Source organism: Dipteris shenzhenensis, chromosome 1 (genome assembly GCF_047967505.1).
Source record: "Dipteris shenzhenensis isolate YYH24624 ecotype China chromosome 1, Dip_SZ_1.0, whole genome shotgun sequence".
In the NCBI taxonomy this organism is placed as follows: Eukaryota; Viridiplantae; Streptophyta; class Polypodiopsida; order Gleicheniales; family Dipteridaceae; genus Dipteris; species Dipteris shenzhenensis.
Genome location: NC_141596.1, coordinates 26,286,804 through 26,358,892, shown reverse-complemented (window position 1 = coordinate 26,358,892; position 72,089 = coordinate 26,286,804). Strand labels below are relative to the sequence as shown.

General features: G+C 39.8%; 1 protein-coding gene and 1 pseudogene across 2 annotated transcripts; both read right to left on the bottom strand.

Moving 5' to 3' along the window:
* Window positions 1–19,064: 19,064 nt before the first annotated feature.
* LOC147905617 (uncharacterized) lies at window positions 19,065–64,184 on the bottom strand. 2 transcript variants are annotated; one of them, XM_087380961.1, is made up of 4 exons: window positions 63,178–64,184; window positions 62,429–62,622; window positions 61,667–62,290; window positions 19,065–19,323 (listed from the first exon to the last, which is right to left on the bottom strand). In XM_087380961.1, exons 1-3 carry the CDS (start codon window positions 64,122–64,124, stop codon window positions 61,698–61,700), a joined length of 1,734 nt encoding a protein of 577 aa, XP_087237087.1. In that variant the 5' UTR covers window positions 64,125–64,184; the 3' UTR covers window positions 19,065–19,323; window positions 61,667–61,697. The 2 variants fall into 2 exon arrangements, with proteins under 2 accessions (XP_087237087.1, XP_087237092.1); XM_087380966.1 differs by lacking the exon at window positions 19,065–19,323 and adding an exon at window positions 25,163–25,486.
* LOC147905618 (uncharacterized) lies at window positions 40,729–43,513 on the bottom strand (annotated as a pseudogene).
* Window positions 64,185–72,089: the final 7,905 nt, after the last annotated feature.

Below are 72,089 nucleotides of genomic sequence, written 5' to 3'. Positions count from 1 at the left end.
CAACAGCTTGCTCACGTGATAAAACCCAATGTCACAAAACTCCATCTGCACCCTGACGATATGGTTTTGCACAAATTAGAGTATATTTTGAATCCTTTAAAGCTAGTTTCCTATGTTTATCTCAAGGCATGGTTTTGAGAAATGTGCCTTCAGATAAGTAATCCACCAAATCTGCACATTCATTCTTACAATAATCAATTGCAAACAATTCAGCATCTAGCAATTCCATATCAACTCCATGTGTTTTCTCGGGTGCTAGTAATCTAGACAAACAGTCAGCTCCCACATGGCTCTTACTTGGCTTATAAACAATTTTAAGTTTAGATTCTTGTAGTAGCAGAAGCATCATCCTTGAATGACAGTCTTATTGATAAGATAAAGCAATGCTTGATGATCTACATAGAACACAAACTGGTTATAGAGTAAATAGTACCTTGATTTTTGCACACTAAATATCATTCCCAAAGCTTCTTGCTTGATAGTGCTATAATGTGACTCGGTAGATATTAGAAACCGGCTAGCATAATATACTGAATAATCCAGCCAAGCATCTAGCTGAGCTAGTTTATTGTATGGCTATAAGTTTACATGGCTCAGTTTTGATACTATCCTTGGAAATAACATGGCCGAGTAGTATACCAACTCTGACATAGAACACACTCTTAGCTAGATTTAAAGAGAGATCCACTTGACTGCATCTCAGATTTATCTTCTTCAATTATCCAAGATGATTGATATCTAAGGAATATACACAGAAATTATCTAATTAAATAGCAATACCTCGATGAGGTAATCTCGAAAAGTTCAACCATAATTTTTTTAAAAGTTAACAAGGCATTTTGTGTTCCAAAAGGCATCACTTTGATTACGTAGGCACCCCATTCTTTAATAAAGAAAGTTTTTGCTTGATGTTTTGGAGCCATTGTAATTTGGCTATACCCACTATAACTATCCATAAATGAATACATCTCATATCCTACAACTTGATCCAAATTATGTCAGTAAAGGGTATAGGAAATGGATCAAAAGCTGTCTAGACATTCAACTTGCTGTAGTTCACATGGACTCAAAGTTTGTATTTTTCTTAGATACAACCACAATAGAAAAGAGACAGTAACTGTAATAAATGACACATATAAACCAAGCTTAGCTTTGACTTGCTTGGCATAATTAGGATTCATTATGTACCTTTGTTGCCATATTGGTTTAGCATGTGGCACTAACGGTATCTTATGTTGACACAACTCAAGAGGAACTCCCCTTAAATCTGTATAACTCCATGCAAACAAATCCTTGTATCTGACAAATAAATCTTTTATCATTCCAAGTTGCTCAGAAAGAAGATTAATGCTCATCACTATCATAACCGAGTGATCTTATATTCCAAGGTTCAATTCTTGTATAGGCTTTGAAACAAACCCTTCAGTATTGAGCCGAGTAATAGTCTACTCATATCTCAGCAATATTCCTTTCTCCTTTAATGTCCTTAGTGAAATTGCTCGAAAAAAAATCCTTATGCTTAGCAATTTGCTCATCCCTTAACTTCTACTTGATGTCTATAGCCACTTGAAAAATGTATATCTCACCAATGGGTTGGATGTGTAACTCCATCAACCGAGACTCAACATCTTGCAAAAATATATCTTTGACTTCTAAATTCTTGTCAATAACAATTCAAAAATTTCCTAGGGTTGGTTGGTATACACACATCTTGGCTATCTATCTTGATAGTCATTTCTTATGTACCCCAATCATGGAGTAATTTTGCACTCTGTAGCCAACATCTTCCCAATAAGATTGGGTAAAGCATGTTGTTCCATACACTACAAGGTATAGGCCGTTTTTTGATACAAATATCGACCTTTTTTATATTAAAAACTTTTTTATTAAAGGGTAAAAAAGTTAGTAATTACGTTGAGATTAGTGTCAAAAAATATGCATCGGTATAAATTCATCGTATATATTAACTCTGGTAGCATCGATAAAGGTCAATATATACCGACTCTGTAAGCAAATAACAGTCGGTATATACCGACCTTTAACAAAACACAAAATAATTTTTGTGGGATAAAATACGGCTTGCTATAGCCCCATTTTGCCTCACTAATGTTTTTTTTTTTTGCATTACAAAAGAATGTTTACAAGAAAACATGCGAGATAAAACTCTCAAACCTTATTTGTTACAAAATTTTCCTTTTGAAAAGGGTGATATAAAATTGCTCAAACAAACCAACAAATAAAAGCATATACATGCCAAAGTATATACAAACTACTACTACTACTGCTCATCCGAATCATTGTCATCATTGTTGTCGTCATCCTCACCCTCCCTGTATACAAATGCGCTTAATCCCTGGTCCTCGTCACCTCCGCCTGATCCCTAGCCCTCATCGACATCTATGCCAAATCCTCTGAGAACTGTCTCATCATCACCACTCGCTTCTGTTGATGGGAGGTTTGATATTGCACCCTAAGAGTAAAACATTCTTAATTTAAAATTAAATTGAAACTTAAGGAATAAAACAACTTAAAAAGTGAGAATACGAGTTGGAGTAGACTTATACCCCACAAACAGCCACCGCAGTCTAATCGACTGCCACTCCCTGCATCTTGATCTCAGAGAACCACACCCTCGCTTCTATGTGGAATGCGCGTTTGTGCTCTTTGGTCCATGGGATGGTGACTAATCATAGATTACTGTGGACCCAAATTATGAGAGTTAGATAGAGTGCATGCAATATGCAATAAAACAAATAGAACAATAAATTAAATGAGAAGTAGACTTATCACCGATGCCTCGAGCTCGGCTCGTTTGCCATTGCTGAGGTACGAAGCACCTATTGTGTCCAGTCATCCCCTCGCAACCTTCTTCTGATTATTGAACTTTGTGGACGTGTCCCTTAGATCCTTCTTCAAAAGCTTCTAGTCATCTTTATCTGTTCAGTTGGGTTTAGGCTTCCTCACTGTGATGGCATCTCACAACTCCAACGTGCGATGCTTCAAGACACCACACATACACTCTGCATATAGTGCTCATCGAACTCATACTCGAGGGGGCTAGGGAATTTACTTCTCAATTTCTACAAGACTGCCTTCGTCTTATCGTTATCCTGGAGTCGCCAGTCAAGGAGTATGATGTTCTTGAAATTGTCGCTCATCAACCATCTCATGGCAGCAATCACTTGCATCTCCTTTATATTTTCTACGATCTTTCAAGCCATAGTGACCTCATAGTAAAGGTCCTCGGGTGGCGGATAATCTGATCTACATGGGAGTAGCAGATGGGATGGAGACATGAGTGAAAGTGGCAATGCCGGTGGTGCGCGGAGTGATGGCCATCATTTGTGGATAAGTAGCGATCAGTACCTCATCGTAGAGGGGAAGGTCATGAATGACCTCCATGGGCTCATGTGCATCTCCTGTACTGTGACTCAGACCACAACAGGAGTTAGAGCCTTTTACGCTCTTCTTAGGAGGCCGCCGTTGTTCCCTATTTGAAAGGTAGGGATCAGAGTGGGTGGACTCAACCACATATGCTGCTACACCCAGTCCCAAACAAGATCCCTTGCCACCCTTCTTAGAATGCCTCTGTCGATGATTAGGAGAAGAGTACGCAAGTGACATCTATGTGGTCGTGAATGCATACGCTCCTTTGGAGAGGAGAGATGATGCCCCACCTAGAGGAGAGAAACGATAGGAGGCTATCCGATGAGACCTCAAAATGTCTCAAGGTCGGTTGCTCTCATCGAATTCATGAAGTCCTCAGAACTCATGAGTGGTTCGGATGCCCTCGAAGGGAAGGATCTCTATGAAGATGGAGAGGATCTACATGAAGAGGACATGGTCTACAGTTAGGATGGGTAAACACAAATAAAATTTGTATGATTAAACAAGTTAATACCAATTACATACACATGAATAAATAAAAAACATATCAAATTATGCATCCACGCAAGCAAGAGGACAATATGCATTCAGATAATTAAGATACATTGTTCAAAAAACAAGGTTTAATTTGTACATTGTCCATAATAATTGTAAAAAAAGAGTTTACGATGTATACGGTGTTAGGTGCTGGGTTTAAATCCACAAATATACAAGAAAAGGGAAACATAGTAAGGAGCATCATCAACGGGGATGTCTCACTGCCACGCATGGAGCTCGCTCCGATGAAAGACGATCGTGCAGATCTCCCCGCAACAAGGTGCGGGTGGTACATGATGTCAATCAAACCTCATCCATCTCCACGTCGACATTGCTAGAAGTAGGAATCCTACCATAGACCGCAGCTAGAAGTAGGAATCCTACCATAGCCGCAAATAAGAACTGCTAGTACGACATCTATACATGAAAGGGAGGGGTGAAAGGGTATGAGATAAAGGGGAAGACGACAATATGCAATACATATAGATATGCATATATGAAGCACATGCATCGTGAGTGTGATCGGTAGGGGAATTAGAGGAAGAGGGCATAAGGGAAGGCAAGAGGGCAAGGCATATGCATCTTGCAAATGCAAGGGCAGATGCATCATGCAAATGCAAGGGCATATGCATATGCTTAGGCAAGGGCAAGCTTATAAGTGATAGGATAAGGGAATTAGGGAATATGGCATAAGGGAAGGAAAGAGGGCAAGGCATATGAAAATGCATCATGCAGAGTGATAAGATAGGGGAAGAGAGCTTATGAGTGAAATAGAAGAGAGGGAAAGCATATGATTATGCTTATGCTTATATGCAGATGCATGAGCATATGAGCATATGCTTATGAGTGCTCATCATGTGCGTTCAAGTACTATTTATAAAAACCCTTATCTGTGAAAATTTCCATTAATTAAATCCACCCTTTTCCTATTCAATCTATAAATTTTTTTCCAAAACCCTTTTTACAACACCCTTCTATCTTTGAAAATGTGGGGAAAAATGAGATTAAATATTCCCTTATGTTGAACTAATGTGATAATCACATATATTATTGAGTGACCCCCCCCAAGTATGAGTGTGAGAGGGTATGGTAATTAGGAAAGAGGGCATAAGCAAGGCAAAGAGGCATAAGCAAATGCTTAAGAGTGATAGGATAGGGAAAGAGAGCTTATGAGTGAAATAGGAGAGAGGGAAAGCATATGATTATGATTATGCTTACGCTTATATGCATATGCATGAGCATATGAGCATATGCTCATGCATAAGCATAAGCATTTGCACATGCAAATGCATATTCTTATGAGTGTGGGAGGGTAGGGGAATTAGGGAAGAGGGCATAAGTAAGGCAAAGAGGGCATAAGCAATGCAAAGATGGCAAATGCTTAGGAGTGATAGGATAGGGAAAGAGAGCAAGGCAAGCATATGCTTAGGCAAGTGCAAGCTTATGAGTGATAGGATAGGAGAGGAGGGCAAGGCAAGGCAAAGGCAACATGCATATGCATATGCATAATAAGCATTCACATATGCATATGCTTATGAATGTGATAGGGTATGGGAATTAGAGGACAATGTGAGTGAAAAGGGAAGAGGATAAATGCTTAAGAGTGATTGGATGGTACTTGCAACCCCAAATGCCTCACAGAGAATCCCATGGAAAAACAAAATTAAAAAATACAAACAAAAGGGGTGAGATGACTTACTTGTAAGTTTAGGGTTCAGGGTTGGCTGGTTTTCTTTTAGTCCTGCAAAACCAAGGGAAGAGGGTAATAAACCATTCTGTGAGAACAAAGGAGAGACAAGGAGAGAAAAGGAGAAGCAAAGGAGACATAAAACAATACACAAAGCAAGCAGAGCAAGGGAAAGCAAGAGAAATAGCAAAAAAAGAAGAAGTAGGCCTTCTTTCCTTCACCAAATCTCATTTTTTGTCCAACTATGAAAATAAAGCATGAAAGTGAGCACATGGGCTTAGCAATGCAAGGAGAAATATGCTTCAACACTCATAAAATGAAATAGGGGAAGGAAAAATACCTACATTGTTTAAATAGACACACCTTCTTTCAAAATGACCTTTCACTCGAGTAGAGAGAGAGAAGGGTGGAGAGGGAGCACAAGTGTTGGGAGACGGTCTGGGTAGGGGTGAGGAGTGTGGGGAAGAGGTTGGAGGAAGGTGAGGTCACCGAAGGTGAGGAAGGAGGAGAGGCTTTGGGTCTTTTTACGATGGATTTGTGAGGGGCAGCGACGTGAGTTTTGGTATTTTAGCGCTATAGCGTCGGTATATACCAATGCTGTATTATTTTCAAACAGTCGGTATATACCGACTCTGTGTATCCCAACTTCTGTGTATCAACCTTATTAATCCCGCGGTACTTATCGACTATTAGCACACCGCGCGCGCTAAACGTCGATGCTTAATCGTCGGAACAAGGCCCGTGTATAGTAGTGATAGCAACTAAAATGAAACTAACTATGTAATAGATTCCACCTATCAAAATGACTATATCTTGCAACAAACCTTTGGGATCAACTGGTCGTTGATCTACAATGCGTACTCAGAAGGGTAATGGCTTATATGCTTTAAACTTCAGGCTCTGTTCAATCTCTTTAAAAATAATACTCACTCTTGATTCTTGGTCCACTATTACACATGGTATAGTTTGCTTCTTAATCTTGATAGTAATTACCAAAACTTTCTCATCAACTACTGGAGTATCAATCATAGGCATAGTAGCTAAGGATTGCACTTCCTTTGGTTGCTCGGATGACTCCTTGATCTGCTGAGTAAAGAAGTCACGAGCAGTATGAAGCTATTTGCATTAGCTTAGAAAAGGTTAAGGTAACTTGCATATTCTTCAATGTTTCCCATGCTAGGGCTAGCTTTGCCCTTGTTTCCTGTGAAGTATTTGATTTTGCTTCTTTGGAATTAGATTTCAGGGATTCCCCTCTCTCGGTCATAGAGTACTAAGTCTACTCGGGCATTTATATTGCTGGATCTTTTTCCTTCAATTCCCTTGAAATTTTAGCTACTAATTCCCTTTGTACTTTCCAATTGATGTGTTTACTTGAAGCATCAGTGTCTTCAATGGTTGTCCCTCCCTCTCAATCGAGTGATTACTTGAGCATCAACTGCATCTGGCAACTCGGCTACAATTGCTTGGCATTTTGGATCTACCTCTTTCTTTTCCATGTTGTTCTTAAGAACTTCAAGTGTTTTGCCCCAATTGGACAATCAAAATGTAAATGATTTTTTCCATAGCAAAAACACTTAATTTTAGATTGATCGGTCTTCTCTTTACCATTCTTATCTTTGTCTTTTTACTTAAGATGCAGTGGTTTGCCACTCGGTGCCCGGTTATCAATCACCACTAGGCTCATTGATACTTGGCGATTTTTACCATCAAACTAACAATTTGACTCATCACGACCAAATTTGGGGTAGATATTGTAATACTTAGTCTTGCATTCCTCTTCCACATGTCTACCTTTGGAACATCTACTACACCACTTCTCATTATTACCTGGCTTATCTCAAATGCCTGATTTTTTTAAAGGCCTTCTTCAGCTCGATTTTCAACTTATACGTCTCTTTGGTATCACTGTCAGCATCCTTCTTGTGAATCTTATTTTTTGAGTCTTTGCTCTTCTCCAAGGCGATAGCTTAGTTTAATAGTTGCTCATAGGTTCTAGTATGGTTAACTATCTCTAGCTTGCCCAAATCTATATGAGTACATATGATTAACCAGGCTCGCATAGACTTGTCATTTGGAACCGTGCTCAACTGAGTGATAAGATCTCTCATCCTAAGCACAAAGTCTTAGACACATTCTCGCTTGTTCTGTTTTAGTTCACTAAGCTTTGTCCTCACATCCTCCTTGTTAATCTCCTATCCGAATCTTCACAAGAATGCTTCGAACATTTCATACCAATCGGGGAAATATTCAATCGAAAACCACCTTTGAGCATTAATAATTAAGATATATTGTAAATAATCCATATACTCTTCATTTGTTGTTGCACCATTGACGTGACAACAGACACTTAAAGAACTCTGCAAGTGACTTTAAGGATCTTCATCATCCGTGCCTTTGAAATTTTAAACTTTTATCTTGATATTGGAGCTAGACTTAAACTTTTTTGCTCCAAAACTCGAGTCAAAATATCTTCTAATCAAAAGAACCGATTCACTAGCTCCCAACCTATCATAACCACCTTCATGGTTGTGAGATTCCTATAGACTCCTCTTGACTCCGTTGGTACTATCTTCAGGCCTTAAGGGTAGAGCTTGATATATACGTGTCGGCTAAGTAGTATTTCTATATGTTGTGAGAGGAACTCGTGTGAACTGTCGTAGCTTCTCTTCATTCACCTCGGATCTTTAGTGTTGTTTCTCTCCATTAAAAGCATGCATGTCTTCATGATGATGGATTCTAGTTGGTCTTTGCATTCATTCTAATGCTCAACTGAGGAGATGGTCATCCAAACTCTCCGCACATGAGTGCTCAAATTCCATTTGCCACAGCGGACCTTCATCCGCCAATCTTCTAGGATGCCTTATCTCGATGCCATCATCCCAACCTTCTGGCTCTGCATAGTAGTTAACTTTCATCCATGGGGTAGCATAACCGAGTCTCTCTTCTCGCACTTGTCACTCCTTTTGGGCAGTTGCTTGTGCCAGCATCTTCGGGCATTGAACTCTATTTCCAAGACTGCTCCACTTCTCATAGGCGGATGTAACCACTGCCTCTAGCTTAGATACTCTTCATGTCTAGCCGTGTATCTTTTTTGTCCCTCTGAGCATGTGTCAGCCATTTCTTAAGGCAAAAAGTAATCGAATACCAATCCAAGTACTTTCTTTGTTCCACACACCGATCTTCAAGCACACTACCAGTTGATGCCACTTGTCTAGAGCTACTTGAATACATTTTCTGTAGTAGCCCATGATTCCCAATAGCTTTTTTACTTCATCACGGGCGAACATGAACTCTCTTCTTGTTCTACTAACACTAAGCTTACTAGCTCAATTTTCTAAATCTCCTATCCTGATAACTCGTCAACTCAGAATTTACTTGACCCTTCCCCAGTAGGATCACTAAAATGTTGATGGTCTGATTTCTTCAACCGACTAACTCAGAAATGATCGATTCATAACTCCACCTGGTGCTGTGCTCGATGAAGATGCTCACTCTTGCAATCCTAAAGTGGATGTGCACGGGTGCATAATAGGTGCTAACATATAAAGCACTCGAAGATCGGGGTTAGCTATTAGAGAAGAACCGTGTGATGACTGGAGAATATTGACTCATGAACACAATTACACACTTAGACAGTGGAGTATATATAACAAAATTGAATAGAATATACAATCCATTGATCCTTCACTTCTATTGAATCAAGTTCTCTCAGCCGTGTTAGCTTGCAATGAACACTCCCTATCCTAGCAAACTCAGGTCAAAGGAAGAGAACTCGGCATACTACTCTCTTGTTCTCCTTTGCCTATTACAATCATATCACTACCTAAGGAACTACCTTCCAAATGAGTGTGCGCTCAGTGTGCCAACCTCCATCCACTGATTGGTTGTGTTACGGCTGTGGTCAACTACACCTCTGCTAAAAAATTGGTGCTCAGCCTACTCCGTTGCTTCCAACCAAGGCCGACGCTTGTCGTTGTGACCACGTGCAACTATTAGCCTAACCCAAGAGCTAAGAGTGAATGAAAGGTAATATGATTCCATTATCTATGATGTCTTTCATAGGACTTTATTATTCTCACATATTGTATCATAAAGAGAGAAGGCATAAAATATACTTTAAAAATATTCTAATCGAATTTTGTATAACGATTAAAAAATATTAAAGTCTTTAATAGAATCATATTTTATATTAACTAAAAACTAAATTCTTTTGTCAATCCCTAAAGTTTTAAATGTTAGATAGTTGAGGATATGCATACATAATGAGCATAAAAATATGTTCAAAATCATTCTAAATATACATGCATGAAATATGAAATATTCATAATTGTAAGATGTTCAATAAGTAGCCCAACTATTCAATATTTAATGTTATCTTAATTTTTTGAGTCATGGCAATGTTAAAAATGATGAAATCCTTTTATTTGATGAAGCAACAACATATTTTTCCTATCATTAGAGATTGATTTCTAGAATAATGTCATTTCATGAACTCAAGTAGGTGGTTTAGTCCTAGACACATGCTTCCAACTCATTCAATGGCTAAATGAGGGAACAATAATAGATGCCCTTGCTTATGTCTTAGCTACCTCATTACAAGTTAGCTCATTTCACGTTTTATTTACATTTCATCTTAAATGAATATCAAGTCCTTATAACTTCTTATCCAATCACGACTTCTTCTTTGAAAGTCTTTACTTTCCCATTAAACTGAAGTCATTAATAGGATGTTAATAATTTCTACTAAGTTTATTCGTATTAGTACAAATAAATGGTTGGTTGGACATAAAGTTGGTAGGTTTGATGAATTGCACATCATCTCTCGCTATCTAAGCTTTCATAATGAGAGTGAGATTGTTCTTTTATTCACAGCACAAAAACATATCTTCTTGTGAGTGCTAGCACAAGATGTATCCTCTCTCTCTCTCTCTCTCTCTCTCTCTCTCTCTCTCTCTCTCTCTCTCTCTCTCACATTCACACACACACACACACACACACACATATTAGCATGCTTGCATGCATTCATACAACATAGGTACGTACCTATATACGTATGTAGAATGCATCTTATAATTAAAAAATCATAGTTTTAAGAGGCCACTGTTGTTTCAAAATAGTGGGTTCAATCATGTTTTGTTAAATGCACAGCTCAAAGAAGCTTGGATACATAAGGGGATTTTCAATTCTTGAAAAAAAATGTACAAGAACAAATGATTCTAAGAGATCCATACATATTAAAAGATTTAAAATCACCACTTAAAGCTGTAATTGATTAAGTATGGAGTCCCACAAGCGCCCTTTGTAACGGGAGCACAAGAGGAGCCATGTACTCATGTATAGTGCAAACTAGAGGGGGGGCTATGGCTAAAATTACATTAGCTAGAAAATGTTCTAGATTGTTTATACAAATTGAAAGCTATATATGTGTGGTGTTCTTAATCCTAATTAGAGGGTGAGTGTTCTTAATCCTAATTAGCCAAAAAATGTTCTAACATCCATTATTCGTAATATACACTATGGAAAAACAAATAATGAGATCTCTCTCATGGTATACTTATCAATTGTAAGTAGCCTCGCTAATTATTCCCTTGGAGCTTCAATGAAGAGTCTAGCTAAATGATGTAAAAATATGTTTTTGAATTTTTGGATGAGTGTCTTGGTTATTGGCATGCTTTGATTGGATAGTGATCTTCTAAATTCTATACTAGTGCAAAGCTACTAATGTTTCCATAGAAAACTAAATACGGATTCTTATGTTTTAGAAACATGAAATAGATGAGAAACACACAAAATAACTTACCATGTTTAACATAAGTATCTCCAATATGAGTAGGTAAATTCAACATAATACTAAATAACGACTTAAAAGTTATAAATATGTTACATCATATCTTCTAAATTTGTATAGTTATGTTTGTAATTTCGCAAAGTTTACATTTTTAGAATTTAAACTTATTTGTATTATTTGTAATTATTATAACTTTAAAGCAAGATGTTTATTGTTTGGATTATAATGCAAGTACATCATCGTGCAATGGAACAAAAGTTCTAAATGAGTCTTTATGGCTATTTTTTTACTAAGGCAATTTGCATTGGAATTTGTGAAGAGTTTTTTTTTAAATTTATTATGAAACTATTGATATTGTTATTTGAATTGGTAAATTTATCAATAGTTTTGAACGTTGGGATATAAATAACACTTTGGTATTTGTATAGGTGTTTGACACTGTGAAAACTAAAAAGGGAATTATGTGATAAAATGTGATCACTTTTTATCCCACTACAAGTAAACATATTCATTCATTAAGGTGCACTTAAGTCAAGTGCTACAAAGTATGAAAATGGATGAGAATAGAAGGCAAGGTGTGTTATAAAAATCCCTTCAAAGGTAGATACAAAGACCCTTAAGGGGTGACATGCATTACAAGTGGGACATAAGATTGTACTCAGATATAAAGCTATTTAAATATAATACATTATAATAGCCCTTAAAAGACTACAATAGACTTATACCATGTGAGGACTTGATCCAAGTTCGATGAGTCTCAAGACCTATGTTAATCTTCATTGCAATCCTTATCATGGTTTTGATTTCTTTGATTGCTTATGTCCAAATTGAGAGGCTGGTCATGCTAATGCCTAAGGATCTCTACCTATACATAAGAGAACACTTGAGTATTTGTCTCATATTATTCATAAATAGGACAGATAATCAGAAGAGGGTATCCAACATTGTTATTTGAGGGGTTTGTGTGTGTTGTACCATATAGTCTTGGAATATTCATTGGAAAAGTTGTCATTGTCTACTAGGTTGCATGCTCCACAAGTAGAGAGAGACATGGCTATTCTATTAGGAGATTGTGCATCTTAAGAGCTAGTTCTCAAATAACATGGATAGAAATCACATCATCATCCCCTCAATAGTAATAATAGCAATGTGAAGTAGAAGATTATGTCTCACTAAGACCATTGGATCTCTATCAATGGCCAAAAGATTGTGAAGAAAACAATTGCTCGTGAGGTAGCCTTCGAGCAAACCTAACTTGTGTTGCATGGGCTTGTTCAAGGTAACTTTTACTCATCTAGAATAAACCTGAAATAAAAGACCTGCAGTAGACTCTAATGTGCTAGATTTACATGATGATATAGTTAATGTGTGAAAATACATAAAGAAAGTCCTCTATTCTTACTAGAGAGAGAGAGACTACAAAGGAGAGAATATTTCGAGTGAAGTGGCTGATTTAGGGCATAAGTTGGGATTACTCAGAGGTCATATCATATGATATTGTTTCCTCCATACTCGTATGACCATTGATAGAGATCTAGAGTACATCTCTCCTTGTTGATAGACTAGCCATACCATTTCTCAGCTGTGACATCTATCCCAATGGGCATCTCAGAACCATCTAGTACATCTTCTATAATCCCTAAATACCATCTACTATACTCTCTCCTAAGGATTTGTCAATATATTTTTAGATGACATGAGACATATCATCAAGAAGGATTACAGATCTCATGTGGTCTCACATATGAGACAAACCATGCTTATCATATTTATCAATAACATCCTTCAGAATTGGCATCATCAATTAAGAAAGATCATGTCAACCACATACGATATAGGGAGTTTCTTATGCCTAATTACACGGATTTTACATTGAGAGAGATCAATGTGAAAGACAAAATCCAATCAAAGAAGTTGGCATTTTGATTGTTGGAACATTAGCTAGCCCAAAACTCACCTTATATTCTGATTCTCACAAAATTCGAGCACTTGTAGACTCAATTAGGTGTGGTTATCATGCTGCATTATGGTGCTATACAAACCTTCATCAACGAGAGAAAACAATTAAAATTAAGAGAGAATGGAGATTTTAGGCCCATTGATGGAGACACAATTGTGGATTATTGATGGCGGAGGATAATAATCGTCTAGAAATGGTTTGGGATGTGGAAATCAAATCGAGGTTGCAAATTAAACATCGAAGGTTAAGTGGATCATTGATGAGGAAGGCAAGTAATGAATTTAGGATTAAAACAAAATAGATTTAGGAATTTATGCTAGGAAGAGTGATACACAAAGATCATGGTTATATAGAGATAAATATTATCCCCGGTCAAAATGCACACATCTATTCAATTGTAATGTTTTGATATCTATGCTCAATGTAAATGAGCTTTAACCACATATGAGATGTAAAGATCATTAAATCTCCAACAATTTTGTTGATTTGTGTATCTTGTAATTCAAATTGATAGTTTGGAAATTTTCTAATTATCTTGTGATTTGGACTTGCATTCTTGAGTTGCATCTCAAGATCTTTCATCCTTGATGCCTTCTTGATTGTTTATAAACAAGTACTTTTTGCATTTATTTTGCTTTTGATAGCTTCAAGAACTTTGAAGGGATAAACTAGCCCTTGTCAATCAAGAATAGGCTTAGATTTATCTACAAGGGTTGTGAAATTTATATGTTCTTCATGGCTTGGTTAAGCATCTATCCCATCAAAAGCTCTTCTTGAGTATGCTTGAGTGTGATGCCCAATCTTTCCATTGTAGTCACACTTTTGGTTGGTTTTTTGTATTTAAAAATAGCGCTCTCCAATTGAAAATAATAATAAAATATTAATTAGGTCTCTCTAATTGAAATGAATAACAAAACATATTAATTCAAGGGAAGGGTGGAAATGTTAGGAAAGGGTAACGAGGACATCTCTCTATTTATGAGGCCCTCCTCATATCCTCTCTCTTATTTATGAAAGTGAGAATTAAAGACACTTATGTCTTTTATAACATGTTTATGTAACCTAATGATAAGACCTTGTAATTGGGTGTTGGAGGTCTTGGGTTTAATTACACCCCTTTGCATAAAATTTTGAAGTTATACCTTTGATGTTAGCTTAATTGAAATACTACACCTTTTTAGGTAAGAAATCATTTAGATCACCATATAAAGCAATGTGTTGATGGTTAGCTTCTTTAATGATGAACAACTTCTGGCATCATGGTGACCTCCTACATGATATTGTCCATCAAACTAGAAAAATAAAGCTTTGCAATGCCACATAGTGTGGTTATATATGCACGCTAAGTTGAAGATAATTTTGACAGCATAGCATTGCTTATCGATTGTGATCAAGCTTGAAACTTGTTTTTACATATTCTTCCAACGTAGAATGTCATGTTTCCAAGAATTCATCGCAATTTAGACATGGACATCTAAAGCAGACATTTGTGTAGTTCAACTAGGAGGCAAAATATATATGTTCATAGGTGGTTTTCAATTTTGTCCCTACATTCAAAATTATTTCAAACTTTGAATGTGCATTTTGTTCTTGCCAACGTGCTTGTTTGGTCGCATATGCAAGACCAGGTCAGCTTCCTTTTCATTGACTATGTTCCCAAAACTTTGAACGTATTAGAAGAATTTCCATTTGGACAGACCACGATGTATGGTTCATATTTGAAAGCTTTTTTGTGTGGTAGCTTTTGTAGACCATGACATTGCTTGCAACCACACTCACTTTCAACGGTACATCGGTCTATGTCTTTTTAAAATGGTTAATCATGAGGAAACTTCTTTCGGAACGTTCAAGTGTTGGATTTTGGTTGGTCAATGCCTATAGTAATACATGGTATTTCTTACCGTTGTTTACTTGTATATGGTACACCATGTAATGAAATAAGATATTAAGTGATATAAAAGTAGGGCTATTAAAGGATTCAAATCATAATGATTTGAATTGATTTAGAATGTATTTTAATATTTTATAAGCATCTCAATTGTTAGGTATTGTTCATTGGTACTCATACAAAGATACCAATTTCTAAGCATATATTTCTCTATCAACAACTATAGCCTTCCTATTCTTGAAGGGAGATATACATCCTTAGTACTTCTTGAGGCCAAAATAAGTTCTAACTTGTACATTTTGTATATATGAATGAAGGTTTTTTTATAAGCGAACTCTTCATTTGTATTTACATTTTTATGTCTCCAATTTCTCATATCAAATTAAGTGATATTCATGTCTAATATGTGAAATCCTTGTGTACTCTTATTTTACATAGTTTTTTGACGTAATCCCTCATACACTTTACTTTTTAATAAATAAAATATTTTTTAACATACATTCCATATGTATCTTACAATATAGTCGACAATGAAAAGATAGCAATGTGCAATATAATCTAGGTAGTAATCATACATCCATGCATGTGCTATCTTACAATATAGTCAACAATGAAAAGATAGCAATGTACAGCATAGTATAGGTAGTAATCATACATCCATACAGGTCATTAATGGCAATACCTAGCTATTATAAGAGTTATTGAGTACTTGGTTTTTCCCAAGGTAGCACTGTATTTTCCACAAGCGAGTCATTCATGTCAAGTGATATGCCAAGAGAGCAAAAAGTATAAAGCATACTCAAATTTATTTGTTACTACCTTGAATAGTCTAACCACCTACTAGATCTTTTAAATATCATATTGTTAATCAATAGCTAAGATAATATTTACCAAAGAAAAACATTATTTTCACAATAATCTCTCTCTATCACCTTGAGAGTCCTACATCATTAGTATATAGACATATATCTCTTGTCATGTACAAATCCATAGTTCTCACTATTGAGGAGTCATTACTAATGGAACAAAGACACTTTTAGATTTATAATTTCTTCATGCTAAGAAACCACCATTATGAAGACACTACTCACATAGTTTACAAAATCTTTAGTTTTACTAATTTAGGAGTTCACAAGTGGATAGCTTTTAAGAAAGATAATTTTTAAATGTCTTTCCGTCTTGTATGGTAGGCTCACTCCTTTATGGAGAGAATATACTCACATAGTTTACAAAATCTTTAGTTTTACTAATTTAGGAGTTCACAAGTTCCGTCTTGTAGGTAGGTTCACTCCATGGAGAGAATACAAATACTATAAAAAATGGTATATTGGGTAGCTCTTGTATCCCCAAATGCTACTCTTGAATTGTACTACTAATAGCAAAAAAATGAATAGTTTTAGGATAAGAGGTGATAAAATTTTGTGGGGATATTTCTTGGATGTTTTAACTTATGGTTTTCTCTTGAGGGAATTTAAATTTGTAAATGAGAAGGTCATACATGTTATGAAAACATGAAGAAGTGCATAATGGGGGAGAAGTCCACAAGAGGTAGAGGAGATAGAAAATTAATGACCACATAAGATGAGTCAACATACCAAGTTCATGTTAATGATTACCTTCATGAAAGGAAGGCTAGGATAATTCATATCATACAAAGGGAGTGACCACCCATTAAATAGGAACCAAGTATCCATCATCCACATCCAATTCCTATTCAATATCTACATCCTCCACTAACACGGAAGTAGAATTAAACCCCTTTAATCTTTCATATGTATAAATCTCAATACTCTCCTGCAATACAAAATAGGTTGAGTATTACATAAGCATCAAGTGACAAGAACAAGAGAAGCCTTTATCAGTTACAATTTTATTACAAGGTTTTGGATATAATTGAAGGCATGGTGTTAACTTGACGACACACAGCTTTAGGAGAGTAGTGTGTGATTAATGTGACTCTGCAAAGTTGCTGCATGACTTTCTTTAAATTCATATCTTGCCTTTTATATAAGTTCAAGGACAGTGTCTACTTTTACAAAAAATTTGGAGAAATAAAAAGTTTGTCGCATCAAAATGCCATAAAAATAAAGGTACAAATTCAAAATAGATTAAATAAAGACATGTCACTATGAAAGTGATGTCTCCAAATACATTTCTAAATATTTTGCTCTATTGATGTCGCTAAAAACATGAATGAGCATATAAAGCAAGGTGAAAATGGGAGCTTGATTACCAAGTGCATTCTCAGGATCAAGCTTTTTTGCTATTAAAAAATTGCAGGCTCTTTCTTATCAAGAGATGAATTAACCTTTGCTATATGTGAACCAACTTACCATAATGGCCTTTGGCCATTAGAACCCATAAATAGCTAAAGTACTTAATAGATACAAAAGAGCTTTGCTATCAACTTGGCTATCTTTGCTGATTTCAAATGATCCCTCACATCGAGAACATGCTTCAAAAGAGAGGAATGCATATAAATACATCTAGAACATAGAACAAGGAAAGATGAACAAACAACGAAACCAATTTTATATATACTATATATTATAATAATTATAACCACACACACTGGAGGTGGGGAGGCCCACTTCTAGTTCAAGGAATGAGCTTTTCCCTAGGCATCGAGATTGAGAACATAGAGAATATAAGCATCGAGTAGCATTACAATTAAGTCTTATGAGAAGTTGTGATTAAATGAATATCTTGCATGTTATGTAGATCTCTTTCACTACCTGCAAACATGCATAATTACATTCAAAATAGAAGGCATATTAATTCTTGAACATATTATTATTAGCCTAGATTTTGTAAATATTTCATAAATGGATTGCTAGGTGGGAATGGCACAGTATCAGGCTCACCTTTGTCAATACTTCATATATGAATTACTAGGTGGATTGTGGGCAGCAAGCAGCCATTTGAAATCAAGATGGCCCAAGATCATTGTTGTCATTCTCAATTCTTGCTCTCAATGGCTATCTGGTGCAAAGATTCACTACTGGATTCAAGTATTGTGGCTCCCAGGATTAGACCTGTGATAAGGATATGTAATCAAGCCATCGAGCTAAATCTGATGTGTTTCTCTATAAGAGAACGAACCTGCAAATAGATTCTCCATTGAGGAAACACTTCTCTTTACATCTCCTACAATGCTTGACTTGGCTCTATGAGTGCTCGAGCTTGTACAATAAAAAGTATTGAGCATAGATACAAGCTACACATCATCTCCGGTGCCAAAGCTGCCAAATTGATCGAGAAGGGCATATGCGCTTGCTACAACAGTGTGGAATCTCATTTAATCTTTTTCCTACTCCTGAATCTAGTCCACCGGAAATGGATTGCCGGCTGAACTTCTCCCAAATGGTCAAATGGTTAGATGAACAATGAAATATGCCCACCTAGATTTCACATGGATAGACAAATATTGTGGTTGATGGACTTTCTGAGCCTACGGGAAGTGATAGAAACATGGCCATTTGGGATTGAGGCTTTTGTTATGTTGGTGTGGATTGTGGATATCATCAAGAGTATCCTAGAAAGTGAGGGGATCGGTATTCATGGATGAATACGTGTGAGGCTTATTTGGAGCATCCGGTTCTTCAAAGGAGTTGACAGGAGTACTATTGGGAGAATTTAGCTTGATCATGCAACAGATCAAACATGGATGCAAACCATGAGAGTTCATCTAAAGTAATGGACAAGAGATCTTGTTTGCCTGAAAACGCAAGAGCTAGCACAGAAAATATGGAAGCCGCAATTGCCTGAAAAGGCAAGAGCTAGCACAGAAAATTGGAAGCGGCAGTTGCATAAGCACACAAAAAGCCCTTTCCCTTAATAAAGCCTTTTTGTCTTGGTAAAATCTTGTACTTTACCATCTTAGTTCATGTCGAAGCTTCTCTTGGTAAAACTTTGTGGAAGCTTCTCTTTGCATGGCTATATGATTTTGATGAGTCGCGTAGGTCTGTGCCTGAACTAATTTGTCATGGCTCAAGACCACGTTCAGAATATCCAACGAGTGCACAGCGTGCTTGATCAAGAAATGCCCCTGTTCCATGGCGAAGCAAGGATCTGCACTGGTACATGAAAGCAAGTCATCAACAATAGGGATTTGAAGGGGCTGGAAGTAGAGACCTTAGAACAACAAAATTTTATAACACAAAACGAGATTTAATTGTAGACAAGGAAAGATGCAAGGAAAGGGATTCAGCACTTTCAAAACTCTCTCTGATGATGGGATTGTATTTAAGCACAAGCAGGGTCAAATTTTGAGAATTGGAGGACTTGGACCAAGCAGTTAAAAAATAGTCTCGTGACCTAGAGTGTTGCAGCCTTTAAAAGCTCCAGAGGGTGACAGAAAAAAATGGCCGATGGTTCGGATTCTTCCCCTCCTTCGTCCCATGTGTAGAAAAATGAAGCAAGACACACTGACTCGCAAGAGAGAGATGGAGACGAAAAGGAAGCTGAATGCAGTTCAATTAGCAATAGTGGAGCACTGATACAAAGGCACACTCACAGAGAACCTTCAGCGGGTATATAACCCCCTCTTTCCCGTTGATTTCGTATCTACTCTGCGCTCCAAAATTGGCTGCTTATTATCAAGCCTTCTAACCTACTCTGCATGCAGCCATGCTAACCTAACGCACTGATCTGCCTAATTTACCAAACAACACTCCCACCCAGCAGATAACTCAGATGAGTTGTCTTATTACAAAATTACTCCCACCCAATGTCAACACTCACACACTACCTACTGTGTACTCATATGAGTTGTCTGCCTTTAAATTTTCTGAGGTTGCCTTAAGTTGGCTGAACACTCCCACCCAATAAACAGTTCATTTGGGCACAAAGAGAGTCGTGGCAATCTCAGGGAAGAGGCTTCGTGAGAATGTCAGCAAGCATGTCCTCAGTGGGGCAATATTCTATGTTGAGACTGCCGTTCTTGAGAACCTCTCTGATGAAATGATAACGGATATCAATATGTTTGATTCTTTTGTGAAAAGTCCCATTGCCAGAGAGGAGAGGGCACCTTGGCTGTCAGTGAAGAGGAGAGGAAGCGGGATAGGAAGAGTGGGGATTTCAGAGAGGAAGAGATGTAACCATAGACTCTCGTGCTGCATGACTGAGGTCGACATATTCAGCTTCAGTCGAGGAGAGAGCTGTGCACTCTTGCTTTTGTGAAGACCAGCTGATGGGGCCACCAGCAAGAATGAATAGGTAACCCGAAGTTGACTTGGGGATCACTGGCCCAGTCCGCATCACAATACCCGAGCATGGGAGGTCCATCATAGCAATAAGAGAGTGAACTGGAATCCATTCTCATCTCTCCTGCTGGCTGGTCCTCCATAAATCCAACATCTCGACTTCGAACAATCCTTCGCGTAGAGGGATAGTAAAATCGGTAACCTTTACTTGCATGATCAAGACCCATGAAGTAACAAATACAACATTTTGCCTCAAGCTTGGAGCGGTTCTCATCTGGGACATGAACAAGAGCTTTGCACTCGAAAACCCTGAAGACACAGACATCAGGTTTCTTACCCGTCCATCGTTCTTCTGGTGTCTGCATATCGCACGCACGGGTCGGGAGACAGTTGATGACATCTACAGCCAATGTAATTGCCTCGCCCCAAGGCAGACACATTGAATCGCTTACCTCGTGCTTGTGGTTTCACGCCTTGAGAGAAATAGACAGAATCAATCTCGGTCCTTTGTTTGTTCTTGTGTAGTTCTTCTTCCAGAAGTCGAGCACCAACGTCATCAAACTTCACATTAAGTGTTGTTGCCCAAAGTGACAATGAGTGTCTCGTATTGGATCAGGAGATTGTTGAGTTCTGATCAGTGGTGGCCATTGCACGAGAGAAGGGAAGGAAGTGTATGCAGGTGAGATAAGAAAACAGAGGTAGGTTCAGAGACCGACTGGCTCTGATACCATGTAGAAAAATGAAGCAAGACACACTGACTCGCAAGAGATAGATAGATAGATAGATATATATTAACGTCTCTAAAAGGCCAAACGGCCTAGGAGACTTAAACAGTTGATACATCTGCTAGCGTTGTCTCATCAAAGAGAACAACAAAATAAATAAGCTGAAGGCTGAGAGCTACTAAAGGTACTTACAGTCAGAGGGACTGCAAGTGACCCAAAACTAATGAAATACCAAGCAAGTATTTACTAAGAGTACCAATTGATCAGCATAGGCAGAAAGCTAATCAATAAAAAAGGAAGCTGAATGCAGTTCAATTAGCAATAGTGGAGCACTCATACAAAGGCACACTCATAGAGAACCTTCAGCGGGTATATAACCACCTCTTTCCTGTTGATTTCGTATCTACTCTGCGCTCCAAAATTGGCGGCTTATTATCACGCCTTCTAACCTACTCTGCATGCAGCCATGCTAACCTAACACACTAATCTACCTAATTTACCAAACAACACCATTGTTCTTGGAGCACCACATGAGAGGACTTTGCCAGCACCACATGAGAGGACTTTGCCTTTCTTCTCCCAGCTCTTTCAATCGTGAGACATCGCTCACAGCAATGCCAATCCCTTGCTGCATCGTCTCCTCTCCCTCCCTCTTGCCCACTCCTAAATAGTTCATCCAGAAGCTCCCATCACAAACTGTCCATTGAGTAGCCAATAAAAGAGATCAAATGAACCACTTGGAGAAATTGACGATGAGACAGCAGCAAAATGGATTGTTTCTAGCAACCGAGGCTAGAAAATTCCAGCAAACCCATTAGCAACAAGGAAATATCCTAGCTATAACACTATGCGCTGTCTTAGAATTAACAAATCATAGCCAAGCTGTTACTGTCACAGAAAGACAAAAGAGAAGCTGTGTAATGCTCCCAGGCAATGATGAACATCATCAAATGCTGCATAACCTTTCTATAAAAGGTTTGAGGGAAGCTTCTTAGACCATGGTAGCCTTGTACCAAAACTAAGAGGTAAGCCCAAAGGCAACCAGAGAGGGTCAAAATGTGATGGTTGAATAGTTTGGTTAAAGAACCATGAATCTTCCAGCAACAAGGTAGTAAGCATTTTTTAAAAGTGGGGGATGGAAGGCAACCAAAGAGGGTCAAAATGTGATGGTTCAATAGTTTGATAAAAGAAGCATGAATCTTCGAGCAACAAGGAAGACCTTCTCTCAACCCACAAATGCAACTTCAAGGGAGTAAAAAAAAGAAAGTACAGCCACGTGGAGATCTGATACCATGTTATTAAACACAAAGGGATTGTCCAATGGAGGAAAAGCTCACAAGAGGGAGAGGAGAGATGGAAAATGGAGGATCACACAAATCTAGTTAGCACATTAAGATAATGTTAAATATTACTTTACAAAAGGGAAGGCTTGAATGATCCACACTATAGGGATTGACCAAGTCTAATTAAATAGGAACCAAGTCTCCATCCACATCCAATCCCTATCCAACATCCTCCAATCACATGAAAGTGTATTTACTACCCCTCAAGTCATCCGGATGTACAAATCTCAACAATAGGTCAAGAACTTTGATGAATATCGTAGTAGATTCTCTAACAAGCAAAATGAGATACGCAGTTTGTTATTTAATTTAATAGAATTTGACCTAATTCATGAGTACAAGATAGATCATATGTCATTGTCATTGCCTATGCTCCTTATTACTCACAATATTTTCCAATGATAATTAAAACACTCTGAGGTGATCCTAGACAATGTGTGCCATCCTGAGAGTCCACTCTCTCACTATCTTTGATCAATTTTGTATGCTAGATGCCATCTGAATACTTGCTTCTAAATCTAGCAATTTATTTCCTAGATCCACTCTAACATAGTTTAAACATAACACCTATGGTTCTGTGAGTTGCAATAGACTATAAAGGATACAATCTTGAGAACTAGGTAACTCCTTAGTCAAGGTATCTACTAGCACATCTTCAGATAGAATCAAACGTTAGAGACATGAGGTCTCTGACAATATGGTTATTTATGAAATGATACTTGAGGTCAATATGTTTAGTCTTTTAGACTGAGCCTCACTCTATGCAATTGCATTGTAGACTTTTGTATCATAAGTTATATTATGTGAAGCAGTAGCCATCACTTATCTAAATTCTTTAAGAAGCCTTAAGAGCTAGATACCTTCAGTGACTGTCAACACTAGTTCCATATATTTAGCTTTTGTTAAAGATAATATTGTTTTGGTTGGTTCTTTCAATACTAATAGACGAGACTACCTATAAGAATGAAGACATGTCTGGAGGTGGATTTATGGGTGTCAAAGTCTCTCCCATAATCTAAATCAAATCATTGACAAAGAAAAGGTTGAGGAGAGTCTAAATAGACAATTATGATATAGAGAATATAGCATAGAAGGTAAGCTTGTAGCTTGCTCATGTTGCAACTAAGGTTGCTGCATATATTGGGAGACTGGTCCAGTAGTAAAAGCATTGTCTAAGCACATGCAGGATACTAGGTAGTAGGTGTGAAATCATCCGCAAATGAGTTTGGCTTGCTCCATCTAAAACCATTGAGGAACATCTTATATTACTTCATTGGGGAGCTTTCTCGGGGGATGTAAATCCTTTGCATCACGTGCGTTGAAGGCCTACTTTAAACATTTCTTATCTGTGATTTTTTAATGGATAAAACACACCCTTTTTATATTCAGTCTGTGAATATCCGCTTTAAATGGTACCCTTCTATATATAAAATATATGGAAAAGAACATTTAAAAACCCCTTCTATTGAAAAAAAAAAAACTCATGTGCTACGCTTACATATTTATGTGTGACCCCCCGTGGGAGCTTTCTATGAAACATGTAGCATGATCATGTTGGGTCCCCATACTGTTACTCATCTCAAAGTTCAAAGAGAACTAATCTTTGGTTTGTTGGAAAAAAATCATTTACCCCGTGGGAGCTTTCTATGAAACGTGTAACATGATCATGTTGGGTCCCCATACTGTTACTCATCTCAAAGTTCAAAGAGAACTAATCTTTGGTTTGTTGGAAAAATCCAAATCATTTATGGAGAAGAAATAAGTCATCAGCATATAAATTTATCATGCAGATTGCATTTGCAAATCAGTTGAAATAGACACTGATTAGAATGTTTATCTTCTCAAGAATAGTATGGAGACTCGAGATGAATATTCGTTGTAGTCCACAGAGGTTAGACACAATTCATATACCTTGTAATGTTGGCCATTATCAATGGATCCTTGAGGTTGCTTCAAGTAGACAACTTGCGATGGAGGATGCATTCCATTTAGTAAAGCCGCTTTTACAACTATTTGATGGAGATTAAGATTTTGAGCAAATAACACGGTGACAATCATACACAATAGATGTATGCATATGACCCCCAAGCAACAAGGTGGGTCTTACAATCGGAGAGGGTGCCATCTACTTTCTTTTTCTTTTTAGCAACGATCTCAAACTTAAAATCTGTCTATCTACATGTGGATTGCCAACACCCAAGCTCAATTGCTTTGAAATGATTCAAATTCTTCATCCGTTGCTTGACTTGAGTGAGGGGCTTCATTAGGAGTCACAGTCAACTTGCATCATGCTTATGTATTTCTTCAATTGGGTGGTACTTACTCTGACAAAATAGGCAAGTCTCGCTATACTATCCTTTGTTGGGACAAGATGAGCATTAAGGAGAAGAGGTTCCAATAGGACTTTGCCAACATTCACAAAAAATATGAGCTCTACATCAATATCCCAATCCAGAGAAGTAGCCAACTTTCAAGAGGCTTAAAAAGGGGATTTTTTTGCAAAGAGTAATCCTCGAGATAAATTGAGAGACCATGGAGTCCCTAACTTTAAGGGCTACAGTAAACCCAGGTAAGTTTTGCATGATTGTATTTGTCGTTCTGAATGTTACAAAATAAAAGAGTACAAAGTTTTTGTGCCGGGAGAGGAAGTGGTACATGATAAAAGAAAAGTGGTATCATCGAGGAGATCGTGTGCTTTCGGCAAAAGATCCACCAATTGAAAAGGTGTATTCCATGTATTGACCTTGAGTGTGGTTTGGTATGCCCATAAGGCTGTATTTAGTTTCTCTGCCCAATTAGAAAGTTGTGGTTCTCTTGAGCAATTCTCACGTGTCTAATGGATCCCCTTTTCTTTCCTCAGCGCTCGATCCTTTCCTCCCGCTGTAATCCATGCTCAGACCTTGATACCTCCATCCCTGCCTAAGAATCCGTTGACTCCCATAAGCCATATTCTTTGCTTGATCAATTCTGCAGCAGTGGTATCTTGAGTGATGGTTGGCATTTGGTGACTTTCCTTGCAACTAGAACACTATGATTGCCATGAAAAGCATGGATTACCAGGCTTCTGCTCATCAGACGACCTCAACAGCAGCACACATTGACAGCAACAAGTGCGCTCAACAAGAATAAGCCTTTATCCTCTCCTGTTTTATTTGCTTCTATCATTTTTGCATTAACTAATAAGACAATACGCACTGACTAATTTGCTAACATCACCATATTTCAAACAAAAGTCTGTCCACGCACTCCACGACTCCCATCCGTTTTGTGTTTGTCACCGTCTACGACTCCCATCCGTTTTGTGTTTGTCACCCTCTACTTGGAACTGCCTACTTTTATTAGGCTATCCAAGGCAACGGAGATGTCATATTCTTTGGCTATTCGTTGTGGAGAAGTCTTGCTCACATCACCATGACCTCCATATCTTGAGGCTTGTCATCTTATAAAATTGACCGTCTCACTAACACTAACTACCGTACGTGGTCCGTTCGTATGCAAATGTTGCTCACTCGAGAAGATTTGTGGAAGTATGTAGATGGTACCACCCCATCTCCATAACCTATCTTTGCTACCGGCGTGGCACAAGGCTTGGCCCCTACTAATCAAGCCGACATTACTACGTGGAAAGACAATGATGCTAAAGAAAAATCGGATCTTATTCTCTCCATTGGAGATCGTCAGGTTGATCTAGTTTAACATCTTCCTAACTCATTCACAACAATCTCAGTCTCGTCCCGATCTCTCTCTCTCTATATATATATGTATGAATGGTGTTCTCCTCTTTTCCACAAGTAGGACCCTCTAAGATCTTTCCACACCCGCTTCTTGGTTTGTATTCTTCCTTGGCCAGACATCTCTAGCAATCAGCTTCGATCCATCGTCTTTGATTTGGCTTCTTTGAGTACTTGTCTATTCTTCTTCCTTTACTTCAGCTTGATCGTATCCTTGGCTTCAATGCATACTTTGCAAACTTCATAAAACCATGTTATTCTAGCATCTGAACTCCTCCGCATGAGGATCCCCACGTTTTAAGGAGTCGTACTTCGTGATCTTTGTCGATGACTTTAGCATGTTTACTGTCACATACCTGCTCCAACAGTACAAAAGTCAAGTCTCGTACTTCAACAAACAGTAACATGCGATGACGATGAATCAACTCCAGCTAGTCGACTTTAGATCGATAACCTGCTCTGATGCTAACTCAGCGCGCACTCAAAATTTTATTTTACATCAACTTACAATCTCCGATGTACCAGAGCAGTCACCAAGCTCTGCACACTCATGGAGTATACACCAATCATGCTAATATCAACCTCCTTGCAGCGGACGAGCCGTCTCAACGGCTACGTACGTGCAAAACATGGCGATACTGGCATGCAGCCACAAGGCTATGGACGGATACTCTTCTGAACCTGTCTCACCTTCGATCCATGGCCCACGTGCCTGTGCCAAGAAAGAACATATACAGCTTGATCCAAAGCAAGAGGAATGTATTGCATTGGGTTGGACTTCCTTATGGCATGAAAGCACGGCGCTTTTGCAGGAAAGTTCGTCTTCAGTGCACATTCCCGCGATGTGCAGAAGAAGATTCAAGCCAGGCAAAATCAAACGTTTTGTATGGTTGAAATGGCTAGAGAATTCGAGGTCCTCAAAAGATGACGATTTTAAAGATTTCCTCAAATTTATTTCACCTAAATTTTCTAAACGCCATAATTCACCTAAATTTGCTAGACACTCGTTTCGGGAGCGCGGGAATGCCCTCTCTATTCTTTTTTTTCATTTGATTTTACATTTCAATACTACCACCATGCTGGGATTGCCATGGAAGTAGCCATGAACGAAGAGAGGAGAGAGTCGATTGATTTAAAGCGTTATATTCTTTGGTTCTTTGTAACATGAATATATGCACCACTTCATGTGAAGTTTCACACTCGAGTGGACAGGAGCATTAGTCCTCAACACTCCCCCTTAATGCGAAATGTTCGTATAAAGGAGTAATGAGGAAATGTTATTTGTGATGGTATGTTGATCATGATGTATGCATTGAGTCATGCTATATTTGTTTACATTAAGCATGTGATGTGATTGTTTTTTCTTCCAAAGAAAGGTAAATTCTACTAATTCTTGAAAAAACCATACAACCAGCTTCTAGAAACAGAGTTGTTGATGAAAAACAAGAAAAAGGGACAGGTTGCTAGCGACAAGAAACAACACTCGTTTTCGAATCTCATGGCTCATCACTTATAGAGATTCCAAAACACGAGCTAGCAACCATGAAGGTAGTCTATAAATCCAACGAATACCCCTCACGGAAAGGGTGTAGAATACTCCTGTCGGCCATATTTGGCAGAATCGCACCCACCTCTCGACAATCGTTGTCGAGCCTGGAGTACTGTGCTCCCAAATGGCGTGCAAGGTGAAGATGATATCTTGCCAAATGGCTCGTCGGAGAGATCGTCTGGCCTCCCATCACTCGGCTACAACGAGCAACCTAGACGTTCCAAGTAGAGATGCTAGAAAAAGTCTCCCAAACACCATCCTTCGAGAGAGGTGGTAGGCGTGAATGGGAGGGTTGAATTGCATCATGGATCTTAATCCAGGAAACTTGTTGTCCATGTATCTATAACAGGGTCAGTCGCAAAAGCATGGCCTCCCTCCGTGAGCCAGGCCACCATCCCTCATGTGAAGTCCCTGCTCATCCTCTATGTGCTAGCAACAATCCTTAAAGATGCGAACCATATCCGTTGTGCAACAAGGTAGGCCCCAAAGACAGTGCGGGATCATCTCCAGAACTCCATCCACACAACTCGTGCATTTGCCATCTATCCGCATCTGCTCTAGCCAGGGGCCGATGGACAAGCCTCCATGTGCCAACAACCAGAAGAAATAAGAAATCTTCCACAGGCACAAACTCGTCCAAAGGCGAGACCAAAAGTGGCCTATGACCTCTCTCTCAAACATCCTGCTCTAGCCAGTGGCACTCCCTGATGAGGGACGACGCTGTTGCCCCAAGTTGTAAATGACGTCCAATGCATATAGTGTATGAGAAGGAGACCACCTCCACCTAGTTAGAATGCCCTATGCGAGTGGGCCAAAACCACTCACCTGGGTCCCACTGAATGTCACATCAAGGTTTGCCCTCCCAAATCCACAAGTGCCACACAGCTCCCTCCAGGGTCAATAAGACTATGGAGGGGTTGATGTATCACGTCCTGCCTAAGAGGCCCATAATCCTAACCCTTTGCCACTCCAAGTCCTCTAAGTCCACCTCTGTCTCCTCCTCCATCTTTGACTTAGCTTGCAGAGATCCTCTCGGTCCCACCCAATAGAAACGATACTGGAAGGAGCCAAGAGACTCTCGAAAGATGCGTATCCGGAGCGGTACCCCTGTCTGTGAGAACTGTCCTGACCAGAAATGGGGGGTCCAAGGGCTCCATAATCCCTCCCACCAAGAGTCCGGGATCGTTTCCTTAATCTCCTATATCCTGATGCCTACTCCTCAGCGATAAGAGAGTTGTCTATGGGCCTTTTTCTCTCTAGGCAGTCGTCTCCATGTCCCGAAGGATCTAGTTACAGTGCCCATCCAATATGAGCCCGCTGCCCAAGCATGTGTTCCTCCGAATGTCTGACCTCTGGGTGCCACAAGAGTGGCTATCTCTCAAACTCCTCTCTGCAAGACAGCCTAGACCGAATGAGTCCTCTTCTCCTGCCAATCTCTACCACACTCTGTAGAGACTCTGCATCAACAATGAACACTACCTATCAACGGAGCCTCGGAGAATATCCACCTATAGTATTGCAGCCACTGTCCACCAGTGCGGGGCATATTCCCAAGAAGTCCCCCTTGGAGTAGCTGCCCAAGCATGTGTTCCCCCGAATGTCTGACCTCTGGGTGCCATAAGAGTGACTGTCTCTCAAACTCCTCTCTACAAGACGGCCTAGCCCAAATGAGTCCTCCTGCCAATCTCTGCCACACTCTGTAGAGACTCTGCATCAACAATGAACACTTCCCTATCAGAGGAGCCTCGGAGAATATCCACCTGTAGCACTGCAGCCACTGTCCACCAGTGTGGGGCGTATTCCCAAGAAGTCCCCCTTAGAGTAAGAGCTTCCAAGGTTCCTTCCCTGGGGTGAGGCCTCTCACTACTAGTTTGCCCAAGAGGGCTCTGCTCTACATTGCTAGATTGATAATGCCAAGCCCACCTTGTACCTGAGGCAAAATCACTGTCTGCCAGCCCACCCTAGCTTTTGTGTTACGTGTGCCCTCCGATCTCGACTAAAGGAAGTTTTGAACCAAGCGCCATAGCTGCCCCATGCAACCTTGATGGAAGCACCAATAAGAAGCGATGTATCAAGATGTGGCAAGGTCCAATACCTGATTCACCACCAGTGCTCCACATGCAAGCAAGAGTTTAGTGGAGCTCTAGTACAAGAGCTTTTGTCGAACACTCTCTAGGACCGGGCTGAACTACTACTGTGCCAAAATATCGATGCCTACTTGATAGCCTAGGTATCTGGTTGTCTCTCCTTTTGAAATCCAGTGAAATCCAAAATCTACTCCCCAATCTCTAACATCCTGGCTCTCCTCCATACCTATGGAAAAGCCTAGAGATTTGGTCCAATTTATGCGAGCATCGGAGGCCTCCTAGTAAATGGACAGCGCTCCTCTGACCCACTCTAGACTGTCTGTAGAACCGTCCACGTAGGGTGCCGTATAATCTGCAAACTCCGAATCTAGGAGCTCCTCCTATCGGATTGGCAACCTCATCCCTGTAAAGCCAAGTGCCTGAGAGCGCAGAAAATAGCCCAAGGCTTCAGGGGCCAATCGACAGCCCTGTTCATTGAATGGGAAAGTGGAAAGATCTTGTTTGTATGGCCCCCAATAATCACCTCTCTGCGTAAAGAGTTGTAATTCCTCTAATCCACCTCTCTCTCTAGAAAGGACCACTCAACTTTATCATATGCTTTCTCAAAATTGAGAAGTGGGATAGTAAGGGGTTGTGCCTCCTCCCTGGCACAATCAATTGCCTCCCAGAAGGTGAAGATATTACCCAAGATGTTGCACTTATGGACAAAGCTGGTCTGCATCTTGTGAATGATATCCGGAAGACGGGGTCTTAGGCGCAAGCTCAAGACCTTAGCCAAGATCTTGTAAGCTGTGTCCATAAGAGTAATCGATCTTCACTGGCGGATATCTGTTGATCAATCTCCTCCCTTCGGAATCAGGAATATCCAACCTCTGCTCAAGGAATGCGGAAGGGATCCTCAATCAAAGATATCTTGGTAGTCTAATGGGAGTAGGGTGGAGATGTGCTCCCAAAAGCAGGAAAAAAAGATCGGGGTCAAAACCATCCTCTCTTGGGCACTTCTAAATTGGAAGAGCTTGTAGGGACTCCCACAACTCATTAGAAAAAAACAGAGCTCATTTTCGGGCCTTTTAGGTTAGATAAAAAATAGAGACGCCAACGTTACATTAGAAATGCTTTTCTTTTTTCAAAGAAATAGACTTTACCTCTCTAGAGACACTCAACACTCTGACATTTTGAAGTTCCCACTCTTTTTGGCCTGCCCCATAGGCCTTAGTAAACGTTTAGCCTCCAAAGAAAAAAATCAAGTATTTAATTATTTTGATGTTCACTTTTTTGTGTTGGAGGAGCATGTGAGTACTCATGAAATTCTCCACCTCTCTCTCTCTCTCTCTCTCTCTCTCTCTCTCTCCTCTTCTTCTTCTTCTTCATCCCTTGAAATCCTCTTTTTCTAGCCTTAGCAACACTCCAAATTTGGGAAAGCAAAAATTAGGCATTTTTAGAATTTGTGGAAGTGCATTTTTTCTATTGGACAATATGTTGACTCCTCTTCATTGGACTTGAATGCAGCCTTTAAAGTCGTTGACTCTCTCTCTCTCTCTCTCTCCCCCCTTTATCTCGTGGAGTCTTCCTTCAGAGTCCACACTATTTCCTTTTTGTTTGCTTTTTTAATCTTGGGCAAGCCTTATGAATGATTAAATATCATTCACCTTGTTCTCTCTCTCTCTCTCTCTCTCTCTCTCTCTCTCTGCTTGCAATTTGCCCCCTTTTCAGCTCTTCTCTCTCTCACCCTGGAAACATGTCTGGTTTTTCCTCCAATTGCAGGGCCTTCCGGCAGTTATATGCTGACGTTGCAAGTTGGAAGGAAGTCGGAAGGTGAACAGTTCCATGATGGTGCCTATCTGATTACACAGGCAAGTAAGCCAATTCTTCCAGCAGACAACCAATCAGAAGGCTCTCCTCACTCCCAGCCCACACTGCGATGAGGCCTTATGGCAACCATGTGCCCGTAACTCCGATAGCATCCGATAGGCAATAGGTCTAACGAAATGCAATCTCCGATAGACATGTGTCCAATCTCTCTCTCTCCCTCTCTCTCTCTCTCACAATTTGCAATTCACCCCCTTTTCTGAACACCATCTAGGACAAACCACATGAATGAACTTCATCTTGTTTTCTAGTGTGTCATAAATGCTACACCAAATCCCAAAATAGATAAATTGATATTTTGAGGTTCCCGCTCGAGCATTTTTTAGTGTGTCATAAATGTCTTCCCGGAGAGGTCAAAACGACCAAAATAGGTGCCTGACAAGAATGTGTTTAAGAAAGAGATTTGGGTACTTGTGGCCAAAGGCCAAGTGTCCCAAATCGCTTTCTTAAACACACTCATGTCAGGCGCTTGTTTTGGTCGTTTTGACCCCTCCAGGAGGCCAAATTTAGTACTTCAAAGCTCGTTTTGGGGGTTTTTACCTGCTTCAGACACAATGGTGATGCCAGAACCACCAAATTTTACACCAAAATAGTAGAAAACCATTTGGATCCTTGGACATAACATTTATGACACACTAAAAAGTGCTCAAGTGGGAACTTCAAAATATCAATTTTTTAATTTCGCGATTTATATCTCCAATTGAAAGCTTGACCATATAAATTTGTGCTTCTCACTCTATAAATTTTTAATTTTGGGCCAAGAAAATTGAAAAATCATGAATTTCTTATAGGATTCCAAAATGAGCTCCACTTCTTCCTAATGCCTTGTTCGTGAAGGGCTCTAGACGCCTACAAAGACTCTGTGAAACCATTCTGAGGACCTGTTCCCAAAGTGCCTCTCTAGCTAGAAGAGTGGTGGCTGAGGCCTCCTCAATGCGATGTGATTGTTATGTATTCATGTTAAGGTATCAAATGCCATGAATGACATGTGCTTGGGTACTAGGTAGTCGTAATTAGGTGTCTTTAGGTGGATGTCTTCGTATGAGTATAGTTGATCGAGAGAGAAGAACTCCATTGTTGTTGTGTGGTTAGATGCTAAGAAACAAATAAAATGGTATTAGTACAAGGTCAATAATTAGGAAATAGAATCTAGAATCAGTCTTTTAAGAGCATATGAAAAACATATACATGATATGATTCTATTTACAAGTGGGTATATACAAGAAGGTACTGTTGTCATTGCTCAGATGTTGGAGGAAACAAACTTGTCAAAGATTCTTGATTTCATCGTTGAAGCATGTGTAGAGAGGTTAACGGATTCATAAGGGTCTGAGATAGATTGGCATGGCAGGGGATGAGCAATGGTTAGAGACTATATCAGGAAGGAGAGAGTTGATTGGTTAAAGTGTTGAAGTCTTTCATTCTTTGTTTACCTATTTATAACAATCATATGCACCGCTTCACGTGATGTTCCACACTCTAGTTGACACGAGCATTAGTTCTCAACACTTTTCCTTAATGCAAAATGTTTGCATAAAGGAGTAATGAGGAAATGCTCTTTGTGATGCTATGTTGATCATGATGTATCATAATGCATTGAGTCATGATATATTTGTTTACATGATGAGTGCGATGTGATACTACAGTCGCCATTTTTCCCTTCTAGTTCCTCTTGACCCTTGTATTCCCTGGGATCCCTGTCCGTAGCCTCCACCTGTCTTTACTGAAATGATAAATTCACAACCGACCACTGATCCCAATCCGAAGAGATACAAAATGATCCTTGGAGAAGGGTTTGGTAGCCAATATGTTGCTTGTAGGATAGTATTAGAGATACAATCAATGAGATCATCAGACAGTGGTATTGAATAACTACATGTTTGATACGTTTGTGATGCCATTATTCATCATTGTAGAGAAGGGAAAAATTATATATATGATACAAAATTCCCCATGCAATCAAGAGGCTAATGGAAGCAATTCATACGACAAGGGCAAATGTATCAATGTAGTTGATGCCTTCTTTCTAGATGAACCCTCCCTTGATAAGACTAGCATTGTATCTTGCGATGTCTTCTTTATGATTATTGAATTTTGTACACGCCTTTGCTCCCAATTGGAAATTGTACGATAGCTTGGTGGAAAGGGAACCATGTCCCATGTGTGATTCTTCTATATTAAGATGAGTTTTGCTTGCATGGCATCTTTCCACTTTAGAGTCTATTTGATCGAAGGACTAGTCCCCTTGGAGACTCAATGTCTCATGGGGAGTTTGATGTACCCATGTAAAGAATCCTATTGCTGACAAGGAATTTAGGTCAAAATATGGCATGGTATTGGTTGTTGCATCTAGTAGGGGGATATCCAAGTCAATGCTAAGACATGTGATGAAGTTGTTGCATCTCTCAACATCAATGTTTGTGTTAGTTCTGACTCCCATGGTAGACACCTGCATTGGATTTTTGCTCGGTAAGTGGGTAGCTAACGGTTTGTTTGTGTTTCTACAGATGGATCCTAGAACCTATTGAAGTTATTGCGAAGAGGGTTGGAATTTAGGCCCGCATGGCTTTGGCTTTGGTTTATTGTATTATTGTTCTAGTTGTGCATGTAGTGGGAACACGAGGTGGTTGGAGAGGTCATCTTTACGACTTAGGTGGATATATCTATGCTTCTTGTTCTGTGAGAGCCGCATGGCGTGATTTTGATGTTAGAAAACTTTATAGCCATGTCAATTGGTGGCGTAGCCAATGAATATCCTTACTTCTCCTTGAGGGTAAAAATATTTTATTGTCAATCTATTGGCACAAGCATGAAGACTCAACACCTGAAGATATGCAGATGTTGGACATCGGGATGTCATCCATGCCACAGCTTATAAGGAGTCAATAGGTTAATAGGAGCCTTGGGGGCATGATTAAACACATGCATTGTTGTTGAAGATGCCTCTCCCTATAAGAAATTTGGGGTTGCCTTGTGATGAAGCATGCACAAGATCATTTCCATTATGATCTGTCTCTTGTATTTTGAGATCCCAATTTGTTCAAAAATCTGTGATTTAATGGTGAATTCTCAATAGATCCCAAATGTATGGTAGAATCAAATTAGTGACTTTGATATTCGCCATTGTTATTGGGTGATAGACTTTGATCCTCCTCATCTTTTGATTTTCAATCAAAGATTTGAAATGTTTAAGCTTACATTTGTGTTTGATAAAGTCAATGAAATTGAATTGGGAGAAGTGGCCAATAAATGTGAGCATCCTTGGATTCACCAATAAATTTTTATTAGAAGGGATCAAAAGATATTAATTTGAGCACTCCACTTGATTGCCTACATGTCATCGAAATGGCTCTTTGTGATCCTTTCCATAGACAAAGTCTCATGGGGGACGAGGGGGGGGGGAGACATTTTAAGCATAGAACGTGGATTCAAAAAAAAGAGTTCTCTCTCAGTTTTCAAATCTCTCTTTTACATATTTTTAAATACAAAATGGTATCATATAAAGAAGATCCTCTCAGATTGAATAAAAAAGGGACTATTCTTTATTTCTGATAAATTTACAGATAAGGGATTTTAGAAATAGGCCTTGAAATCATGTGATACATAGGGTTCATACATAGTTATCCCTTGAGGACAAAGTGTTGAGAGTTGTAGTGCCATGAGCACATGTAGAGCAAAGGTATGAGTAAAGGGCAAGTTGCCACATGGCATGAAGGAGATATGCCACATGTGAGCATGCATATGGATATAGTTACCACATGGCATGAAGGAGATATGCCACATGTGAGCATGCATATGGATGTAAGTATCCACTTCTATAAAAAGGAGGTTCATTTGAAAGTAATATCAATCAAGCACTTTGCACTATCTCAAGATTCTCTTTATGAGTCCAAGCTAATCTATCTTGGAACCTAATTGACTTGAGTTATAGATCATGATCACTCTTACGATTGATCCACCTTAGATTACTGTTGTCATTAGAGTAGATTAGGTCCATAGGAGAGCTCGGTCCATGCGTTTTAACATGGTATCAGAGCTTAGGTCCTAGCTCTCCTAGATTAGATGTAGATTTTTGATTGAGAGTTCTCTTCTACTTAGAGAAATTTCTGTCATGCATTAGAAATTTCCATTCGTATTTCTTGAGAGGTTCATGAGTGATTCCTTTGTGAAAAAGGGTTAGTTCTTCTTCTCTTCCGAAGAGATAGATAGATAAAGATCTTGTTACGAAGAGAGAAGGTCTTTGTAATGTTTATTCTAAGGTTCATTTCTAGTGAATGAGAGAGATCCCTTGTGAGACAAAGATCTAATCTCCTCCTATTCCGAGAGGAGAGATGGGCAACAACAGCTGCAACAAGTAGCTACCTCTCAGCGAGGAAAGACCTCAAGCAACCAACCTCTACAACAAGTCATCCTCGACATACTCCAAGCCTCACAAGCGAAGGGACGACCTCCTTTTGACCCTCCAACCCACAAGCGGACCAGCACCTCCTGTAAAGCCTCAGAATGGCTGGGCGACCTTAGAGCGGCTAGGCTTAGTGGCTAGGTGACCTCAGAGCGGCTGGGCTTAGTAGCTGGGTAACCTTAGAGCGGCTGACTCTACAAACGCACAAAGCACATCAATGCCTACAGTGATGGAGCCAGCCAGCACGCAAGCTCCAATGAACAGTCCAAAGCATCATAACAATGTAGCTCCAGCCATCGACCATCGATGCCATTCCAGCTCTGTGGCGCTCTCGACCCTATGGCTACACAACAAAACTGCAATCTCCACCCCGCACGAATGAACTCCACTACAGCTACGCTATCAGCTGCTCCACTGCCATCCACAACACCGGCTCAACTACCATCCAAGCCTGCACAGTAACAAGTGTCATCACCTCCTCATAACAAACAGTAGTCCAGCAACCTGCTCCACCGTCTGAGTCCATCTCCATCACGTCGCCGCTTTGACGATATCACGCAGAGTTTTTTCTTTCTCCAAGGTTTCCTTGGATTGACACGTGGTAGATAATAACGAATCAAGGTTAGTTAGAAGTACCCTTAGTTGAGTTTGTGGTCACACTAAGGTTAGTTCAACCTTGGTCATTGGTCAAGTAACCCATAATAACGATGGTTAGGGTTAGTTAAAAGTGCCACATCACCAACTACCACCTAAGTACAGAGGCCCTTACTAAGCATAGTGTGTAAGCAGCATGTGACTCCATATGCCACATCATCAAAAGGCCTCTTCTTCATAAAACTTCGACAAGCCGTAACTTCCAATCTAGAAAGAATTTGCACACGCTCCAAAAAGGAAAAGTGATCACCTTTTTAACCTCTAGGCACGCGTCATGCTAATTTTATTGTATGCAATTAGACACTACCAAATTTGAAAGTTTCGTCAATTGGTAAAGACCTTTGCAATGGCAATACGCACCCCAACTATTGAGAAGTTCATTGGGGAAGGATTTCACACCTGGTCTATACAAATGAGGTATCTCCTGATGCATCAAAAGCTTTGGAAGACTGTAAAAGAAGACATACCCACTACACAAAATGATGCCTGGAAGGAAAAAGACAAAGCAATACTATCACTCATTGGTTTGCACTTGGATCCAAACATAATTCATCATATAGACTCCAAGGATCATGCCGAAGATGCATGGGATGAATTGAACACATTGTTTGGTACAAAAGCCAAAAACCAAGTAATTCATCTTAAGATTGAATTCTATGGTTTGCAACTTCAATGAATCCATGGCACAAAAAGCATTATGACCCAACCAGAAGTCATAAATGCAAAAGTAGGGAAAGAAGATGCACTTGCAATCCTTCTTAAAAGCATGCCTGCAAAGTACAGTGCACTGACAACCACTTTGAAGAATTTACCAAATCCAAAGTTTGAGGAATGTGTATCCTCTCTTCTTGAAAAAGAAAGAGAGTTGAAGGCATTGACATCGACATCAAAATTAACACGCAACAGCTATAATGAATGTTCAGTAAAACATCAACAAAGTGTTACCATTGCGGAGGAAGGATGGGCCACTATCAAAGTGACTGCAGACTGAAGAACAAACCAAAGTGTCACCATTGCAAGAAGCTAGGACACAAGGAAGAAGATTGCAGATTGAAGAACCAGTAGGTCAACTATGTGGAGTCATCATCAAGCCATGAGAAGAATGATAAGAACAACATGTATTGAGAAGTAAAAGCCTTTTCACATTTAGCCTATATTCTTGTAATCAAAGTTGACCACCTGAGAGTAGCCATGTAAGCACCAAGGGAATGATTTGATCTTGTAACTCACATCTGACCACCTTGCAGTAGCCAAAGGATCATGGCACCAAGGGGAGGTGGGGGGAGGTGTTGAGAGTTGTGGTGCCACAAGCACATATAGAGCAAAGGTATGAGTAAAGGACAAGCTGTCACATGGCATGGAGGAGATATCCTACATGTGAGCATGCATATGGATGTAAGTACCCACTCCTATAAAAGGGAGTTTCATTTGAAGTAATATCAATCAAGCACTTTGTACTATCTCAAGATTCTCTTTATGAGTCCAAGCTAATCTATCTTGGAACCTAATTGACTTGAGTTATAGATCATGATCACTCTTAGGATTCATCCATCTTAGATTAGTATTGTCATTAGAGTAGATTAGGATCCATAGGAGAGCTCGGTCCATGCACTTTAACACAAAGCCCACACAAAGTTTTGGTTCTGCTCCTTTTGGGTAGTTGAATCCATCTTCTAGAGCATGTGATGCCATTTGGTTAGGCTTATGGGTGCTGATATGTCTAAACGACAATGCCCTAGTACATCATGTCATATCTTGGTGACAGTAGTAAGAGGATTATGATGCATGAAAGGATGCACTGTGGTTGCATTAAGTTGATAAAGACTGCCACTATTTGCTCCATTAGAATAGAGTACACCCTTGTGAATTAGCATGCATCACCCCCTTTGAAGTGAACTTTCAAGGCCCTATTGTAGAGTACTTCCAAACATCAGCTTGTTAGTGAGCTTGGGTACATTAACAATGTTGCAAAGGATGCCTTTGTCTCTATTGGGTAGGTGCATGTTGATTGATCCTTTGCTAACGGTGCCCATGGAGCCATTATTACTAATGACCAATGCCCTTTCCACTTGGGAGGATCTGATATGAGAAAAATGGACATAGATCAAAACACATGGCAACTGGCTTTAGAATCTAGATACCAATGTGTATCAATGCCATTACCCTCCTCTCGTATCCCCTTGAATGCAAGTCCTCTCCAATGGATTAATTTCCTTCTTTCCAATGGAAGGCCATGAGGGCCTTTAGTGCCACCTCTCCATTGACTTAGGCCAAATGTACGTGCATTTGGTGCATAGTTTTATATCTTTTGTGCACTTGGGCATTCCTTGTAAAAATGCACTCCTTCATGTTTGGGTACCTCTAGCCTTCTTGCCATCAGACGGCCAGTTTCATATTAAAAAATTTGTGTACTTCCATGTTACTAAAATTATTGTTGTAAGATTTCTTTATCTCGTTGATGGGGCCTCCTAGTAAGGCATGCTCCTCCATAAGACTTGAATTTTTGTGCCAAGCCTTCTCTTGTAATACTCGCTCACTAATAAATGGGGTGTTGATTTCATTCCGTCATCCTTTGATTATCAAGATTGATATATGAGACAAATAATGCAAGCATGCTACCCAATATTATGAAGGCCAATTGAATTGTTTGTACATGGGTTCCCACTGCCTTGAGTTCACAAGATAGCCCTTTGTTTTTTTCTGAGATGTGGACCCAGTGGCATAACTAAGAAATATGTAAGATAGCACGTGCAATCAACAAAAGGGGTTTGATATTTTTAAGGAGTTACAAAAAATATACATATATAAGGGGTTTTTTAATTCAGAAAGTGAAAATTTTCATACATAAGGGATACTTTAATCATCTAAAAAGTTACAGAAAGGATGTCTATAGTTTATAAAAATCTGTAAGTAGTTTTTTTTAATACCCCTTGACCTCACATGCTATACGAGGTTTTTACATAGTGCCCCTCTCGGGGATGTGGATTGATAGGATCTCCTTCTTTTAGTTTAATGGAGATGAAAGTTCCACTTGTAGACTCAAAATACTACCTACATTCCATTCTTTATAGGTGGTACATAGCATTTTCCAAGCCTCATGCGTTGTGTATAATCTTACACTTAACTTGCAAGTAAGTCTCCCAAGGTTAAGCAGCAGATGACGAGCTTTTCTTATCTTTGTTTTATAGAAATCCTATGAGCTCTGGTATACGTGTAGCATTGATGACTGTAGACTCTGGTGGAGCTAGTTGGCATTGTAATTGGGCTAGCTGCAGCATGATTTGGACCGCTGGTAGCCTTAGTTGTCTGTGTAGTTACTAAGATAGATGACTCGTTATAGAATTCTAGATCCATAAGTTCTTCTGTGGATAGTGTCATCTCCTCACTAGTGACAATCTTCCATAGGTCCTCTTCATGAAGGACCATCCATAATTTCCAAAGTCCATAGTTGAGCTGATTATGAAAATATAATGACCACACTTAAGTAATTCACCATATCAAATACAAAAAGGTGCATGTCAGTTGACACACTACTTTTTTAAAAACTTTTAAATAACAAAAAAGCGTAAGTCAAATCTTCCATAGGTTCCGGTACTAAACGAACTAAAAAATCTTAGGTGTACATCTGATGCTAAGCTCGATTTAAAAAAAAAAAGAGGGATACTATAGAGTTTTAGAGTAAGTTGAAACACAAACATGCCCATGACTTGATTCTTGAAAGTTGAAACACAAACATTCTAGAATCTACATGTTGCATAGGTGCAATTTGCAAAACTTAAAAGGACTAAAGATATATCATGATTCGTGACATAAAGTACTGAGTACAAAAAGGGGGACCAAGGTCTAATATAGATGGAAAAGATTTTACAAAAAGCTTTACTACTATAGGCAAGAGCCTAGGCCCTAGGTCCTAGCCTCTAGGTACTCCCATCACTGTCAAATCCAAGACTATGATCACTCTCACTAGAGGATGATGAGGATCCATGAGACCCCTTACCATAGTCACCCTCACTAAGAACATTGCCCTCCTCATCATACTCCGGCTCTCTAGCCATAGGAATATCCTCAGCAACGGATGTGATTGATATGCCATCGGGGAGTCGATGGCATAGATGTCCTAATACGGGCTGTGGAGCTCTGCTACCACGATTGCTACCAACTGGAATGGTGATCCTTCTCCTAATGCGAGTGCATGACACTCGTCGATCTATCTCCTCCAGCTCCAAGTAGAGGTCCTTGAAAATCTAGTCCTGCTCTGGATCGCGCTCTCTGGTAGCACTTTTAAGCTTATCTACGATAGCTCGCACTCATCCACATTTACTTGAAAATTTGACGTGTGGACTGTAGTTAGAACTTCCGAGTATGGAGAGCAAATATGAGTTTACAATATAGGAAGTTGAAAAGTCTACCTGTCTAGCCATAGATATCTCATGCATATTGTGCAACATACGTGAGTTAGAGCGATAATAAATAAGTTGCTCCAATTGTTTTGTGCTAAGCTTGTTGCGTATCTTTGTATGAATGAGAGAGTAGGTAGACTAATTCCTCTCACACGCACCAGAGGAGCAATCCTAATGTACATCAAGATTCAAACATTAACGTTAAGTGAACGATTTCAAGATTGAAGAGCCTAGACGCATGAATTTAAATATTAGAGTGTAGTGTAATGTGTTCTAGCTTTAGATTTCTAATTACCTGTGCAAGAATCCTCATAGCTACTTTTTGTAGATGGGGCAATTGGTACCCAAAAGACTTCCACCAAAAAAGAGGTTTGACCAACCCTCTTCCAATACACGGTGGAAGCAAGTGCGGTTCCCCTTTTGTCATTGTAGTTAATAAGTTCTTGAAGAAATGCGCCATGCTTGTCCTCATGCAAGGCTTTAGGAAGATATGCATCTCTATCAGAGGCCAACTCCGAGTCCGTAAAGAGAGAGGGGACCTTGAAAGCAGGATGCATGAGGGCAGCAAAACCATGGATGGGTCATGATTTCATCCACTTCCACTTCTTGTTGACATTAAAGAGGATATCATCCCGCTTTGGTGTGATATCTAAGATATCACTAATATCCAAAGCATAACGATAAGTATAGACTCAAGAGATTATTAATTAATATTCAAATTCAAGGAAACAAGATTCGATATTAGGATTGTAGGTATATAAGTTACCATGACGGACTAATATCCATATCTAGAATGGTGGAGGCGCTAATCTCTGCAATGGCTTCTTTCATGAAGTGAGGGAGAAGCCCCAAAGTAGCCCCCTCCATGTCTGACATGCGTAATACCTTGTACAAGGGTCTAATGGCAATGACAATATCCTTCACCCCTTGCCAAAAAGACTCTCTCAAGCAAAGCTGTTGAATGTCTTTGGCATCTTGTTGAGTTGCATTCGACTCTTCTTCAAGCCATTCTTTATATTCATCGGACACGACCGTCTTTTGGAGCTTGTTTTGAACACCATAGAGCCGCTCAAGAAGTAGCCACATAGCAGAAAATCATGTCTTTGATGGCTTCTTGAGCTCCAAGTCGGAGTAGATACGAAAGATGGCAAGAAGCTTGTTTTTGGAGTTGATGAAGCTCACGATGGAGCAAGCATCACTCACAATGGTCTTTACCCTTGGCAATTTACCAATGTCCTCCATGAGAAGGTCAAGGCAATGACTAGCACATGGAGTCGACACTATTGAGGGAAACTCCTCTTCAAGCATGCAACTCATGGACCTACAATTGGAGGCATTGTCCGTTACGACTTGCACCGCATTTATGAGACCGATCTACATGACAAGTTACAGCTTGTAAGATTCAAGAAGAAAAACTAGATTTGCTTATGGAGATCAAAAAATATAAAGAAGGTAGCTACTACATGACTCTTGAGTCTCAACTTACCTCAACTATAGCATCTCGAATGTGATGATAGATAAAGGAGGCAGTGGTTTTTCTTCCCTTCTCTCTTGCATCCATAGCCCGCAAGAAGTATGTGCCAAGAGGGCAAGAGACAAGAATGTTGATGATGCCTCTCTTCTTTCTATCACACCATCCAGCGGAGAGAATGAAGCATCCATACTTAGGACACCTGACACGCACAGGCTTGAGAGACTTGATGATTCTCTCCCTCTCTTCATCTAGCTTCTTGGTACGCATGTCGTTGTAGCTAACTCCATCCCACCTTTTACATGGACCAACCGAGGCTATGGCTTTTACCATTCTTCGCCACCGATCACATCGAAGCACATGGAAAGAGAGATTGCACTCAATGACGGTGCTCGCAATCTCTATTTTAGCTTATCTTTGCCGCTCCTTCAAGAATGACAATGAACTGGAGAGGCCACCCATGGCTTGGGCAAGAGTGGCTTGCCTCCTCCTTGGTGCATCACTTGTCTTTGTTCTCTTTGATGCCATACCGGAGGACATAGTAGCCCCAACGGAGTCAACGGAGACGGATTGAGAGGCCTCATCCTCCGCTTCGAATGAGGAATTATCCGAGCATACCATCTCCTTTCGTGCCATAGAGGTCTTCTTCCTTTGCTTCAAGGGTAAGTACTTTTGACAACAATCTTGAAAAATGTCATTGGGAATCCTCGTGCATGGTCCGCATTGCCCAGGGCAATACTTGCAACTCCTCTTGCAAACATTGGACTTCTCTTTCACTCTCTCAAAGTAAGCACAATGCCATGAAAAGGCCTCATGAATTGTTGGTGGCATTGCGGGCAGCGGAAGAGAGAGAGAGAGAGAGAGAGAGAGAGAGAGAGAGAGAGAGAGGGAGGGAGAAGGACGAAGAGGCTTGAATCTTGATGCTTGGAGAAAGGGAGAGAGTGGAGATGGAGAGGAGCTTGATGGATGCTTGGAGAGAGGGAGAGAGATGGAGATGGAGAGAAGCTTGATGGAGAGGGAGGAAGAGGGAGATGGAGAGGGAGCTTGATGGAGAGGCCCAAGGGAGATGGAGAGAGCTTGATGGAGAGGGAGAGAGAGAGACATGGAGAGGGAGCTTGATAGAGAGGCCCAAGGGAGATGGAGAGAAGCTTGATGGAGAGGGAGAGGGAGATGGAGATGGAGGGGGAGCTTGATGGAGAGGGAGAGGGAGAGGGAGATGGAGATGGAGGGAGAGCTTGATGGAGAGACCCGAGAGAGATGGAGAGAGAGCTTGATGGAGAGAGAGAGCTTGAAGAAGAGGGAGCTTGATGGAGATGGAGATTGATGGAGATGGAGAAGTGATGGAGGAGGGGGATGAAGAGGGAGCTTGATGGAGATGGAGGGGGAGATGGAGGGGGAGGGAGGGGGAGAGGGAGAGAAAGAGGGAGATCGAGATCGAGATGGAGAGGAGAGGGGGAGAGGGAGATGGAGAGGGAGAGCGAGGGAGAGGGAGATGGAGAGGTGGGCAGCGGGCTGCTTGATGGCTAGGGAGATGGAGAGGAAAGAGTGCTTGGTGGAGAGGGGGAGGGGTATATATGCAGGTTTGGAGGAGAGGCTGGCCCGAAACGGTCAAAAACGGGCAAAAAACGGTCAAAAAATGAAAACCCTAATCAGCCAAAACCCTAAAAAACAGGCAAACATATGGAACAGTACGGAACATTCCGTACGTCAAACGTAGGCAACTCTGCAAGGACCACAACCCCTCAAAATGCAAGACTTTGTAAAATCTATCCCATAGGGGAGATACAAAATCAGAAACAATACTCTTCCATTGCCGAGTGTGCACACGCATGATCATCGAAAAATACAACAGCAATGCCATCAACCTAAAAAACCTCCTAATGATGCTGACCTAGTAGCTAAGTACTTACATAAAGAAAATCCTAGAGCACAACAAAAAATTTCTCCACATTTCACAATAGCTTTCTAAGTATACACTTACAACATAGCATAGCTATAAAGTTTTCTCAAATTTTTAGATCTAATGAACTACTATCATTTTGATTGTGGTCACTAGAAAATCTCCTAACAATGCTCGCCTAGAAGCTAATTACTTACATAAAGAAAAATCCTAGAGCACAACAAAAAATTCCTCCACGTTTCAGTACAATAGTTTTCCAAGTGTACACATACCGCATAGCATAGCAAGTGATATATAAGGTTTTCTTAAATTTTTAGATGTAATAAACTACTATCGTTTTGATTGTGGTCACTAGTCCCATATATCTTGAAGGGTCTCAAGAGGAGTTTCATGCAATCATACCATCTCTCTCTCTCTCCTCCCCTCCCTCCCCCTTTTTTATTTTAAGAAAAACCCAATTTAACATCGCCAAAATAATTTGATTTATGTTACTTAAGTATAAGAAATCCCAATTGAACATTGTAGAGAAAAGCTAGGAAAACTTGCAAATACAATGAAAGATAAGGTAAAGAATTAGTTTTAAATTCAAAAACAAGAAAATAGATATATAAAACCGATGAAACTTTTCTTTAAATTGCTAAATCTGAATAAAAAACAATGAAGCAAAGCTAGAGAAACCTATAAACACAATGAAAGAAAGCTAAGAGAAGAATGAATCATATAAAACCATTAGGAAAAAAGGGAGCTCATTTTGGGGCCCTGAGAGAAATTCACAATTTCTTCTAAAATATTAAACTATGACATAACTCCATTTACGCACGGTGCAGAATTCGGTACTTCTGACATCACTAGCGCATCCTAAACGAACCAAAACCTCCAAAACGACATTTGAAACACTGAAAACGGGCACTCGGAGCCCTGCAAAAGGCCATAAAGTCCCCGCAAAAAAAGTACACTAGAGAAAGCGATTTGACAGGTTGGCCTTTATGGCCTTTTGCGGAGCTCCGAGTGCCTGTTTTCAGTGTTTCAAATATCGTTCCAGGGGTTTTGGCCCCGCTCCGGACGCATCGGTGATGTCAGAAGTACCAAATTCTGCACCATGTGTCAGATATAATTACGTAGCTCAAGTATCCTCATTGAATGCAAACTTGACAATATTTTTTTCCTTCCTTTTTTGTATTTTTTTAACGTTAAGTTGGCCCTCCTTTGATTGGTGTATGGCTATTTTTCTTTTAGGCTAAAAGACCCCAAATTGAGTTTCCTTTTTTCCTAATGCTATATTAAACTACATCAACTGTATTAAACTACACAAACATTGCTTTGTGTAGTTTACTATATTAATATTAAACTCAATGGAGGAAAGTATTAGATTAAACTACACAAACATTGCTTTGTCTTCCTTTGGCTTCTTAAGCTCCAAATTAGATCCAATTTTCTTTCAAAAGGCAATGAGGAGTAATAGGATAATAGAGAAAAGGATGCATGTGAGAGAGAGGGGGGGATTTAGAGATAATATGCAAGAGCTCATATGCATCGAATATGTCACCGATCTTAACCTTCTAGAACATGCAATTAGTCATATTGAGCTTGGTAAATCACTTTGCATGATCTACACTCGAGTCACTGGGGCTGGTAGACTATTGGAAGCCATCACTCCAAATGTTTTATGATATAGAGAGATCATTGAGATTGCACTAACATTGTTATTAGAGTCCTAGTGCTATTGTAAAGAAAATGATATGCAGCAGGAGATAACAAGAGGCACACATGCCTAGAGTACTGCCCCTCGAAAAGGATATGCAGCCAAGCCACTAAGTTTAACTGCCTATTGTTCCAATTTCCAAGGGCTCCCAAAAAAGTATGTTTCTCTATTCTAGAGTCTTTTCCTAACAGGGTAGTGCTAACACAATGCAAGTAGTCAATATAAAATTAGAGAGAATAAAATATTTTCTAATACACCATAGTGCATCTGCATTTCTACATCTCTAAGTATGTAGAAGAGCTGTATTAGGAGAGATCATGTTGCTAGCACTACTTGGGTTCCTCTAGTCATAGGATAATATCCAAGAGCTCTTATGCATCTAATATGTCACTAACCTTAACCTTCTAGAGAATTTAATTAGTCTCATTGATCTTGGTAAATGACTTTGCATGATCCACAATTGAGTCAATAGGACTACTACTATATTGAAAGCTATCATCTCAAATATTTTATGATACAGAGAGCTCATTGAGATGGCAGTAATGTTTTTATTAGAGCTCTTGTTCTCTGATACTATAAAGGAAAAGATTTCCAGTGGGAGATAAAATCAAAATGCAAGCATTCAATAGAAATCTAGAGAGAGTTTAAAAATTTTTAATATATTAAGACAATTGATACAACTTACGGCTAGATTTTCCACCCATGCGCTCTCAAGAGGGATTTTAGATTTGACCTGGACAGATGCTAAACAAAGGAATTCGAGCACTAATTTAGATCAAACTAGCTCAAGATAAGAGCGGCGACCATTATATAGTGCACTGTGCGGATCGATCAGAATGGCCAACTATATATCCTTTAGAACTCATACTATCAAGACAACTTATAGATCATATACAAGTTATACCATTAGGATTGGGTCTTTGAGTATCAGCCAATACCCCTGCTTCTTGGAGAGGCTAATGCCCACCCACCCTACCCCCGCCCCCCTCCCCTCCACTTACATTTGAGACCTATCCCATTTGAGTATATGTCAAGTCCATATAGGACATCTCAAAACATCTCGTCCTCAAACTAAGACCCCTTCCAATGTCTAGACACCCTCCTAATATCGAGTGTCCATTATGAATTCTCCTCATATGGGAGCTTTCCAACATTGGCTACTTGGAATACTGGTGGGTAATTCTTATGTGAGGTGGATATTTGAGCTAACTCTAACACATAGTTGTGGGAGATAAATCTATAAACACAAGGTTTATGAGAAGTTCTCTTTGTCTAGCTTATTCTTGCAAAAGTTCATGGTTCCTAGTTCTACTCAGCCATCTTACGCACCACTTCAACTTTACTTTGATACTAAGAAATGGGACTCTTGAAGATCAATCAACGCTCTCAAGGATGGGACCACTATGCAACGGGTAACATGAGTGAGACAATGGATATCATATAGTTTTGTAGCTCCATGAGCAAAGACACGTTCACCTACTAGGAAAATAAGAGTTTCAAAAGTTGAGGCTTGAGGATTGCTTTGGCCTTGGGATGAGCTTGGCTTCTGATCACTATAGCTACCAAGGGTGGCTATGGACAATGAAAATCTAACACAAACAAAATGATCAAAGGATTAAATAAGCTTAATATAACAAATAGGGATGGAGGAGTAGCTCATACTTTGGGCAATTTCTAGTATAGTACTCCTTGGCCCTTGAGCAATTTATACAAGGAACACTCTTTGAGTACGAGTTGATGAGTACTAGTCGACACACTCCTTGAAAATATCCATATTTGCTGAATCTCATAATAAGGTGACTATGAGTTGATGAGGAGGTGACTATGAGTTGATGAGGAGCATTGCTCATAGCAATTGCATACAATATACTATAATAAGTTCAAGCAATAGCATAACTCAATGGGGTTAGCTAAGCATAACCAAAGGGGCCTATAAAACTGACACGACACTACAAGATCTGACCCTATCACTGACCCAGAATCTCGTCCTCAATCCAACTAGAATCATAGCACAAGTGCCTTGATCCTCTCGACCACCCCCGAGCATGTGGGCTACAACTCGGCTACAACTCGACTCATCCATAGGCCCATATCTGACCCAAGCATCCCATACAACCTGAGCCCATCCAGAGGATCCTTGATACACCACCTATGATCCGCCATCTGGATCGCCAGAGTCTCAGCCTGGATCCAAGTCCATCCATCAGTTGAGGAGCGCTCAACTAAACTCCACAATAGCACTGGACTTCCCTCTGTATAGAAGAAAATTCGCTATAGATAGCATGATGCTATGAATAGCTCCCTCCATATAAAACGAATACTATATATGAATCAATGTCTATATATAGACATCTCATAATTTGCTATCCAACCCTAGGTACACCATGCACATGACATATCAAAAAATCCCTCAACGGAATACCCTTGTAATTCAAATTCTTGGGTTGAAATACGACAGACTTTTATTGTTAAACAATTAGATATCCATCTTTCCAAGTCACTTGCTTCAAAAGAATGCTTTCTTTGAAGCTATAATCCATGTCCAAAGTGGAACACCAAGAAAACTGGTAGACCATCAATTCATAACTCATGATGGAAGAATCTTCATGGAGGTATCAATGGGCAAAATTCTGACCAAAGATATGGTCCCCTGATCTAACCTTGGAATGCCCCTACATGAGTATAATCAGTAAAAATTCTGTTAGCTATATCCAGTCAATGGTACTGTTCTAGACATGTATATAGTCAACCATCGTAGAAATGACATCCTATGTGATCCAAAGACTGTTAGCTATATCCAGTCAATGGTACTGTTCTAGACATGTATATAGTCAACCATCATAGAAATGACATCCTATGTGATCCAAAGACTATGGAAATATACAATCCGAGATCTCTTAAAACAGGATCCACTATCGAATATCCTGTAGAAACCTATGCACAATAAACCGCTCCTATCACAGGATTATCTAGTTCTTAGGATCTCTTATCTAGGAACACCAAGTTGCAACAAGGCATTGACAGACCATCATCAAAAGAGATGTGGTAATCCTCCTTAAGATTGAGTCTAGACTATGGAGCTCCAAGGTTGAACCCAAAAAACACATGGCTTCTCTCGGGTAAAGAATCTTAGTCAGTCCTTCAAAAAAATCTAAACAAGCTGCCCCTAATTCAATTCATCCTACTGGTACTTCACCCTAGAGGCCCTTGGGTATTGTTTCACGCTGGATTATACCACCACATGAGAGAATCTTAAATGCAACATACCTTAGTGTCCCATACCACCAAAGTATACTGCAAATAAAAAACTCAGTGAATCAGGGTAGCCAATCTCTCTTCGACTCAGATGATCCCAGATTGAGTCAGGGTGGCAAATCCGTTCTCAATCCTTTTCTTAATGTGATTATATCACCCCCTTGCGTTACAATACCCCAACCAATAGGTCAAAGAAGAAAACAAGTAGGTAGCATACCTAACAACTCTTGAATCCTGACTATCCATGACCTCAGGCTAAAAGAGTGAGAATCAGAATGACCCCTCCTTTAGAGATGATTCAATGAAGGTATCCAACAAGACTCATCCTAGTCTAAACAATAAGAACCTTCATATGTCCAAATGGTAACTCGAAGAAACGTCATAATTCATAATCACACCGAGATCAAACTTCAAATAGAAACGAAATAGGAATCTATTGATCACCAGGATTCAAGAAAGGAAAATCTAATTGCCTTTGTTAAATCTAGTCTAATATGTAAGAAATACTCAGCCACCATCAATGTACCATATATCTAAAGAACTTAGAAAGTATTATTTGAAAAAAAAACCAATCAAATTATAGATGGCACTAGTTACAAATCAAATCAAATTAACCAAAACCTGGTCAATTTAATAACAAGACAGTTTAGAACATAATTCATACAAAATTGGGAAATCTCTTGAAGCAGAAGTGGTTCAAAGATCCAATCGAGCCAAAAATAATTGGGTGTCTGTCAAAACTGAGGATTTCAACCTCTTCATTGCTTCTCAATAACTCGAAAGTGATACAAAGACTCTAAAACAAGTTGTTTACATTTAAAATAGCACGAGCCTTCTTCAATATACTTCTAGTATTGAGGGGTTTGTAGTAGTGAAGAGCTGCCCAGAGTTCATCCATCAAGGAATCCATCTCTCGTAGTAGGTCATGAGGTCTACAAGGAATAATCTTCGATGAAGCCTCGTCCTCCATCTCGATAAAGCAATAGTACAGGGATAGAGTTTGCTTTGATGGCCTTCCATAGGAACAACAAGCAAGGTATGAACAATAGACGAACGGAGAGGGTGAAGGGAAAATCCGGAAAATAGAGCAAGGGCGGGAGTCTTATAAAGGTGGGGATCCCAAAAGCCTGCTGCTTTGAACCAAAAAACACAACAGCTTTTAGGAAAAGCTCATCCGCCCAAAAACAGCATCGCTTTTTTTATTCTTGGCCGAATTAAAAAATAGTGAAGCGCTGTGCAATGATCTCAAAGGCAGCAAACGCCAGGCTCGCATCGCCCATCTCCTACGCAGTAGTCCATGCAGGCCCATGGATGTCCATGCTGTTGTGCTAATGCATAGAAGAAGAAAGGCGCTCCTAGCGCATCAGATAGAGACGATTAAAACAGGGCATTTGGACGAGATTTGCACCGTACAGTTATTGTTGAAAAGCGTTGCTTTTCGTACCCAATACAAGGAAATTAAAGCTATGCTGTGGTAGATTGTCAGAAAGGCATCGCAAGCCACAACAATCAGCAACGAGCTACTCCTTCGTCCTAGTCGAACAAGCAAAATGCTCGACCTTCTAATTCATAAACCCTAGATAATTGCACCCGGCCTAGCTTCTCCAATCCAATACGGCCTAATCCTCCCCTTTTATCATCCCCATCGCAAGAGCTCACGAACGCTCATGCAATCACATCATTCATCAACCTCATCGAATCTCTTACGTTACATACCTTCCTCAAACAACTAGCTGATCAACGATTCTGAATTCTCATATTATAATCCAGCCTCAAATTTGGGTGTGGATAAATATAGATTACCCAAGCTTGTCCTCCCCTGGCGAAGCACCTAGGCATCCTGGAGCAGCAGGAGGCCTAGACCCTGTCTCAGCTCTGGGACCGTGTCAATGCCAGGGTAAGCTAATTTATATTTCTTAATGGTACTCTTCAGGTAATCACGTGAAGCACATGACAGTGGCCAAAAGTATATGGGAGCATTTGGCGTCCATGTATAACCGAAGCTCTCCCATGAAGAGGGTTTTGGCAAGTCTGAAGCCCCTATTGAAATCAGTGCCTCTTAACCCCTTTGGGTGCTCAAAGAATAACCAGGCCTTGTTGGAGCATATGAGGTCTCATGCCAAATATACATTGCTGCATTTCCATCTATGGCTCCAAGCCAAATGCAAACCTAATGAGCCTTTTGTTAAGCATAAGTTTGGACATCCTCGTGTATATGACCTTGTCCCGATAGGTCCCATTTTCCCGGCCCGAAAAACATCGGATGAGTTACACTTCGTGGGGCTATAAGCCCTTAAAAGAACTAAGTACCAAGGATGTCCTCGTGTGTCCTCATCCAAAAAATGTCTCCATGTGCTAGGATGTCTCCATGTATTGAGATGTCTCCATGTGTTGGAGCGGGAGTCAGGTTTCGAACCAAAGATCTCCGCGCGCGCGGAATGTAGACCTCACCACCAGCCTAATCTCTGCTGCTGTTGCGTATCCAGGCATCCCATACCATCTGAGCCCCATCCAGAGGACCTTCAATACACCACTTATGATCCTTTATGTAGATGGCCAGAGTCTCGGCCAGAGTCTCGGCCTGTGGGTCCAAGTCCATGCATCAATTAAGGAGTGCTCAACTGAACTCCACAATAGCACTGGCCCTCCCTCTATATAGAAGAAACCTACTATAGATAACACGATGCTGTGAATAGCTCCCTTCATATAAAGCAAGCACTATATATGAATCAATCTCTATATATAACAATCTCGGTTAAAAATAGCCATCTAACCCTATGCTATCCCGTAACCCACGTTTACCTGTTATCCAACCCTACGTACACCATGCACATGACAAAAACCATGGGAGCTTGTTGCATATATTGAGGATAATTAGAGAGATGCATTCAAGAGTGGTGGCAAAGAATGAATTGGGGCTAGTAAGAAAAGAAGATGGGAGCAAAGAATGCGAAGCATTTATCATGTAGTATTCAATGATTGAAGAACCTTGCATGAGACCAAGTTGCATCCTTGTCAAGGGATAACACTTAATAGCATTGTGGCTAGGACATTCACAAAGAAACAATAGCTTTAATTCAAACATTATATTGTAGGGTGTACCATTGTCAAACAAGATGAGTATGAGGTCACTCCATTCTTGGCTTTCTTTAACTTTAAAGATGTCCCTTATGCTAGACCACCTCATCTATGCTTTGCTACTTTGGAGGATGTCCATCAAGAAGAAGTGTCATGTTTGGACACAGCTAATTAGGTTTTGTTAGATTGCTTAAGTGTGATGGCTTGGAAAAAATTCTTGATTAGGTGCAGGTAGAGCCCTCATGACCAATCCTTTTATTAGGACTTCACCTGGATCAAAGGATAACCATGTAACAACCATGCCCTCTCTTTTCCCCTCTCTCTCCTTATTGCATGTATGTGCAACCCCTTCCTTCCTTGTGCACATGCATAATGCCACTCCCTCCCCTAACCATTTGCTTGCACACATGTGCAAAAGCCCCTCTTCTTCTGAGCTTCTTCTATGCATGTGAAGCACTATTCCATGCTCCATATGCAAACCCCCTCACCATCCACTTCCTCTACACCCCTCCCATGCTCCACGGTCCACTCCAACTCGGCTCATGTAGTCTCTCCTTTATTATACAATATGGTATCATGTGGGTGCTTAATATTGATAAGTCTAGAGAATTTGAATAAGTATAGGCTACAATGAAGGTAAAAATTTGGATTACCATTGGGATAGGGATTACTATGTAATAGTGCTTCTTGGGATTCTTGGATAAAATCAAAATAATATTCCAGTAATGATAGGTGGGACCTTGAGGTACATTGTCAAGCTTCATGTATTAATGAGCCATGTGTTGATAGACGCATGTCGCAACTATGTATATAGCAAGTATTTGGGCTTTATAATAAGTCAGAGTGGGGGTTGATTGAGAATATATTCAATGTTGCTTATAGAAATAAGTCACAGTTTCGGTTGGTTGAGAGCATATGCATCCTTTGTTATAGAGAGTTTAAGAGGAATGGAAGGGTGTGAAGAGGTGGATATCAATCCTTGCATGCATGTGTGTATGTGAGAAAATACTTGAACTTAAATATGTTTTGGATCATTAAAAGATGACCATATGTTGTTAAATATTTTCTTGAATGTAATAAACATCTGAGAGTGATACTTACTGGATGCTTGAGAGGTTTTATGGTCTTTTCTCACGCTCATAAGTTTTTTAAATCAAACACACAATTGAGGTCACTTACAATCCAACTTCCAAGGAAGAGGGATGTTATGAAATTTCCATTTCTTACTTAGGATAACTATTATTATAGTCTTGCTTCTATGAGACCCATAGTGAAAGACTATCAAAAGTAATCCATGGAACCATACTAGATGTAGCGAAGCACTTTTAGAGGGCGATTTTGGAGGTTTAGTTGTAGATGCTTAACTATGCATGCTATATCGTTGGGTTTATGGGGAAGCCCATATGATATTGATGTTGCTAGCTGTATTATTGGTCCCATGTTAGAATTCTTATATAACTCATTTGGTATTCATTTAATTGATTGTCACTAATGTTATTGATGTCTTGAGTATAGGTGATGGAATAAATAAACTAGAGTAAGGAGATTATTCATCAGGTGTATGATATGTCAATGGGCTAGATTTTGTATTTGAACTATTATAACTCTAACTGACTAGAATCCTTAACCTTTTCTTCCAATTAGCAAATGCTAGAATCTACTTCTAAGCGCCTACTAAACTATTGTACAGATCACTATATCATCTCAATAGGAAATTAGGAGAATAATTTATCACACAAGGCCCCTCTAACTACTAGTTATAGGTTTTCCTTCTCTAAGCTAACTCTCTCCAAAGGCTAATATACCTTCTACATTCATGGTAGATCACCTTGATACATCTTAGGGATCCATTTAGAAACCAAAGCAATTTCTCTATCTCTCATATTTAATACTCCTAATCCCCCCTTCTCTGTAAGGGACAATATCCCATCCCATGAAGCATAATGAGTGGAGCACCAAAATCTCCCATTGTCCCATGTACCATTCCTAAGATTGAGCAATGGATAGACAATGGACGTCCAAGCGATTGACTCACTCCTAAACTCACTAACATTAGAAGATTCATATATTCATTTACATGTGAGCATTGACAACTAGTATGGATTTAAACACAGAAGTCAAGATTCTTAAACCTTGTTGTGTGCATTGAGTTGCATTATTTTACCTCCTTATGCTGGGATGGGTAGAGGAGGGAGTAGGGTTGTGGTGATCAAAGCCTCCTCTTAGATCGATATAGTAATGTTCTTGTTTGATTGGCAATATATGTTGGAACTTTGTTCGTATTTTCTCTAGAAGCTCTCTCTTTTACGTCTAAATGCTACAACTGTAGTTGAAGATTGTACTGAAGTGTAGTCAGTTATACTCAAACTGGTCCATTTGTACTTGCTTATATCCAAGATTGTGTGCAATTGTACTCATTCATTTGTACTTGTATCAAAGCTTGTGTTAAACATCTATACTACCCAACAAATTGTATATAGCTAGACAAAGCTTTGGTGATCATAGTGACAACCCATTCTTCTACTTAGGACCAACAAAGTATTATACAAGTAGACAGACTTTGGTAATGACAATGACACTCTTGCCATGTAATTGAGAGTTTATTTGCTTACTAATGATTGTGCATGATTTGTATAAAGCATTGAATCCTTTTCTCCAATTTGGATCCAAGATCAAGATGAGTCCTTAAGAACGTCTCCAAATATATCTGCCTTCTTGGAATGGAGACCTCAAGAAAGACCAAGGAATCTTCTTTCTCCCCTATTGACCTCTCTATCTTGTTTGCCCTCTCTCATCCACTTACTCAATCCCCTTATTATATTTCCCCTCTTCTTACAGAACCTGGGGTATCTACTAGTCTTCCACTTCCTTTCCCGCTACTCATGGAACCCTTATATCAAGTTTTTGTTAAGGTCACAACAAATTAGGAATCCAACTTAAATAATTCCTTGACTAAGTATATGCATGATCATGCTCAAAGGTTCTTGTATGAATAATATAAAGAGTGGAACAAGAGGATGCTTATGTTCTATTCTTTCCTTGTAAATGTTACGGTCAGTTGTGGAAAAAGATTTTTCTTATTGGAAGTAAATCAAGTAAGCATTCTTAACATTTCAAATGGGAAACTTCTGTGAACTCCTCGTGGAAGAACTCACTCACTCCAACATAGTTCCAATTGAGATAGTAACTAATTTTAGCATTAATCAATGTTGAAAAATCATTGAAATCATATGCAAAAAAGCTATAGATAAAAAAAATTTGCATGAAAGTAGACTCAAGCCCTAGAAATGACCCTTCATCCACTATAGATATAAAAATTTGCATGAGGATAATCTTAGTCCCTATAAATGACCCTTTATCTACTTTATCTTACAACCTCCAATAGGGTATAACAATGGGGCCAAAGAAATTTCCAAAAAGAATGGGTGAGATAAAGTGAGCTTATCTAATAGTCCTCCTAGCATGAACATGTCTTCAAGACCACCATTAATTGTAACAATAGACAATGTGTTCAACTAATAATGTTGACCATTCTCATGAACTTCTAAGACTCTAAATGATCAATCATCTTGGGTTGATAAGCCCACCTAAACAATCATATGTCTTGTATAGATTTATTTCCAACATGATCAGATTATGTGCAAATTATTACACAAATCTCATGGCCATTGACGCATTAAATACATTCATAAAGATGGTCCTTCCATGGACAAAACCATGCTACACATGATTTGCTACTAGTCTTACTATCAATCCCTAAATTTTTGAATATTTTATTCAAATAAGATCTTTTGGCCATAAAACAATGATTATAATTTCATAGATGCAAAAACTAATGCATTATGACATTGTAAGGTCCACTTTCCATTAAAGGTGAAGTTGTTGTTTTTGGGTTCTATTTTGACCACCAAGATGATGGGGAAATTTTTATAGATTAATCCTAGAAAACATTATTATACTCTATAATATTTTTTTAAAAAAATTGGATCATAAGAAAGGACATGATGAAGATAGGATATGAAAATTCATTACATGTAGCTTGTGAAAATTCCCACTTGGTAGGTGATTTTTACGTCTTAGGACACTTTTATGTCCTATTGTCAAACTAGTGTTAAAAGTTAATTCTAAGGCATATCATTCAATCCGAGACAATTTCTTCTTTAGTATATACAACCATACTCTCATTTCCCTTCTTGGACTTTGCCCATGGCTTATTGAAGACCTTTGCAAACCACAAAATCTAGTTTATTATCCTATCCTAATCATCTCTCTGACTACCCTTAAGAGAGAATTTCTCCTTGTTATTTATTAACTACAGATTCAGCATGAAAGGAGTTTTTGCTAGCTTTTGGCAAGGCAAAATCCTTAAAATTGAGTAGTCCCTCTCAAATAAACATGTCAATGTACTTTTCCTAGCCATTGGCACTCTCATCCAACATCCTCTTAGGCTTAGAAAGAAATTACCAAATTTTGCTAAACTTTGGAATTCAAATCTTTGCTGATTGGTATAAGTGAAAGTTATTAGTCCATTATCATCCTCAAGATCATTAAAATCTATAAGCTCGAATATCACCTTGATCTCACACCAACCACCCTGCTCAACCATTAACATGTTCAAATGCCTATGGAACCTGACATCCTCTAACTCAATGAATTTCTGACTAACCTAGCCTAACAACCAATTACCATCACCCACCCAAGCTAAAAGAAGATTCCAAGGCCTACTACAAGAATTATGATCCGACAGATCACCCTAAAACCATCTTAAAGACCATATATAGAACATCCTTTAGAGACCACCTTACCTTATAGATCAACTTTTTTTATGCCGCCCTTTCTCGATAAACTTTTAGGATTGCCCTTTCCTAGTAAAGCACGGTTATGGATAGGAAGCAAGAAAGGATGGCCATATGTGTCTGCCCTTTATTTTGAACTTTAGCATTTGAAATTTCTAACTTTTTTGCAAATTTGCCCATGTTTTTTTATTGCACCTTGAGGACTTGAACCGAAGACCTTGGACTCATGCTTTAATGTCTATACAACTAGACCAAATTCATTTGTTAATATATTATGCCATATCATACATTTATATATTTAGGTTCTAGTCCCCCTCTCTAAGAGGGTTGACTCATAAATATATAAGAGTAGTATATGGTTCAGCTGAAGGATTTTTTAAATCCCCTTTTTGCACACTTTTAACATACAAAAGAGTATCATATAAATGAGGTATTCACAGATTGAATAGAAAAAGGGTGTGTTTTATTCATGATAAATTGATGGATAAGTGATTTTACAAATAAGCCTTGAACGCACGTGATATATAAGGCTTATACATAGTGAACCCTCCTTCCCTTGAGCCTCCTCTTCACCTCTACTTCCACATAGAACAACTCCACTACTTCTTCCTTCATCCTCTACCTATGTATCTCTACCAATCTCTCTTTTTTCTCCATCCCGCCACCTTTACCTAAAAGAGTTAAAAACAAACCCTCATTTAAGCACACATATAGTTATCTATCATCAAGAGTCCTTGAGGCTTTGATCCAAGGGAACACAAGATTTCAAAAATCCAACCTCGACTTTAATGGGATGGTGCTTTCCTCTTCTTTACCCACAAATGCTCCCCCTTGAATATCCAACTCCTTTTCCTTGTGCAAAATTTCTCACTAAGTTTTAGAACGTTAAATATTAAAAGATTAGGGACATTTACCTCATTTCCTACAGCCTTCTTGTTGACCATGATTAAGCTTTCAGATATACTAAAAACAATGAACTTCTTGTCATTCGTACTCCTTTACTAGTTTACATAATCAATTATAGCATAAATGGAAATCATAGAGTTTTCCCTTCAATGTAGCTTGCTGGTGTTACTACCTAATGCTTCTAGACTAGCTTATAAACTAACCTATAGGTTTTTGTGTCAAACATTGAAAGTTCATTATGCATAGATTTTGCATAAAATGAAATTGATTTAGTATTTTGATCAAGCTTAATGAAACTCAATTAAGGTATATTGATCTTTCCAAGGTGGATTGTCCTAGTTAAAAGAGTCGATTAGAAAAAAATTACATTGTAGTTTGTTACGAATTGTTTTTAAAATCTTGTATGTGAATCAAAGAAATTCATGACTCCTTACTAGGTGATCGATTCCATTTGTAACGTTTTCTATTCTTGTAATTCCTTGGACTTTGTCTTTCTTTGTCAATGAGTTTCATCTATATGATCGTCCAGCTTGGGTTATAGTTAAATTCAATCTATCTTTTTGGTTGGTAAATGGTACACTACTTGGCTACATCCATCTCTAGGAAAGTTCCTACTTTTTCCTAAATTGGCTTATGCAATTCAAGGTGTCCAAAGGACTATGGATCTTATGGGATAATGTCTAGGATAAGCTAGATCATATGGATCTTAAGCTGTCGAATAGAACAGTGTGGTTTTGCTTTTGCCTTTTTTCGACACTTATTTTGTTTCATAAGAGGGATATTTTTTTGAATTTGTTTCCTAAAACTTCATTGGAAGTGTAGATAGAGCAAGAAAATGCAAAAGGAAGTGAAGGAGAGGAGAATTCTAAGAAGCATGTTAGAGGTTCTACTATCAATATTCAAATTATTGATAAGAAAGACTTTGAGATCGACACTTTGAAGAATCTCTCTCTCTCTCTCTCTCTCATGCTTTCACAAATGATTTGTAATAAGCCTTCTATCCCACATCAAATGGTTCTAGTTGAGTTCAAGGCATCCCCACTACACCTCGATGCAGCATTCCAGGTCATCACATATCTCTTCCACATTCAACAGTATGGGTCTTGCACCACAAGGTAACATAGGCTCCCTCGGTTGGCTTTATGCTTCTCCATGACACTGGCAATAGAGGGTGACCAGATGCATTTATACGCACACACTTGCTGATGGCTTGAGAGCCTTGGGCTCAATATGGACAGGCTACCTCCCTTCCAGTATAGCATTCAATCCCCCTCTATCCCACTCACGTATCACGAGGTAATCCAAGTCATACAAGAGGATCTCCTACAATTATACACATTCCGGACTTGGTTAGCTACCTAGTAGCTCCCTATGAAGCTGAGCTTCTATAGAGGCCACTACCTATGGATAGGGTTTTATCAACCCACCAGGATACACACGGATCCACCTCCCTCACTCCATAAGGATCTCGATTGGGCAATTCAAGGTCTCATCAGTACACTACCGACTTATAGAGAGTGGTCGAGCCGAGAGCATACCCAAAGAGGGCCGCATCATATAGATTCATGAGAGATCAAGTCATAGGAGCATTTCGCTTTCAGGTTCCCGGTGTGTACTATGACTCACGAGATCTGAGTTCGGTATCAACACCATTGCAGAGACAGTTGCTCCCTAACTAGCTTTCTATCCTACCCATGCCAAAGATACTTGGCAACTTTCATTCATGAGGCCATACGGTGCATGGAGCAATTGCTCAGAGCACATAATGGAGATCATAGCATCCACCTAGACACCATGCAGAGTATGATCACCAAGTTTTTCCAGCCACATAGTACTGATCAGCACAGGACCACAAAGGAGACGACCACATAGACCCGACCAAGAGCCAGAGACATGCTAGACTCGCTAGCACACTGAAGCACAGATCATGGTAGGCGACCTTACCTCCATGCTTACTAGACTAAATGCATGACCGATAAGAGTCGGTAGCACTTGTTCACCGTACGGCTACAACCAAGAGATCCAAGCGGGTTGTATATGCCGATAGCCAACAGTGCCCTATTACAAGATTTTTGCCTTGCAACATCATCACACATCAATGCCCCCTCCTAGCATTGACACTCTCGCCGGCTTCCACTCAGAGAGTCTTTTCCCTTTTATGTACCAATGCAGTTATGGTCAAGATTATGGATTCATGCATCCTGGGTGTTAGTGCCCATTTAGTGGCTCCAACCTCCACCCATCAATTCACTGTATCAACTTCTTTTAGTCTCATAGACCCTTTTTGGTCTTCCGAAGACTTTAATAGACTCTTTCTCTCTCTCTCTCTCTCTCTCTCTCTCTCTCTCTCTCTCAAACTTGCTTAAGAGTTTTATCTATCACCTCTTGTGTAGTATGCTAAAATTGATATACGTTTATGTGATAGGCCAATGCAACTAGTCTCATATACTTTCCTAATAATTCTCACTACACCATTCATGGATATGCCTTAATATTAGCTTGAAAAGCAATCCATTGAGTTTTTTGCGAAGGAGCAATCCATTAGTTTCTCCCATCAGACATTTGAATTCCCTTCTCCTCAAGCTGCACCTTATGCTTCATAATAACATGCAAAATCAACTTTGGCATGTAAATTTGCATGTAAGGGCCATACAATTTTCACTTCATATAAACAATGGATTGCTTTTCCAATTTGGTGCTATCATTCATTAGTTCCACGATGCCAAAATATGATTTTCTAAGCACTATATTATTCAGATTGTGCAAATGATAATCACTCATTAACATTGAATCCCTTTGCCATCCTTGTTAGCCAATTGATGAGTCCCCAAAACAAGCATTCCCACACATAACTTCTAATTTCAAAGAAAATGAAAGAGCATTGGAAGATCCCCAGAAAAATCTCAAAGTTAAAGGGCCTAGGGGAGACCTTAGCACTTGACGCTCTTAGCACTTGCTAAGTCTTTCAGAAATCTTACTTTTGTATTCATACAGCGATCAAAGAAGCTTTTTAATTGCTCGTATAGTATCCTTGCATGTACCGGTTATCTTATCTGTTGTAAATGGAGAGGATAGATGACCTTGACTTTGTATTATTACTTATCAAGTAGTGGCACTGAGTATACCCATTAGCTTGAGAGTGAGAGAGCAGACTTAACAAAGGCACATTATGTTACGTTGTCTAGCTCGGATTCGATTTATGTTTTTGGAGAAGTTTAAGAAACAATAGCCCAGGAGAATTCCACGAGATTCGGCGTTCGACAAGATTTGGATCAATCTTAGCGACAGCGTACTGAAGAGACATTATAATTATTGTGCCCCTGCATGATGTGTAAGAGAAAAAATACCTGGAGAGAAAATATAGAGATGGGAAGCTTCTCAGCTTCGGTCGGCGTCGTAAAGGGATGCTCCAAAGGCCCTCATGCCACGCAACTTCAAGTCATTTCCGTCTGCACCTTCTTCTCCATGCGAGTAAGGATAATTTCGTGAATTCAAGGGCTGATGCTGCTGCAAAAAATCCACAGCAGTCCGGTGGCTTCTTGCTTCAGAGTGTATGTCTGTCAGAGACGTAGGAATGTCGAGCAAAGGAAGAACTTGCTTCTCAAAGCTCCCGTACATGCTGATGTCAACTTGTGGCCGAAATTGACATCGATTCATTGTCCAGTCTGAAGCGGTCGAGATATCCCGAGACGATTGCAAAGGCATCATCTTCTGCACTAGCGAACTAGGCATTGCTTGAAGGTTGGACGACAATTTAGAGTCTTCAGCTGCCCTTCGCGATTGATCACCCTTGAGCTCGAAGGATGGACCGCAAGAAGAAAGAGAAAGATAAGTGCTACTCTGCCTCAGGTCCTGCGCGTACTGGCTAGCCCAGATGGACTCTTCAGAAAGCACCGAATATTGTGTTCTGGTGCCAATCGTCTGCGTTGCGGGAGAAGCCAGAGAAATAGCCGAGAGTAGACCATGTGCATCTACGCAGGAGTTCAAGCTTGTTAGACAACTTAAACGAAATGAAGAGACCAAAAGCTTCAAAGACGATACGAAGAGAACGAATGCTTGCTGTTATGTTAACCTTCACTTCATAACCGCGAACAAAGAAAAAACTCCACCTGCAGGCCCGATTCTTGCAGGGTGACTGTCGTCTCTCTCTTTCGTTCTCAGAGACGAAAACGTCTCGACCGGGGCATTTTCCCCTAAAGCAACACTGGCCGACACTGCGGGCTTTCTCCTGCGTCTGTTGTGTTCTACCAAACGCTTTCTGCAACTTCGTTTTCCATCGTCAAATTCGGACAGGAGATGGAATCTGTGTCAAGTTATGAACAGCTTTCGTTTAGTCAATCGTATTAGTATCGACTTTGTTAAAAGCGTTCGTCATTCGAACTGAGCTACTCCACTATATCGAAGGGGCGTTAATGTCATGCGAAATGCCGCAAAATACGACGCTAGGCGTGTTGTAAATTTCACTTTTAAGAGTTTAAGCGTTGATCGAGACCAAAATTAATAGTTCTGAAGTGGATGTCAGCGACTCGCGTCCTAGCTTGGACAATCCGGGCATAACGTAGTCGAGACACCAGATTTCAAGGCGAGGTTCAAGAAAGCTATATTGTCAGCAGTACGTTTCTGTTGTCGATCTTTAGGAAGGGACGAAAGAGCATTAACAATATTGTCCATGTGCCTGCTCGGTCTGAGAGCTTATCGCTGGCCGCACCGCCCTCGGACCCCTCGGTTGCTCGTCGCTAGGGTTGCGAGGCTCAAGCTACTGAATTAAGCTCAGGATTCGCGCCCTAACAAGGATTCACGGAGCGACCCTACTCCAGGATCTCGTGTCGGAACGACAGGATGTGTAAAGGTAGATTACCGGCTGCATTGCTGACAGAACCGCTGATTTTGGCCCCCCGTCATCACGTTGGATGCCTTGGCGTGCAGCTCGCATACCTTGTGACGCCGATGGTAGTGCTTAGCATGACTGAGGTCCGCTTTGCATCCCTCGGCTTGGCAAAGGGGGACTTGACCTCCGGAACCTGCGCTCGCTTTCGTCCGTTTCGCCACAATACGTCCTCCGGAGGTGTCTTCCGTTGAGAAGTAAGTACGACCTCCCAAGTCGAGGCCAATCCGAGCCGTCCCTTGATCGTTTGGTAAGCGTGTCTCAGCTTGCGGCTTGCCGATGTATCCAAATTGGTTCTTGCTATCGACGATGCTGAGGATATTGCTAAGAAGTTGGCGACGCTGTTGCTGGAGAGAATATGAATTAACGCCGCTCCCTGCAACGTCTGTGTGTTGAACAAAAGGGCCATGGATCAATGCAGTCGAAGCAGGTGACGAAGGAGTGGCGGCATCCACGGGCATACCGTAGCTGCTCCTGGCGTTTGAGGAGACGAAAACGTTACTGATCTCAGTATCTGATTGTTGCGCGTGAAGACGGGGCACAGCAATGGGCGCACCGTCGCTGTTGATTCCGATGAAACTGATCTGCTGAAGCTCAGCCTCACTGCTGGGAAGCCTGGGATTAAGGTCATGATCTTGACCTAGGAATTCATCATGAAGTGAGGCTGCCGGGAAAGCAGGGGCGGGAAGATGATGGTGTTGATGATGCTGTGTGTGGAGGAACATGCTGCTGTTGTTGCGGTACTCCCACTTCTGGTGTTGATGATGATGATCGACGAGGAGGCCGCCTTCTCCACCTCGGCTATGGTTTACACTAGCTATGGCGGTGTCGTACTGTGAACCAGTGCAGCTCTCCCACTGTGCAGGCGCCCAAGCATCGACTGTCGGATCTTGCGAAATGTTGAGGCCAGGACGGATCATCGAGCTATGGAGCTGGTGCGCCGAGGTGATGAGCGGAGGTCGGAAGGCCTTCACCTTGCATCTCGCTTCTGAGAGAATTTTTGCTCTGCTGCCTGCAGCTACAACTTCTTTGGTGCATCGATGATCCTATGCAACGCAAGAAGCAATTCTTCCATGAGAACGAGGTGGTGATTTCCGATGCTCTCTTGCAAGATTAGAATCGATGCAAGCTGTGCATGCCGGAGAGAGGGATGAGGCCCTTATGACCACCCGCTCTTCCAACCTGCTTCAAACTTCACTAACCTGCTAAGAAAAAATTGCAGATTTCAAAGTTGAATTGAAAGCTCCATTTGACATGTCAGCTACCTGCGAATCCACACCCACAAAATTGTTCTTCTAATCACTCAGCAAATTTACGCCCCCCCCACGATGACTTCTTATTCCTGGATTAGTTTTAGGCCGGTGGAAGACTTCCAAAATGAATGTTAAAGGGGCATTTGTTCCACGTTGACCAATCAAAGTCGTGGGCCCGAATGCTCAAAGGGAAAAAAGTTGTCCAAGCAAAGGATTTCTGAAAATGTCGAACCATGAATGAATTTGATTAGCGGGGTCTACACCCATCTCCTCATCCACCAAGCCAATCAACTATCATTGAAATTAAATGCTCAATTGTATTTTATGTCTTTTTCGTCGAGTGGTGTGAACCACCACACATGCAGTCATGTCCTTTTTCAAAACCTTGAGACCTTCCACCGGCTTAGTTTGAATCGAGCCTTAGCTGTCAGAGTGGCATCGCAAAAGCATTCAGGTAAGAGGCTGTAAGGGCCTTATGTTATGGGCCTTATGTCATGGAAGATAAATACTTGAGAAATCAATGGTTCTCTAGCACGTTGACTTCTAGAGTAGAGAGTGCTATTTCCCATGGTCCCACCCTATTTCCCTCCTCTTTCTCCTCCATTTCCCTTGGATCATTATGTCATGCATCAAGGGCAAAACGTCCAAACTAGGCTCCTCTAAGGAAAAACATCCAAAATAGCCATCCTTAGTTCCCTCTTTTTCTTCCTCCATGACATAAGTCCCTTAAAGCATGATTGGTTGGTATGATTTTACTACTTTGCTAACAGTCAAAAAGCACCCCTAATATTGCTTTTAGAAATTCCATTGGCAAAAGGAATAGTGCTTCTAGTGCTTTTTAAATATAAGAAGGATTAAAAACACAATATATTTGTCCACTTATGCTTTGGGCACCTTTAATTAGTCCCTCATAGGAGAGTCAATGGACGTTGCTTTTTGGTCTACTAAATCATGCTTACATCCGGGAACGTTGAGAGGGAGAGAAGGAGCATGGAGCGAGAGAGAAGGGGTGCACCAGGAGAGGTAGATAGCGGGGATAGGGAGAGCATAGGTTAATCAAATACATAGGAGAGAGATGAGTTTAATTGATAAATGGAGTGAATTGGAGAGTGAGATGACTACTCACATCAACCTTTCTAAGTGTAGAGTTCAACATCTACCGTCATATTGTAAAATATTGCTTCAGAACTGTGTAAATGTGAACAAAACTAAAATTGCAATTTGATTCTTTTCTTCAATCTTGAATTTCGAACCAACTCATATGCCTGAAAAGGCTCTAAACCTACAATGGACGTTTAGAGGTTCCAACATTGTAACTAGCAACATAGCGTGAAACCAATTATGCAATGAAGGTTTGGAGGATGTCCACATGCAAGGGACCCAATAGTGCAGAGGTAAGTGTAGAGGGATAAAATGCAAGTACATTGATTGAGATGACACAGTTCCAATAGAGCACAAAACATAGGAGGTATGCACGCTCTACAATGCCACCTGCTCAACACTGTGCACTCAACAATGCAGATGCTCTTGGAATGTAGGCTTAGGTCAGAATGGAGACCTGTATGGAAGTTGAATAGAGCGGGTTTTTTTGGCACCTCCATTTGATAACCAAACGTTTGAACGAATCTAATTTTGGGAGATAAATGAAAAAATCACATGAAATGCACATGGCCACACCTCAAAGCCTTCAAACATCCATTCTACATCCAAAATGGCCATGCATCTGACCATGCTCTAAGAGCAATTAGCTGAAAATATGGCCTCACGTGCTAATCATTGCTCAAGATGCTCTTCCTTAGGGGCATCACTACATAGTCCAGAATGATCCAATCAGTTGTTGCCTACTCTGATTATCTGGAGGATTTCCTCAATTTCAAGGGCTTGAGTTATCATGCTAACACATCATCAAAAACCCGATGTCACTACAACCCTATAGTTACAATGGTGAATTCCAAGGTTCTATGCATGTGAACAATTCCAAGAGAAGGTGTTTCATGGACATGGGAATGCACTCTAACCAAGGAGGCATCCATTTTAGAGCACACACTCAAGCTAGCATTGCATTTGAGAGAAACTATTCATGCCATCATTGCCTCTATCATGTGGAAGAATCCCCTCCCTTGCCTTGTCAAATGGTTGGGTTGATGGAATATCCATATAGACCTATCATATCCAGAGCCATTGCTCAGCATCACAATCCTTTTTATCAACATCAATCCAATGCAACAACCCCTCAAGCACTTGAAGGTCAAAAAAGTGGGAGATTCCACCTCTTCCCCTCACTAAAATGGCTCACAATCTTACCACATTTATGAGGGGAAGAGGCATCCTCCCCCACTTCCCCTGCACCTTCCTTACTCCATGTCATTAATGCATCCTTTCTCCATCAAAATGTGTCGGCATATAGCACGAGGCTTCCCCTCTTGTTGGCCTCAAAGCACACCCTTCACCCCCACAAAAAATCACACTCACTCAAGAGTATCCGCCATATGCCACAACACCACTCAATAAAAGGATTGGTTTTTAATTCTCAAAAAAATACATATACCACTTTCTCACATGGGCAAAACACAAACCATCTCATTCATAATCTGTAAATCTTCTTTTTGAAATTAGTAGTTTTGTTTCGTTAAAATACATGGATTGAAATTCCCTATGTCGTCAAGGTCCCAATCTCGCCTTCAGCTTGGAACTGAGATAGAAAGTAAAAACATGTTTGTGACCCAAGGAGAAAATCAAGGAGATCATCATCAACCTTGGGAGGTCACCATCATAAGGCGGTTGGGCTAGAAAGGGTTGAGATCAACAATATTTCCAAAAATTGATTACAAGTCACCATTTCTTGGAAAATGCACCTCCCTCAATCCTTCCTATTATACTTCTCTAAACCCAAATAATTTTAGGTGACACTGAAACAAAACTTTTGCTATAGTATTATCAGTAATCCTTAGAATGGACGATTTTTTTGTGATAGTTCATTAAGAATTAAAACTCTTGTACAAGACTAGTAGAAAGTTTGTATGCCATTATAAACAACATTCATCAACATTTGGAACTTATTACCACTCTAAAACGTTCAAAGCTTTACTAAGATTTACCACCTTTCTACCAAAATTACAAAGAAACTAATAGTTTCTATTAAAAATGTGAAATATAAAAATAGGTATATAAGATTTTGTTAATATTTGACTCTAATATATAAGTAAGTATGTCTTCTATGAAAACATTCATGATTCTTATACTATCCATGGGTCCATTGAGGGTCCATTTCCATCAATTTCTTGCTATGGGTTTCCCATACTTATAAAATTTTTTGGGTCTAAATGATGGAGCATCAAAAAGAAAAGTAGATCCTCAAAAGGTGTAGATAGATTTTTTCTTTGATGTTGCCATTTTATTCGTGTTGGTGTTTATGTCCATGTAGTGGGGACAATATTACATCAAAATACTAGACAATGGCCAATGTTTAATATTGTCATATATTTTGGCATCTATACCAATGAGTATATCAAATAATATTTTGATACTAGCAAATCCAAAACAATTTATGGAAAGCATTTTCCAAGACCTCCCAAAATGATAATGCACTACATGTCATATCGAGCACATCCACATGTAGTTAGGGGCTAGAATATATTCATATGTTAATGAACCATGCAACTATAAGTGGAAGGGCAAAGGGTGAAAAGCCCTCTCCATGATAAACTAGTCAAGAAATAGCATTTAGATCAAGGGATGCATCATCAACTAAGTCCATTAGAGGGGCCATCATTACAAATAAATATATCTCTAGTTGTATCTTTATATCACCCATATCATCAGGATTTATACAACCTAAAACCTCCATAATGGTGATGATGATGTTGTAGACACAGTAGAAAATGCACTGGCTATGATATTTTTAAAAGATAATGAATGATGATCACTCCCATACTCGATAACATATGATGCAAAAGCACTTCTTTCTCTTCAAAAGATTAAGTCTTTGGGAAGTAACTTGGACCACATAACACCATCTTGAATAAGAATAATGTGGATGAAAGAACACATCTATTCAAAATGAAATGCTTCCAATTGAGATCATGAGCTTAAGTCATATGTACTTGTTTAGCTGTATAAGAAGTGCAAAACTAACACTTTCATTTGTTCAAATTTTGGATGAACCTATGGCAAAAAAGCCATTGCTATCTTTCTTCATTATAGCATGGGACCATTGAAGACAACTCTAAACCATTTTACATTAAGAATGAAATACATTAAAAAATAAATAAAGATATCTCGTATGGACTCACACTCATTTAATTGTGAGAAAATAAAATACGCATCTAATGTTCTTACTCAACTACAGTCTAACTTGCATAAATTTAGCCATGACTCCACATTCAAATGTGGCCCTCTTTAAATCAATGCACATCACATAAAAAGTCTTTTGTATGGCCACAATGCACTGTACTTGTTATACTACAAGGAAATTTTATTAAAGCAATGCAAATGCATATTATAGTAATAGTGGCCATATTAATGCATAAGAAAATTCAAAGGATTCATGTTTATAAGGAAAAAGCTTACATGTAGATCACATCTCCTTGCAAACTCCCATGAGACTCCCATTCTTATTCACTTACTTTCATCCCTTCTACCTTTAGTTGTAGGAAGAGCCTCTTTTACCCATTCATTGGCTCATCATGGAACATATCCTTTAGGAAAAGATCAAGATCCTCTAGATTGGGTCATATGCTCCTATCAAGATCTTGTTTTACTCTCACTTTCCTGGCCTCTTCATATCTATCTAGTCATCTTTTCATGTCATTGTGATTGAGAATAACATCTTATTTACCTTCTTCATTGAAAATTCACTCATTAATTGTATAATTCTTTTTTCTAGAGCTATGATCCATGCATGCAAGGAAATCTATGAGATATACTAATGGAAATGGAATAGTGGAGGCTTGAGTTTGCAATCCAATTGCAAGGGAGAATGAAATAATTGAGAGGGATAGAATGCACCAATCAACCCTTAGCTATGCTTCCCTCATGCCTTCCTTTTTGTCTCATAAATCCCTTCAAGGTCACCCGATTTTATTGAATAAGATGAATTAAAGGATCAAGTCTTAGGTTGATGTACAATAGATGATGATGATATAGGTGATCAACTGACTATACAGTTAGAGATTAACTTATTCGACACACTGGACTTGGCTCAAAGCCGTTTATGTAAATCCTACTGACTGATTCTTTTTCCATTGACAAGGCTTTCCCCTTTCACTTTTATAGTGGCATTATGTACATTTGTATATATTGAATTCACCATGAATAAATGAGTATTTTGCTCTCAAACTTGGTGTACATAATCTTATATTTGTAATCTTTCAAATGATAAAAATTGTAGCAAAAATTTATTTCAGGTCATATTGCTAACACCGTTCCGTAATTTTATTGGTATGAAAATTTATTACGAGTGTTGGTATATACCAACATTTGTAAAACTTCTTTTGATAGTGTCGATATGTACCGACACTAACTAGTCTTGGTATATATGGACACTGGTAAAACGTCTTTTGATCATGTCGGTATATACCGACATTCATTAGTCTTGGTATATATTGACACTATTGGTTATTGTCAGTATAAACCAAAACTCTTTGGTGTTGAAATATACCAACACCAATACCGGCGAAAAATCCGTCCGCACATCATATCAATGATTTTCACACCCTTGCACGCTAATTGTTGGTGGCAAGAAAACATAAGAAAAGGACAAAGGTGTGGTAGTGAGTGCAAGAAGAGTATACCAAAAAAAGAATATGCAAAGATATGCAACATAGCCTTCAGTTTTTCCTCTTAAGTGGCAATTGGGAAATACCAACACTACAAGGCATAGGCCCTTTTTCGACGAAAATACCGATGCTTTTTACATTAAATTTTTTTAAGGCACAAACATCGTTATTAAAGTCGTTAAAAGCATCGAAAAAGAATCGTCGCTATAAACCGTCACTATATAGCGACGCTGATAAATGTCGCTATATAGCGACGCTGATAAATGTCGCTATTAGCGACACTGGTAAATGTCGCTATATAGCGATGATTAACAGAACTAAAAAAAAGCATTAGTGGGGCTAAATAGGGCCATAGCAAGCCCTGTTTTGCCCCACTAATGCTTTTTTTTTTGTAATTACAAAAAAAAGTTTTTATTACAAAATTTCCCTTGCGAAAAGGGTGATACAAAATCACTCAAATAAAATGATCGAGCAACAAAAGCATATACATGTCAAACATATACAACATTGTTTATTACAAAATTACCCTTTTGAAAAGGGTGATAGAAAATCGCTCAAATGAGCGGATATACAAAATGACATACATGGCGAAGTATATGCAAACTGCTACTACTACTACTACTCATTCGAATCGTCCTCGTCCTCGTCTTGTTGGCTTAATCCTTGGTCCTCGTGAGCTGCGCCTTCTCCCTGATCCTCGTCACATGCATCGGATCCCTGGCCCTAGTGATCGCTCACCTCCGGTGATGGGATGCTCGAGTTTTGACCCTAAGAGTGAACCATATAAATTAAAAATTAGATTGGAACTTAAAGAATAAAACAATTTAAAAAGTGAGATTACAAGTAGGAGTAGACTTATACTATGCGAGCAGCCACCTCAGCCCAATCGACCGTCGCTCCCATTGCCTCTTGCTCAATAAACCACGGCTTTGTTCTTATGCGAAACGCGCGTCACGTCTCTGTATCTGTAGGAAGACGACCCATCGCAACTTGTTGTGGATCCAATTTATGAGAGTTAGAGTTAGAGAAAGTGCATGTAATATGTAGTAAAACAAATAGAACAATACATTAAATGAGAAGAAGTAGACTTACCACGGTTGCCTCGAATGCTAACCGTCCGCCTGCACCAAAGTGCGAAGTACCTACGATGTCCAGCCGTCTCTTTGCAGCCCTTCTCTGACCCTCGAACATTTCGGGATGGTCCCTATTCTACTTCTTGAAGAACTTCCAATTAGCTTTGTCTGCCCAGTCTTCCCCTTTGCGATGGAAGTACGCAAGGTTGATCTACGATACTTCAAGACCAAATCCATGCACTCTCGCATATAATTCTCATTAAATCCCAATTTAATGGGTTAGGGTATTTTTGTTTTAATTCATGGATGACCGCCTGCTTCTTTTGGTCATCTTGATACTGCCAATCGGTAGCAATGCTACTCTTGAAGTGATGGCTCATCAACCTCCTCATGGTTGCCATCACTGCTTTGCCCTTTCCTATCTTCTATTATCTCTCCGGTAGTCGTGATTTGATAGGAGAGGTCCTCGTTTGGGTAAGGACGACTGATGGTAGTGGCAGAGTCAGAGTGAGTGGAAGCTGTGCGAGCACTTCTAGAGTGAGGAGTAGCAGTGGGAGTAGGAAAGGGCAAGGGACCTGACTGATACTGTGTCTCCAGACCAAGTGGAGACTTGTAGGGATGTGAGTATGCTGACTCGTCTACATCTCCCAAGTCAGTACAACATAAGCAGCCCCTCCTACTTTTCCTTCCCTTACGAGAGGCATGCGCAGGTGATGACCCCTTGATCGAAGGGGCATGAGGAGACAGTTGGGCAGTAGGTCCAGCCATCGGTGTAGGGGAGG

Excerpts from the sequence above, each read along its gene's own strand:
- LOC147905617 (XM_087380961.1), bottom strand. The coding sequence starts at position 64,124 with ATGATCCGTCCTGGCCTCAACATTTCGCAAGATCCGACAGTCGATGCT. Across the intron at positions 62,623-63,177 it reads TTCTGTCAGCAATGCAGCCG|ATTCCATCTCCTGTCCGAAT; the intron begins GTAATCTACCTT and ends AACTTGACACAG. Across the intron at positions 62,291-62,428 it reads TGCAAGAATCGGGCCTGCAG|ATGCACATGGTCTACTCTCG; the intron begins GTGGAGTTTTTT and ends ACTCCTGCGTAG.